A 69,617-nucleotide genomic window follows, 5' to 3' on the forward strand; every position below is an offset into this window, starting at 1 on the left:
AGATCTTTTTTAACAATAACCTGCAGTGCTAATTTCTGCTGGGCTCCCAGATGAAAGCTCAGAATAGCTGATGTCCTCTTCATCCTCCTGCTTAATTTTCTGTCTCTCTCTCTCCCCCTCCCTCCTGTTCCACCCCGCCCTCTCAAGGGTTTCGGAAGAAGGACCCGAAGCTTTGCTTGGGCTCACGTCTCCGCCGCCGCCTCTTGTCCCTGGCGTAGCCATGCAGGCCCCGACACCCTTCCGCAGCCCGGCTGCCCGCTGCTCCCCGGGGGCCGGCAGCACCGGCGGGAGCCGCTGACGGTGCCGGCAGCGGGAGCGCACCGGGAGCCATGCCGCCTGCCCGCGCCAGCCTCGCTCCCTGACTGCCGCCAGGTTTCGGGCCGCGAGCTCTGCCCCAGCACGGCTTCGGCGATGAGCGGGGGTTATTTTTGCATGGAGCGTCTCTCCTTCTGCCTCCTCCTGAGTGCCTGGAGCTGGGGGTGGGCGCCCGGGGGTGCTGCCAAGCCCAAGGGCCAGGGCTACCCGCACATGAACTCCATCCGCATCGACGGGGACATCACGCTCGGGGGGCTCTTCCCCGTGCACGGCCGGGGCGCGGAGGGCAAACCCTGCGGGGAGCTGAAGAAGGAGAAGGGCATCCATCGCCTGGAGGCCATGCTCTTCGCCCTGGACCGTATCAACAATGACCCCGACCTGCTCCCCAACATCACCCTGGGCGCCCGCATCCTGGACACGTGCTCGCGGGACACGCACGCCCTGGAGCAGTCGCTGACCTTCGTGCAAGCCCTCATCGAGAAGGACAGCACTGAGGTGCGCTGCGTCAACGGCGGTCCCCCCATCATCACCAAACCCGAGCGGGTGGTCGGCGTCATCGGCGCCTCGGGCAGCTCCGTCTCCATCATGGTGGCCAACATCCTGCGGCTCTTCAAGGTAGGGCTTGGCGAGGGTAAAAATAACCACTCGGCGAAACCACCGCGGGTGTTTTTGCAGCGTTTCTCCACGCGTGCCTCTTTCCCCACAGCTGGGGGTAGGCAGGAGCTGGTGTCTTTAAAACCCTTCTCCTGCCTCCCCCGAGTCCCCGGGGATGCCTTCCTCCGTCCCCCTCTGCTGACGACACTTTTAGCAGGAGGATTTGTGTCTCTTCTCCCTGGGTTTGCGGTGAGGGGGGATGCTGATGCTCCCGGCGTCAGCGAGGCTGTGGGAGGGAGGTTGCCTTGCAGGGGATGGATGGGGAGGTGGGCTGAGGGTGGGTGTGAGGTGGGATAACTCAGGCTGGAAGGGACCGTGGGGGGCTCAGCCCACCGCCCGTGTCCACCGGGGCTCTCTCTGGCGTCAGAGCAGGTTGCTCAGGGCTCGGTTGTGGTGGATCTTGAAAACCTCCGAGGCTGGAGAGGGTCCGGCCTCCCTGGGAGCTCCCCGAAGGTTTCTGGGGTGCAGGTCCCCCCCCCTCCCCAGCTGGTACTTGAGGGGACTTGGCCCATCTGCGGGAGCGGTGTCACCTGGGGGGGTCAGCTCGGGGGGACCCCGGCCGTCCCGCTCAGCACCCTGGGAGTGAGATACCCTTTGCCATCATATAAGACACGTTGCGGCTGTCACCCGTAGACTAACGCTCTCCACTCGCCTGCCCGCACGCAGCTGAGCATTTCAACATAGACCACCCTGACACCAGTTACAGGGGGTGGCCCGATAAGGGGGTGTGGGGTATACCCCCAAAATGTGCGGTCACACCGTAGCCCAACGGCTGGGAGCCGCAGGGTTGCTGCGTTGGAGGCAGCTATTGCCAACGGGTGCGAGGATGGCCGTGACCGCTCTCTGCTCCAGCCCAGGGGACCTGGGCCAGGCTGGGGACATTTGTCCCGTGCCATCAGCCCCCGGTGTGCGGGGGGGAGCAGGGCGCTCAGGGCTTGCGGTGGGATGAGGGCTGGTTCTCCCTCCTGCTCCCGGTGCCAGCTGTAGGAAAGCCGAGGGGTTTGTAATTACTTTCCCCCTCGCTGTGCATTTATTTATCCGCAGCAACGTCCCTGAGCTGGAGCGAGTGTTTGAACAAGAGCCCCCTCCGCAGCAAATGGCAGGGAGAAATGTAAATACTCCGCACGCCCAGCAGCGGTGGGAGCCCCGTGCTCTTCCCGGAGAGGGGTTCCAGCTCCGCCTCACCTCCCAGCACCCCGAAACCCCTCGCTTCTGCAGGGCTGATGCCGTTGTCCTTTTTCTCTTTCCCTCCTCCTCTTCCTCCGCCGGCCCGGCGTGCTGAGAGCGCCGGGTGCCCCCCTGGGAGGGCTGGAAGCTGTTAGCGAAGACGGAAAAAACAGATCGCTGATGGAGTTTGATTTTTCTGGGTCCCCCCCTTTTTTTTTTTTTTTTTAAAACGTGTTAATGTTCCAGGCGACGAGTGAGAGGGCTATTCAATAATTAAAATAATATAAATTAGAGGGAGCGGGAGGAACTTAAAAGCTATTTGCTGAGACAAAAATGATTGAATGCTTGCCTCGGAGAGGAGGAGGGAGGCAGGCAGCGGGGAAGGAGGCAGGAGAGTGGCAGTCGGAGGAGCGGAGGGTATCTACATCCTTTCCAGGTGGTTGTTTATTTTTTTTTTTCCACTTCTCCAATTTTGATCCTTGGGCAAAGCAGCCATCACCCGTGCAGGAAGGATGTCACTGAGCTCAGGTGCATCCATGCCCCAGTCTTGCACTGGTGCTACCTGAAGCCCCGGGTGTCCCCCGCAACTTTAAAATTCAGAGCTGATCTCAGCCCAACGTGACAGTGAGGGGATGACAGCGCAGGGGATGGAGACCTCCAAACCCCCGGGAGGGGAGGATGCAGGAGCAGCTCAACCCTTCCTAGACAGCAGCGAATCCCTGTGCGTGGGCCAGGGGGTGGGTGTGCGGGTGGGTGCGCTCCCCGAAGGTCCCCGGCACAGGGACATCATTCCCATGGGATGCGGGGTCTCACCCTGCCTCACTGGGCACAGCCGTGTTCCTGCAGCGGTGGGGGGCTCGGGGAGGGGGCTCTTCCCCCCCCCCCCCCCCCCCCCCGACCTGAGAGCTGCTGCCACTCTTTGTTATTCAAATAGTGGGTTTATGGCAGGGACATGCTTAAAATGAAAATAAGGCAACTTCCATTTCACGCCGCCGCTGACCTTTAAGCGCGGGTGACTCCGCTCGGAGGTTCAGCAAAGCGTTTGCCTTCGCGGGCGCCGCTGCACAGGCGGTTGCCTTTGCCCATTCCCTGGGGAATGACACTTGCCGGAGCTCTGGCTCCTGCCACGGCACCACGGCACGAGGCGAGTACTGCTCACATCTCCCCTCGGCGCCCGCGCCAGGAGCCCTCGGCGTTCCCCCAGTGAGGGGATGCTGGTGTAAAGCGCTGGGAGCTGAAACAGGGGGTCCCCTGCTCCCGATGGTGGGGGAGTCACTGGGACGGCTGCCCTGGAGGGGGCTCGGTGCCCCCTCCCTGCAGGCAGCTGATGGCGGTGGTGGGGGAAGCGTGGGGGCATTTGCAGCGCCCTATAAGTCCATTGATTTTTTTTTTTTTTTTAAATCGCTGAAGTGGTTCTCCGGGAGGGCTGCAGCGCATCCAGCGAGCGGCACAGGCACAAAATCAATTAGAAAGTCTGACAAGGCGAGGAGCGAACAGCTTCTCTGCTGCCCGCCCCAGCGCCTGCACCCCTGCGCCCATCGGGCTGCGGGCAGGAGCCCCCCCCCACTTTGCTGAGCTGCATCTTCCCCATGGCTCTCCTCGCCCCACTCCAGTAGCAGTAGATGGGTCGCAGCAGGTCTACATCCCACCCCACGGATGCTGCGGAGCCATCTCTGGGAGGGGGTCACAGCAGCCGCCCCCCCCCCGGTTTATCCCCGGGAGGTTGGAGCATCCCCATCTCTCCAACCATATGCATGGTGGCGGTGCCTGTCTCTGTCCCCCTCTGTGGTCCCTCGCCCCATCCCGCACTCCCCTCCTGTGCATCTTTCCCTGCTCCCCCCTGCAGAGCCCCCCCAGCCCTCCCCCCCCAGCAGCAAACCCTGCCCCTCCCTGCCAGGGGTTTTGTCGCTCCCGCGCTACATAAATAAATAACGCGTCCTTCGTTAGATGCCACTGCCTAATTAAAGCTGTACATCAGTGGAACAACTTGCAGATGCGGCATCCTCTGTCCAACCTGGTTTCATCACTCCTCATAGCTCTGCCTGCAGAAAAACCTTCCCCCAAATCCCTGGTCTCCGCTCCTTGTGATAGCATCTCTCTGGCGTCACTGCGAGAGCTTTCTGGCACGCTCCAGCTCCTTCCCACCCCTTTCCGCTCGCTCTCCAGCCCCAGCTCTACCCACTTTCTCCTGAACCACCACAGCGAGGATGGTGTGAAAGGAACCAGGTCTGTCCCATGCAAATGTGATCCCCGAAAAGCTGCGTCAGGGTCTGGGGTGCATTTTTCAACCCCATCCAGAAAGAACTGGGATGTTATGAAGCCCAGCCGGGGGTGAGGAGCATCCCTGGTGAGAGGATGGACTTGATGCACGCCGGACGCTTTGAGGCACTTGTTTTCTTCGTGGCAGCGAGTGCAGCAGCTCTTTTTAGCGCAGGGGTGTTGTACAGCATGAATAATTCACCTAATGGAGGACGATGCCCGTTGCGTGCGCGGCGGGAGCCGGGGATGCTCAGCACCTGCAGGCACGCGAGGATTTTGCTGCCTGGGGCTGCCTTGCCGCAGCCGGGAGGGTGCAGAGCTGGATCAGGCCCCCGGTGCTGAGCTCCCCCCTGAGCTTGTGTCTGCTCCCCACCCCGGGGGATGCCCCGAGGCTTTGGGGGCGGTGGGACGGGAGGGATGCTGCGTTCGGCGTTACGCTTCCCCACTTCGTGGGTAAATAACCTTCATGAAGCCGGGAAGGTGGAAATCGGCCGGGGGACGCTCTGATTAATGACCCGCTCCTGCCACTTCATTTCCTTGTTCTTCGTTGGGTTTATTAAAACAAATTGCAGCTGCCCGGTTCCCCCGGGCTGCCCCGGCCCCGTGGCAGCTCCCCCCCACCGCGGTTCCCCCAGGCACGGCACAGCTCGGCGAGGAGGAGCGGGAGGCCGAAGGCAGGGGGATGGCAGGTCCGGCAAGGCAAAGGGCGGCATTCGCGGCTCTCTGCATCCCATCCCTTGCTCTCAGCCAGGACGGGAGCTGTTTTTTTTTTTTTGGAAAAAGGGATGCAAACCACCCTCTGGCAGCGCTGGGGTTTTCCGCTGGAGCTTTATCCCCGGCGTGGGAAGTCGGTTCCATGAGCCATAAAGAAAAAGTTTTTTTTTTTTTCTCATCGCTGCTTTTCCATCTGCCTCCAGCACCCCGGGATGAGCATCTCCTTTCGGCGTGAGCCGGTGCCAGGGCTTGGCTGGGAGATCCTCCCGCAGCTGCCGCGCTTCCCGGCGCTTTATTTCTTGACAAGAGCCAGATTTATTGAAGGGACCGAGCAGCCCGTGCCCGGCCGGCGTCAGCCCCAGCGTAGGAGCTGCCTGATTTACACGCTCGGTTTAACGGGTCGCGGCAAAGGCGCGGGCAGGTCGGGCAGTCTGTTGCTCCCTGCCCCAAGCTGTGTCCCCTCGAGCGCGGCTGTCATGTGTCACCCCAGAGCGGCTGCCTTTCGGTGGCACCGGAGCTGGGAAATGGAGGAATTTGTTAATCGGTTCCACGTCGCGTCGGTGCATTGCGATGCCCGAGCGATTTGCCTGCCCTCTGCAGTAGGAGCAGTTCCCCCCCTCCCATTTTCAGCTGGGGAAACTGAGGCACGGAGACCCTGGTGAGCAGCCCAGGCTCTGCGGGGAGCGGGATCTTTATCGCTCTCCGAGGAGATGCCGAGGGCTGGATCCTGTCTTGGCTCACTCTGCTCTGATGACGAGGTCTGACCGTCCCCGCTCAGCCCCCTCACTCCTCCAGCCCCTGCGGTGCTTTACGCTCTCCCTAATTAAAAGCTGCCATCCAAATGGCTCGATGATGGAAATTCTAATTAAATCAATTCCATCTTGTCGGTGAACCAGAGGTTTGCATAAGATATGCATGAAATTAATAATTATGGTTAGGGAATTAGCTGCTCCCGACCCTGTTTCTGGCAGCAGAGGGGGGGTAGGTGCAGGAGCCCCTTCTCGTAAGGATGCTCCCGACCGGCGCGCGCGGCTCTGGCTGTGCAACAGCCCGTGTGTTTTTTGGCTCCTTCCCTCCTGGCTGCTCAGGCTGATGTTTGGATTGATGGTCCAAGTTGGAGCATTGCAGCCCCGCAAACCTCGGCTGCGGCCACGCTGAAATCACCGCTTTTGCCTAATTCTCCCCAATCTGGAGGGGATTCTGTCTGACGGCGGTAGAGAAAGCGCCACGCGAGCTCGTAAGCTGGCATGAATGAAATGGGTATGAAATCAAGGTGTGTTTGTGGTGCATTTGAGGTTGATCACACCAGTCCGTTGACCCAGGGGCTGGGGGGGAGCAGGATGGCCGCCCCAACCCCGGCTCCTGCCGCTCTCTCGCCCCGAGGGATGTTTCTCCAGGTTAAGGGTGCTTCTGGATGATGCTGACTCTGTCTTTTGATTCAAAAAAAGGGAGGAAGGAGGTTTTACCCCCTGCCCTGGGGTTATTCCCCACTCTTGATGGGACAAGGGAGCTTTGGGGTGCAGGAGAGCTGGTCCCGCTGATTTCCCCTCCCCACCACAGTATTTATCCCAGGGTGGAGATGAGGCAGGCAAGGTACCACTGGTGCCCAAATACGCAGCTGAGTTAAGTTTCCAGCTTCCCCTCGCTCACTGCATCCTTCTTCTTTCTAAGAACTTTGAATTCCCTGCCTGCATTTTGCTTTTATGGACCTAAAAGGACTTTTGTCTTTTATCTGAGAAAATAGCTGGTGCCGGGAGTTGGGCTATTGTAGACCAGGAGATCAAAAAGGCAGAGGGAGAGAAAGGCAGAAGAACTCTATGAAACGGTCATTTGGGAACTGGTATTTTATTTTCACTTCCATCCAAGGCAGAGGAGCGAAAGAGAAAAGCTCTTTCCGTTTGTTTATTAAAATGCAGCTTCCAGTTCGTAGCCTGTAGATCAACAGGTATTTTCTAGGCTGCGTTTTCCAGTAGACGTTCGAGCAGGACGGGCAGCCCGGGAGTTAAACCCAGACGTGCCCCAGCCACGTGAGCTCGGATGGGATGTGGGTGGCACAGGGGGGAATAGCCGGGAAGTCTCCATCACGGGGGAATAGCCGGGAAGTCTCCATCACCAGCGCCCTGCTGAGGAGGCAGGGATCTGTTTTAAACTAAACCGCTTTGCAGGGAAAAAAATGGTTCGGAAGGGATTCTCTGGAAAGGCAGAGATGCAAAATCGCCTGTGACGTGGGCACCGCTGCATTCCGTGCCCTCGTCGCATGGGCATGCCGCACGCGTCGCCTCCATCCCAAGCCCCCTCCGTGTCCATCCTTTGGGCAGCGCTGCTGCAGGGGAGGCGAGGAGGAGGCGAGGAGGAGGCGAGGAGAGCAGGCACGGAGCAGCCCCCCCCTTCCCTCCCCAGGATGAATGATTGCCAGACGAGCGCTTTGCCTGCTGAGCAGAATTTTAATTGAGTCTCACGCACCGGCTCCCGGTCACAGATACCCAACGAGCAGATCACAGCCCCTCAGAAAGGAGCACAAAGCAGATTGTCACAGAGAGTAATCCTATTTGTGCCTTGAGAAAGATTCCTTCCTTTCCCACTCCTTCTCCATCTCTCCCTTTTTTCCATCTTATATTTTGCAGGTAGGTAGAAGGGTGGCTGCTCCTTTCCAAGGGCCTTTTAGCATTCAGGTGGAGTTGTGGGTTTCTAACACCGGTATCGCATTTAATAGAGAGCGAGTGGGGAGTGGAAGAAGGGAAAATAATGGAGAAACAAAGAAATTGTGAGATGCAGCCTGGGAGCGGAGGAGGATGGAGAGGGTCGTGAGGGTTGGGAGACCCAAGAGGGTCCGGGGGTGGCTCCAGTACAAGTGTCCCCATCCTTGGGATGCCGCTACCCAGCCGGGCTCCCAGCAAGGTGGCTTGATCTTATAACACGAACTAGGCTTCCCACAGACCCCAAACCTCTCCCCGTGCCCTCTAAGCCCACCCACGTGTCTCTGCTGCTGGGAATTGGCTAATTGCTTAATGGGGAGTGGTGATGGGCGAGGCCAAAGGCGGCCTGAGCTGATTTGGGCACCCGGCGTGACCCAGGTGCCCGCTGAGCCCGGGCCGTTACTGGGATCCATTGCAGTCCCCTGTGGTGTTTGTGCTCCTGCAAGCTGCGATTACTGAATTGATCCTAAACTGGATTAGAGGGAGCAGGAGAGGGGGAAAGTCCTCTAAGAGCTGGGGATTGCTGCTCTGTGCCCGCTTGTCCCCAAGGCGCGGGGTGGTTTGGGATCGGCGATGCTCTGAGCTGTTCCCCCTCCCTTTGCTCTCTCCTGGCAGTAAAGCAGCATCCGCGGGAAGGCGAGAGGGCAGCGGGCGGCCGGACCCTTCCCCGGGCTGTCCCGGCTCCGTGTAGGGTGGTGCTGTCTCTGCAGCGCTGCTGCCCGGTCGCTCCAGCCCCCACGATCATATCGCTGCTGAATTTCAACCCTTGCCCAGGTTTTGGGCAGGGCTCTGCCCACCCTCACGGTGTGCTGGGCTGCAGCTGGGACAGGTACCTGCTCGGCTGTGGGATGAGGGGAGGACGGATGGGGCTGTCTGGGTACTCGGTATGTGTTTGGTGGGGAGCTTCAGGCTGGTGGGGGGAACCTGGGCTCGATAATTTAATAAGCCTTTTCCATCTTTAAGATAAATTAACATCTGTGGTGTGTTTTGGAGATGTAAAGCGCTATGTAAGTGTTAAGCATCGCGTGATCCTGCAGTGCTAAATCATTCTAATGTACTGTGCGGGGTGCGGCAGCTCTGGTTAATTTAAAGGGCTTCTTTATGGCTTGGGTGGACAGGACCTGGCGGGCTGAGGTCGTCTCTGTCCTTCCGGGGGCAGGAAGCCAAAGGGAGGCCTTAGCAGTGCTGTCCAGGGCAGAAGTAGGCGTTTCTCTTTGGCCTCCCCCATGACGGGGATATCCGATGCTCGGGAAACCCTTCTGGGGTCCTGCTGGGTGTCCCTGAGCTTCGGGTGGTCCCCAAGCCCCGATGTCCACAGGGGCTGAGCCAGACTGCGTGGCCAAGGGCTGGTACCTGCTTTCCTTGGGTGGTGCTGGTCCCCTTCACCCAGGCAGCACCCAGAGGCACCCACAGCTCTCGTACGGGCTGGTACCCGGGGAGCAAAGCAGGCAGGTAGGGAGGCACGTTACATGCAGAAATGAAAGCTTGGGATGCTCTGATCCTCTCCCTGCAAAGCCCAGGGCTGCCCGGCTCCTTGGTGGACCTCGAAGGGACTTACTGGTGGTTCTTCTGCCCTAGGACTGGTTTCTGTTCTTCCCGGGGAGAGCCTGGAGTCCTTCCGAGCTGTTGGGCTCTGCCCGGCCAGGCGCTTCCGCGGGCAGAAGTGTAAAGCAGCGCTTCCACGCTTTCTGCTTGCTTTTATTCCCCCCTTCCCAGACACTGGTGTGGGGGTGTTCAGACCGGACTGGAGGGTGCAGAGATGTGTGTCTTGGCATGGGTTGGGGTGGTTTTGTGTCTCCTGTGCGCAATTATGGATGGAAGTCACCAGACCAAAGCCTTTGGGTTTCTGCCAAGACCCAGTAGAGCTGATCACCCTCCACTCTGTGGTCTCCCCACCATGAGTTGCCGGTCCCGGGTGCTGGGCAGCATTCCATGTCTGTCTGGTGGCACGTGCTCCCACCTGACCCATGGTCTCCCTTGATATCCGCCTCCCTCTCCTCCAGAGCAGGGCTTTGGGGGCATGGGCAAGGCGAGGGCATTGCTGTGGGGTGGAGATCACCTCTTTCTCCTGACGCTTTGTCTTTCCCCCCTCCATCCCAGATCCCCCAGATCAGCTATGCCTCCACTGCGCCGGACCTGAGCGATAACAGCCGCTATGACTTCTTCTCCCGCGTTGTCCCGTCTGACACCTACCAGGCCCAAGCCATGGTGGACATCGTCAAAGCCCTCAAGTGGAACTACGTCTCCACCTTGGCCTCTGAGGGCAGCTATGGTGAAAGCGGCGTGGAGGCCTTCATCCAGAAGTCCAGGGAGGATGGTGAGTGGGTTTATCCCAGGGTGGGAGCTCGGCGTGGGCTTTGGAGCAGCTGGGGCTGGCGAAGGAAAGGCAATGGATGGGGATGGAGGGATGCGCCTGGTTGGACTTCTTGGCCTGAGCTGGGATGTGGTTGCAGTGCATGAGCGGGGGTGGATGGCACAGTTTGGGGGATGATGCTGGGGCGGTGCGGGTTTTGGGACTGCCCTGCTGATTGCAAGGGCAATGTGATGTCCAACAAGGATCCAAGCTCTCCAGCAAGGATCGGGACCAACATTCCCAAGCTCCCTCTGCTTTGCAGGACAGGCTGCTTTACTGCTGCCAGCTCCTTTCAGAAAGCATCTCAAGATCCCATTCCCTGCTCACCAGGAGAGCTCGGAGCTGCCGCGCCATCTAACCCCCTCCCTCTGTGGCTGAGCCACGGCGCTGGGCGCATTCCAGAAGAAAAGACTTTTACTAATACTCCCAGGTTTTAACAGAAAATAAAGTTGGCACCAATGCGCGCTTCACCCAATTTTAGTGGAATTATCCCCGAGGGCAGGTGCTTTAACTTGTCTATAGGCTTTGGACAGGCGGAAAGTCTGTGCTCAGCAAAACTCTTTGGGAGGATTTGTCTGGAGCCAGAAAACGTTTTGCTGACGGGAGCGCGGGGACGCTTAGGGGGATTAGCAGCCGCAGGAGCGGCGGAGGAGCTCGTGGGTACCCGCTGGTGGTCGAGCATCAATCCCAGGAGCGGCTGGGATGGTGAGAACCCCCAGGTGTTGCTGTCGTGGGTGCTATTAGCGTGAGCCCAGAGCCGCCCCGACACCCCACAGAGGGACCGGCGCAGCACTGGGGTCCCTCCTCGCTCCGGCACTGCTTCGCCTCCGCAGCATCGTGTGCACGGGGCGAGACGGGAGCTAAAGAGTGTTTTCCGAAGCAGTTAAAACCCTGCAGTGCACAGGCTGCTGCCTATTACTGGCTTAACTGTATCTGAATGGCACATTAAGTTCTGGCAAAATCGGTGGGACACCAGCCGATCTGGAGCTAGTCAAACTGTGTTATGGCCTTATAAATGGATAAAGGGAATAAAAACTTCTAGGTGATGAGCTCCTAATCAAAGCCCTATAAATAGGAACAGCGTTAATTCTGTCTCGCGCGCGCGCCCTGGCACTGGGAACCGGCTGTGCTTTTAATATGCAGAGAAACCCATCTGGGGATTCAACCTGGAATCCGCTCTTCAGGATTTTAACTTGAAAAGCAGAATATTTTCACGGGGCTGTGGTTTTGCAAGGAGGAGCTCGCGGGGATGCTTCGGAGTAGGCGGGTGCGATGCTTTGTCGTACGGCGGGGCGTGGGACGTGCTGCGCGTGTGCCCCGTGACGGGGATGTGGGTGTGAGCGGTGCCGGGGTGCCTGCGCCGAGCTGGGGATGTGTCTGCGCGCAGCCGGGAGGGACGGCGAGGGGCTCCGGGGGGTCACAGACACAGGGGGCTGCGGGTGGGAAGGTGCTGTGGGGGGCTCGGCAGGTCTGGGGGAGCTGGAAGGGGTGTCCCGTGGGATGGGGTGTCCCGTGGGATGGGGTGTCCCGTGGAAGAGCAGCCACGAGCAAAGGGCTGGGTTTATGGCTCCGCAAAGCAGCTTCACGGCTAACCCTGCCGGGGTTTGTAAATGCTAACAGCAGCCCCATCTGGCTAGCGGAGATAACGAGATTCTCATCTGAATACAGGAGGAATAAGGGGAAGCAGCCTTTTGTGAGGGTGGAGGGGCATTTTTTGCATTCTCTCAAGAGTTTTTCCACCCCAAAAAGGGAGTTTCCTTGCCCGCCTTGGGTGGGCAGGTCCTGCCCCGCGGGGTGCCCGGGGCAGGGCTGATGGGACAGCTGGGTGACACAGGGAGGTGACAGTAATTCTGGGATAAGCAGCTTCGTTAGCCCATGCCGGGCCCTGGTGTGCCCTTCCCCTGCAGCAAGCACGGCTGGAGGATGCTCTGCCACCCCATCCATGGCTGCTGCTGCCCTGGGGGTCCCGGTGCCGGGCTGCGCGTGGCCGGGAGGAGCGGGTTGATGCGCAGCCACGATTCGAACCCACGCTCCTCCTCCGTTAAGCACCAGTAAGGAGCGGTTGTCGTGACTGGTGGTCCCACTGCAGCACGAGCACTTCTTCTTCGAGATACCTGTGGTTACCGCAAATTCCTCTAACCAGATGGTTAATGATATGACGGTGTAATTGCAGAGTAAACGAGTGTACATGGAGTCGAAATGCACGTGTATTAATCTGGGGCTGAGGCAGTCCTGTAATTTGTGTATCCACATAACCCAACGATTATGTGCATTAGTGATAATTTAGTTATCAAAAAGCATAATTCCACTGTAATTGCGGTATAACGGCGGCGTAAGTGCAGCCCGTGCGTTATCAGCAGTAACGCTGCTTCTCTGCTCGCGCTGCAGGAATACGTTTATTTATAAGAGCCGTCGTGTATCAGCCCGAGCGCGGGGCCCCGGGGCAGCCGCTCTCCCTTGGGTGCCTGGCTGGGCTCCGAGCTGCTCCCTGAAGCATCTCCCCTGGGGGGGAGTGCTGGGGGTCATCCTCCTTCCTTCGCCCGTGGAAGGAAGCTCCGCAGCCGTGAATAACGGCGTGGTTGGACCAAGAATGTGCTTTTTTCTTTTTTTTTCTTTTTTTCCTTTCCTTTTTTTTTTCATTTGTAAATCCCCCAGCCTTGCCCCCTGTGGTGCCAATTGCAAGGCTGGAGGGAAGAGCAGGGCTGTGCCTGCTTCGCCTTTCAGTCTTCCCCCATAAAAACAGCTCTGCTGACACCAAATGCCTTTACACCAGTGCAGAGCCACAGAGAGAATGGGGGAAGGATCTCTCCCCTTCTTTTCCAACCTGTTTGTATACACCTGGGTCTCGTTTGCACTCCTCCAGCGGTGTAAAGGGTCCTGTGATTTATTGCTGCTTCAAGGTGCCTCCAGCCTGTCCGAGTGATGTAAAAGGGCTGTCGGTTGACTCAGGATCTGGCCTCTGCTTCGGGCTTGCCAGCAGTTTGTCGAGCGGTGTAGTTTACCCGTGCCGGGGTATTTATGCTGGGGGGAAAGAGCCAGCCGACCCCGGGATCGGGGCGAGCATCTCTCCGCTCTCCTCCTGAGCAGCGCTCCGCTTCATTTTTCATGCCGAGCCTGAGTCTTCGGAGTCGGGTTATATTTCCATCAGGCAATGATGCTCATTGCTGTAGTTAGCAGTTAGCATTCAAGCTGTTTGCTTTCTGATGCATTATGAACTTGACCTTCAGCTTCAATTTTTAGCAAAGCCGCCCGTTAAAGCCTTCGCCGGTGCAGTGGGAAGCGTTTCCACTCAAGGCACAAACCGACCCCCTCCGCCGGCGGGGGGAGAAGGCGCTCGCCCTGGGGACAGGTCGTTTTTGCAGCCGGGGCCGACCCTGCGCTACCGCGACAGACTGCCCTGGGTGGGACGTTGTACATTAGATATTGCGATTACTCTGGCAGTTATGCTGTTGGCCCCTGGCGATTGCTGGTGGTGGCACCAATGGCCGGGCAGTCCTTATTCATGAGAGTGAGGGTTTTTTTGGGTGCTAGCATTGAGAAGATGTTGTGTCTGCAAAGGATGAATTTTCTTTGGTTGTGTTTAAATGGTTTAAGTGCTTCCCCCAAAGCATCCTGCAAAGGCAGTGGGCGTCAGCTGTATTTACACCATGGCACCACGGTGCAAGGCAGGGCCAGCAGGGGGGTGTCCCCAGCGTCCCCGTCTCCATCTCCTCTTGTACAGCATCTCCCCGTGACGCTGACTCGTGGCCTTTCTTTCAGTGGAGAGACCCATCCGCAGTCCTTCGGCTCTGTGTGCATTGGCATCTCTGCTGTCGCCGAGCTCTCCGAGATGAAGTATTAGATTTATGTTTATGTAATTTAGCTGGTGAGTGCGGCATGTTATGCCATGCGTCGTAATGTGCAGCGCTCGCTTTTGTGAAGAGGGTAATATTTCCAGCCAAACGCAAGGCTCCTTAGTCATGTGTCTGGATCAATTTTACACTGTCATTTCCCCCCCTCTATTGTTTTATCCTTCGCTGAGTTTTCTATGTTTTTAGTTAAGAGGCTGATATATATTTGTGATGCATTTGTTCATCCCCATGTGACATTCATGGCTGTCTTCTTCTGGTTTTAACTGGGTTCATTACTTTTGGTTGATGCATCGGGATGTCACCCCCAAAAAGCCGCTCCCAAGTCTAAAGGCAGAAGCGAGCATCCAATATGACTTTACAGCACGGTTGTAGATGCAAACCTGCAGCTTGCTAATCCTGGTTAATTGCCGGCCTCGGGGATCGTCCCATCCCGCGCCCTGCGGATGCCGTTCCCATGGGACAGCTGGGATGGACGGGGGGATGATGCTGATGGGTACCTGCCCCTCATACCCCCCCAGTGCTCTTTGCAGGGAGTTTTTCCCCCCCAGCAAAGAATGCAGGAGTTAAAGCGAGTGACCTTCAGCCCCGTGACAGCGAGGTGTGACGAGCGGTAGGGCAGAGCAGGGCTGGCGGTCCAGCTCCCTTTCATCCCCGAGGACGGCCGTTCTTGTGCAGTCAGCACTCAATTACCGCGGCTCACCGGAGGGCTGTTACTGGCTGCCAGCGGCTCGGCTCCCCAGCCAAATCCTCCCATTCAGCAGCCGGCACAGAGCTGGATGGTTTTTTTTGTGGCACGATGCCGAGAGCCTGAAGAGACCCTGCTCTGTGGGAAGGCTGTTTTTTGGGTGAATCTTTTCCTGCTGGTGTTTTCTGGCCGATAACACTGAGGGTGGTGGTGCCTCTTTTCCCCCACGGGGCTCGAACGGAGCATCTCTGAGCAGGTCCTTTCACAACGTGGTTCAGGAAGGGTCCTTGGCACCCAGGGGCCAAAATCAGGGTTATACCCATCCCCTGAGTTTCTGTGCTGGGCTCTGTCATCCCACCCCCTGCCCAAAAATCAGCGCCAGCTCTTGCTGGATGGGGCACCTCTTTGTGCTGGATGGGGCAGGTCTGGTCACTGGGGCTCTGCTGCCGTCGCCTCTTTGGGTCCTGAAACTCTTGCGGGCTCCTCGGAGGCAGAGACCACATTTCCTGGGTTATTTTCCTATTTTTTTCCCCCCACTGCTTCTTTTTTTTTTTTTTTTTTTTTTTTGCTACTGTCAACACTGTGTACGCCAATGCAGCCTGAAGGGAGGTGTGCCTCAGTTTCCCCACCTAAAATCCTTCCCTGCCCTCGAGCTGTTTGCTGGTGGATGCGAAGCGTCCTGCAGGCTGAGACTGGGGGGGAGCCAGAGCTGGACTGGGGCTACTGGGCCGGGAAAAATCTCCCTCCGGCCCCAGGGCTTGCTCGGTTTGCTGGCTGAAATCTGCCTGTAAAGAATGCTGCCCTCTCCTCTTCACTCTGCTCCTTGTTTTCATGACTCACAGCGCTCGCTTTGTGTGGTGGAAGCGGGGCGGGAGGCGCGCGGGGCCGGACAGAGAGGAGCTATTAGTTGTGGTGGAGGCTGGCGGACGGGCTCTGGCTCAGAGCCCCAACCTGGGCTTTGGAGGCAGCCCGAGTCCATATCTTGCTCTTTAAAATATTTTCGGTGTGCGTTTGGGGGGGGGGGGTGTTTGTGAGCTGGCGACCCGGGTTGGGTCGTGCCAGGCGAACGCTGGCGGCTCCGTGTTGCTCCTGGTGAGGTCTGGTCCAAGACGGGCTGAGATGGGGGGACGCAGCCCTGGGGGGATCGGTGGAGCGGAGGGAGCGCGTGTTTTCCACAATGCGGGCTTGGGTTAGGAGGGATGAGCTAAATTATCCTGATAAATGAATGGAAAAGCTGCCTTTGCTTTCAGGACTTATCTGGCACTTCAAGCCCCTGCTCCTGGAGTCATGTGATGGGTGGGGGTCTCTGCTGCAGAGAATAAACTCCAGCCTCTGGCTGCAGAGCGGTGTTCCCTTTGCAGAGCAGTAGATGGGGGAAAGACTGCAAAATCTTGCTATAAACCTCCCCCCAAAATCCCAAAGTCTCCTGCCTCTTCCCAGTTCAGGGCTGGAGCAGGGTGAGGGGGAAGGGGACACAACCCAAGGGGCAGCTCGCCCACGGAGGGGCTGCAGGAGCTGAGGGGCTTGACTTGCCCCAGTCCCTAATTAGGTCTTTAGCAGAAGAGCCTTCCCATGGACACAGTCTTTCTCACCTAAGTGAGAAACTTGAATTTTCTGCTCCCTGGCATCTTACCCTCGCCCGAAGTTTGCGCTGAAGACTTGCTTTTTTTCCCCCCTCCTTTTCCCCATTGCAAATTCACTAATTACTGATTTAGCCTGGCAAATGCAGGCGGTTGAAAAGCAGGCGCAAATTGCTCCGATTCACAACGTCTGATGAGATTTCAAAACACAGAAGAGCAGCATTTGAGCCGGTTCCAGGGACAAGGCAGGCGGCAAGTGCCAGCAGCCTCCGGTGATGGGGGCGCGTGATGCAGAGCCCAGGGCACCCAACTGGTCCCACCGTTCCCGAGGTGGGACCAGGCTGCAAAACCGCGGGGCTCCGGGAGCTGCCATCGCTCCCGGCTTTGCATTCCCGGGAGGGAAGGGGCGAGATGCCCACCTGGCAGTGAAGTGCAGGAGCCTACGAGCTGAGATCTGGCCGCACCGGGGGATGCGCCGGGGCTGGTTTTGGGTGACAAAAGCAGGTCGGTGTCCCCAAGCACGCCTGAGCTGGTAGCGGAGGCGCTTTGGCACCAGCGGGACTGGGACAGGTGGGATATCGCAGCCTTCGCACCGGATAATCCGGGTATTGCTCTCATCAGCGCTCCACCACAACAACGGAGGGGTTAGAACCATGTGTGATGGGACCCGGGGCTGGCGCTGCCGTTCTCCCTCGGCTCGTGCCATGGCACGGGGCCGTTTCCCCATCACACCGCTCTCCCCGGCCTGGCTTGTGCGCGGGTACCCATGGGATGTAGGGAGCCTTCCCCAAATTGCCAAGACACTTGTTGCTGCAGTGTTGAGGATGGATGGACAGACGGGTGGGTGGATGGATGGACGGACAGATGGTGCAAACCCTCACCCCGTGCAGGACATCCCGTGCTCCGTGATTAGATAGACCAAAGCACACCGACGCGATGGCACGGGAGCTTTGCCTCCGCGAGGGAGGCCACGGAGCCGTGTCCCTAATGACTTCTCCTCTAATGAGTCGGTTCCTGGAGGCTTTGAAGTGACATGAATAATGAATCCCGGGGCAGGGGAGCAGCCAGCCGCTCGCCAATTAAGACTCTGGGCTTGGGAATCTCATTTAAACGGTTGGGGTTAGGAAGGGAAGGCCGGGAGCGTGCAGGGGAGGTGCGCGGGTGCTGCTTGCAGAGCCCGGGCTGAGCAGAGCCCGATGCCCTCCTCGGGGTGCCCAGGGCTGCCCGGGGAGCACGTCGTGGCAGGGGGGGGGACACACGTCGCTCTTCCCAGCATGGCTGAGCCGGGGCCCGTGCTCACCCGGTGCTTCACAGCCGCCGGCTCTGCGGGGAGCCCCGGCAGAGCACTCCTTGATTGATGGTGTACGTTAGCGACAGCAAAAGCTTATTATCTACCTGCAATCAAGAGGGCACTTCAGCATCGCGCTTCCCGGAGCAGCTGCGCTCCCGCCGAGCCCGTAATGGTGGAGATTAAACCCTGACCTGTGTTTGACAACACGCGTTAACCCCACCTTAATGAGGAGAGTCCCCGAGGCGCCCGTTGAGCGGCCGGCAGAGCCCCGGGGATGCCGGGGGAGGCTGCGATCCCACCGGGCTGGGGGTGATGCTGGTGGGAGGGACACCAGACCATGTGCTTGAGGACGGTGCAGGCAGCCATTTGCTCCCAGAGGGCTTTTTCCTGCCTGGGGTGGGGGCGATACGCTCACAGTCGAGCTTGGCACGGCTGGGATGGGTACGCGGGGCTGTTGGGCGGCACTGGGTGCAGAGCCTCGTGGGTTTGCCCCTCGGGCCAAGGTGGGACTTGGGTGCAGATGTGTCCCCACTGGCCTGGCTCTCCGGGCAGGAGGGTGGGTGGTTTGCTGGAAGATGAGCACCTATGCCAAGACTCACCTGGGTGGGCCGGGGCGGCCGCCGCTTGTTAACCGGGGTGGGCTCGTTACAGAGAAAGGGCTGCAAGTGGCAGCGCTGGGCGCGCTTGGCCACCTCCCGTAATTACGTCCCCACCGTTTCACTCTCGCCGTCGGTCTCCGCTTCCCCGGATGCGGGCTGATAAGCGTTTCATCCGTGGCTCTTGCAGCAGCCTCCCTGTGAAGCCGCTGGCTCTGCCACCGTGGGACCAGGCTGCCACCGCTGCGGGGGCTTCGGCCAGCAGCCGAAAGCAGCTCCGCGTGCTCCCGGCCCCTGGGGCTGCAGCTCTGGCTGCCTGGTTGCTGCCCCAGCCCGTGGGAGGTTTGGAAGTGGGCTGGAGTTGGGTTTTCAAGGCTGTTTCGTGCCTGCAAGCGCTGCCATCCGTCAGCGATGGCGAGCGCGGGATCTCAGCTGCGCATTCTCAGACCCAGCGCCTGTCTCCAAGCTCGCTCCAGCGGCTGGGTGTGGGATGCTGCCCCGGTCCTGAAGGCTTTCCCCGCTATTCCTGCACCCCTTTGGTCCTTTTCCCAACCTGGAGGAGGAAAGGGGTCCCTGTTCCTCACCTCCTGCCTTCTCCCAGAGTCAGACCTTGGCCCGAGCTGGGGAGCGATGCCGCTCTGTCCCGCAGGAGGAGGGGATGCAGCCGCCTCCTCGCTTTGATTTCTTGCTTTAAAGGAGTGTTTTGACTAAATGGATTTTTGTGCGAAGGCAGTAGGAGCATCGCTCGGCAAATTCCCCTGCCCGCCGTGGCGCCCGGGGGCCATGAATAATGCAGGTGCTGAGAGCCTGCGCTGCTGGAGGTGAGCGGGGCTGCCCCGAAATGCGCAGCTCTGCCCCCGCCCCAGACACCTCCCCCTGACCCCCCGACCTCTTTTTTTTTTTTTTATATTATGAAGAATTCATTAATTAAGAAGATAAAACCATTAAGAAGTGCTGCCAGCATCGGTGCACGGGCTGAAGGAGGGTGCTGCAGGAATGTGGGGCTCCCCGACCCTCCGAGGGCTTTTAGCTGGACTAGTTTGTGTTATTTTTTTAAGCCTGGAGAGCCCCGATGAGCTGTAGTGAACTGTAGAGCCCCGGCGGTGCAGCCAGGGGTTGAAGACATCCATGTACATCCTCATGGCAGTTTTTTTTCCCAGCATCCAGCCACTTTTTTGGGTCTCCATCCCCTCTTTCCCCTCTTGCCAGTGGGGCCGTGTCCCACTCGTGCTCCGCGCTCTCCAGCTGCTGCCTTCATAGGGGCCTCGTTACGTCCTAATTGCCCTTATCCCTTTTCTGTGCCATTCCTCGTTAGTTTGATTTAACGGAGCTGCCGAGTAACTTGGTCATTTCTGAATTGCCATCGATTTAGTCTCTTTTCTTATTTATTTATGGGTCCATCTCCTCTGCCACCCCCCCTTGCCATGCGTACGAGAAGACGGTCCCTGCCATGAGCTCGCCCGAGGCCACTTGCTGCCCCTGCAAGTGCCACGGGATCCTGGGGATGCTCAAAGCCGCTGCGAGGGGTAAAGGGAATAAAGCACTCGTGGAGGACCCCAACGCAAAGCCTTGCTGCCGTCCCAGGAAAGTCTCGAAGCTGGGTTTGCTCTGGCTGTGCTGGGAAGGGACTGGTGCTGCAGCCGCCGTGCGTGTGCCCAGAACCCCCGTGTCCCTGTGCCACGCGCTCGTGGGCACCTATGTGTGCAGGGGCACGCGTCGTGGTGGGACACGTGTCACGGCGTGTGCCTTTCTGTGCTCACGTGAGCCCCCGGCAGAGCACACACAGCACGGGAGCCTCGCGGTGTTGGTGCCCGGTGGCACGTGGGTGCGTGCTTGTGCCAGCCCTGAGCTGTCACTCGCCTGCGTGCGCACCCGCCCGACTACGCCGGGGCTTTTGGAAGGCTCTCGTGTTTGCAAACTGCTGCTTTTGTTGGATTTTTCTCCTTTTATTGCCATGGAAACTGTAATTAAGCTGCAGGTCTCTGGCGGCACAGCCGGTGCCACCCTGGCCTGGCCGGGGGCTCGGCGGTGACCAGGGCTGAGTCCCCCCCTGGCAGGGACGTGCCCGTCCTGCCGGCACTGCCTGCTGCTGCCCGTCTCGCCTGGCTGATCTGTCTGTCCGGGAGTCTGTTTACCCAACTCCCTCCTCTCCATCCATCTGGCTCCCCATATGGGAAACGAACAGCAAATTGGCCCAATTTCTTTCCATAGGAAAAAAAAAAAAAAAACCAACACAAAAAACACCCCAACAAACGAAAAAAAAAAAAAAAAGCCCTCTCCGTGGCTGGGCTGTGGGGCACTGGGGGCAGGCGATGCTCCCCCCACCAGCGGGTGTTTGCAGGGGGATGCTGCTATCCCCGTCCCTGCAACCTCCCTTGCTGCGTGCTCGGCATCCGTCAGATCCCCCCGCTCTGTCGTTAGGCTGAAAGCGGCCAATCACCCCAATTTTCCTCCAGCCCTGCGGGAGGGAGAGAATCCTCCTGTGCCGGAGGCCTCTGCCTCGGTCCCTGTCCCCGTCCTGTCCTCCCCCCCGCTCCTCTCCAGGGCCGTAAGCTGGGAAATCTCTCCCTGCCACCGTGTGCTAATTACTCTGACCTTTGCTTAAGCGGGGATCTTTTAGTGGCAGGCGAGGTATCAGCCGTGTCATTTACTATGCAAATTGAGACCATCAATTACATCCAGAAGGTCCCGCAATGTTTAATTTTCTCTCCCATCTCTCTTTTTATGGGCATTTGCAAAAATGCAGGAGCAGTAGGGCTCTGGCTTTTCGGAGCTGGAGGCTGGGAGCCCGGCAGCCTTGCGTGGGGACTCTCCCAGTCGCCAGCTTCCCCTTGTCGCTTTTAATTTTAATTAGCTGCTTTTGCGATCGCCCTGTGGAAAACTGGGCTGGGAGCTCTGCTGGTGCTTCAGGGATGGGAATAAAACCCTTTGCAGGGCTGTTTCGGGGGCAAAGGGCTCATGCTGAGGCTGCAGCCCATCATCTCCTCTTCCCACGGGCTGTTTTTACCAGTATTTGACTGTTGCGTGTGCAGAGCCCTTTGCAAAACCCAGTCCTGGGCTGGGGAGGGGCTGGTGCTCGGACCTGCCTGGAAAACCCTCTCCGAGCCGCCGGGATGGGACCGTGTGTCCGTCGAGGGGACGGGGTGTGATGTGGTTGTGGCTCAAGACGACGGGTGATAAGAGGAGCGGGTGGAAGGCAGAGATGAGATGCGGGATGGGAGGGAAGGCGGCGCAGAAGGGCTGAGCTGGGGGGGGAGAGGAGGGGTGAAGGCAGTGACCCGGGAGAGGAAATGGCTTCAAGTTGTGCCGAGGGTACATGGATATTAGGAAGAATTTCTTTACTGAAGGGATCATCAGGCGTTGGAACGCATTACCCAGGGCGGTAGTGGAGTCCCCGTCCCTGGAGGTGTTTAAGGGTGGTGTAGATATAGTGCTCAGGGACATGGGTTAGTGGTGGGCTTGGCAGTGTGAGGTTGATGATTGGACTGGATGATCTTATAGGTCTTCACCACTCTAGGAGATTCTGTGTAAGGGGAGGACTCGGGTGCGTGTCCTGGGGGGCTGTGGTGGCCAGGGGGCTCTGGGGTGGGTGGCACGGTGCTGTGGGGGATGGCACGGTGTTGAGCCCCTCACCGGGGTGGGAGTACAGGTGAGCTGGGGACCCCCCCGATCGCCTGTTGTGGGGCTGAGGAGCCCTGGGAGAGGGGCTGTCCCCAGGGGAGGGGGACTGGAGGGGGTGTCTCAGCGCCAGGGCTCTCTGTGCCGCAGGGGGGGTTTGTGTGGCCCAGTCCGTCAAGATCCCGCGGGAGCCCAAGCCGGGAGAGTTCGACAAGATCATCCGCCGCCTCCTGGAGACCTCCCACGCACGGGCCGTCATCATCTTCGCTAACGAAGACGATATCAGGTGCGGAGGGGCCAGCCTGGCTGGGAGGGGAGGCTGGGGACGGGGTCGGGGGGAACGCACTTCAGGGCGCCCGCAGAGAGCCCGACATGCGCTCCACGCATGCTGCTGGCCGGGGCGTGGGATGCGGGATGCTCATGGCAGGAGCCGGTCACCGCGACAGCAGCCGGCCGTGCCTGCAGCGTGCATACGTGTCTGCAACACGGTGTAGATGTGTCGGTAACGTGGAGTAGACGTGTCTGCGTAGCTGCCTTTGCAGCGTGGCACGGACGTGTCTGCAGCAGGAAGAGGATGCAGCCTGCAGCATGGCAAGGATGCACCCTGCAGCGTGGCACAGACGTCTCTGCAGCGTGGCGAGGATGCAGCCTGCAGCGTGGCGAGGATGCAGCCTGCAGCATGGCACGGATGTGTCTGCAGCGTGGCAAGGATGCAGCCTGCAGTGCAGCACAGACATGTCTGCAGCAGGGAGAGGATGCAGCCTGCAGCGTGGCACGGACGTGTCTGCAGCGTGGCGAGGATGCAGCCTGCAGCGTGGCATGGTCACGGCTGCAGCAGGGACGCAGCAGGGCTGGCTACAGAGCGGCCGCCTGGCATGGTGCTGCCATCAAACCACAGCAACACAGAGCTCAAAGGAGGAAAAATCCGCTTTCTCTCGGCTTTGGAAACCCCCGCTGTCACAACCCGGCTGCTTCATGCCGCTCACGGGTGCATCAGAGCTGGCACAGGGCCTCGCTCAGCACCGCTCGCGGCAGGACCCAGGCGCCGGTTCTACTTTGTGCAGCCTCAGCCTCCGGCGTGGAAGAGGAACGGGTCCAGGGGGACCTTTTGGGGACCCCCCCTTGCCACCTTGCCTGCCCGGCGGGGCTGGGGACGCAGCCACGCTTCGAGGTGATGAGCTGCTCTGCAGGCAAAGCGACGGCTTGCAGCTCCCGTTGTTTATGGAGCAGAATGATTCACATGGAACTACCCCTGATTTCCTAAGTATCTAATTTATTAATCAGCAAACATTATGTAAATGTGGGTAAACTGCGATTTTAAATCAGTTTACATCAGATGTGCAAATGCTCCGAGTTTCTTTTTTCCTTCCTTAATAGAAATGTCTGCAAACCTGACATTTACGCGGGCGTCTGGTGAGAAACGGGGGATTTACCTCGCTGTGTAAATGGCAAGCCCCATTAACTGGGGTTTGTAAACATTTACCCATCCAAATAGGATTACATCCCATGAACAGTGGTTTACGCACACCCACCTCGCGCCGGGTGAGCGTGGATTTACCCCGGGCACGGCGGCTGCTGTGATCCCGACCCTCGTGCCGGCGTGGGCTGCGGAGCCTGGAAGATGCTGCGCTGCCTCTCCCGAAACGTGCAGGGCCACGCTGCCGAGCAAGACGGAATTTCTGCCCAGCTCAGAGCGGGTGGAAATCACTCATCTCATAGGAACATCCTCGACTTGCCCTGGGGAGATCCTGCCCCGCACAAGGACCGCGGGCAGCTGGAGATGCTGCTTGTGCTGGGAGCGGGACGTGGGTTTTGCTCACCCCCCCGGCAGCTTGGAGCGACCCGGGATGAGCACGGAGCAGCCGGCACGGCACGGCACGGCTCCCCGCGCACGCCTGCCTCTTCCCGTCTTGTCTCCACTCTCTGCTCGATTTGTATGTTTTGGGGGTTTGTTTTTTTTTTTTTTTCTTTCCTTATTACGCATTTCAAACACCATCTGGACTTGAAATGATCAGCTCCCGATGGCGGGGGGTGAGTCACAAACCTGCCTCCGCGCTCCACGGGCAGACGGGGAGACAAAGCTGCCCTGGGCCCCGCTCCTACGGGGCTGGGGACCCACACAAGCCCCCGAGGGGACAGCGAGCCCTGGGAAAAAAGAGCCCGGAGGGTCGGATCCAGGAAAGTTCCCATCCACTGCTAAGATTTTCTGAACTGGCTGGTGCCGGTGCAGCGTGCGAGCGTGTGCGGCTGAGTGTCTGGCCACGATGAGGGATGCTCGGCAGGATGGATGGCATCCCCGACTCCCCACTGCTGCTCAGCTGCCCCGTTGAGCCCAGCAGAGCCCAGTTTAGCTCTGGCCTGGGCACTGGCAGCGCTGGCTGGTTCTCTCTTTATGGTTTGCAATGCTGATCGGAGCTGCGAGCCCACGCGCGCTCGCCAGCGCTGCTGCTTTTCCTGCCTGCTGTGGCACAGCCTGATTTTTCCCCCCCCCCAATGCTGGGTAATTAAGGGGGAAATTCAATTACCAGTCAGCAAATATGCAAATGAGGTGGGAGAAGCAGCGTGTGTGCCCAGGCTGGGGAGGATGGAGGGTGTGGGAGCTGAGCAGCGCGGTTCGGTCTCATGCATCCGTATGGACTGGGTTGCGCATAGTGCCTCCTGGTGCCCACCGAGCGCCCGGAGTAGGAGATGCGAATGGCGCTGAGCGCTGCCCCGTGCCAGCATCCCCTCTTCCATGGGGCCGGACGCACAGCCGGTGCCCCGGCCCCGCGGTGCCGGCGAGCGCCAGCGCCTGTTGCTTCTCTCCGCAGAAGGGTGTTGGAGGCGGCCAAGAGGGCGAACCAGACGGGACACTTCATCTGGATGGGCTCGGACAGCTGGGGCTCCAAAATCTCCCCGGTCCTGCACCTGGAGGAGGTGGCCGAGGGCTCCGTCACCATCCTGCCCAAGCGGGTCTCTGTCAAAGGTAAGGGGCTGCGCTGGGTGGGTTCCCTCAGCTCCCCCCCGGGTCGGCCGTCCTCCCCAATGGCATCCCCTTAACCGCAAGGGGTTTGGCTGCGAAAGACTCGATGTGTTTTGCAGTGGGTCTTTCCTGAGTGGGTTTTCCAGCCCGCGGCTTTGCCCGAGTGGCAGCTCGGGGACAAACCCACCGCCCTCTTATGTGTCCCCAGATCCCATCGCTCGAGAGACCCTCCTTCCCCTCTGCCTGGGGAGTTTGGGGCCATGTTAAGCATCTCTCTGCCATTCCAGCGATTTATCCCCTCCGTCCCCTCTCCCCCGGGGCAGGTTTCGACCGCTACTTCTCCAGCAGGACGCTGGACAACAACCGCCGCAACATCTGGTTTGCTGAGTTTTGGGAGGAAAATTTCCACTGCAAGCTGAGCCGGCACGCGCTGAAGAAGGGCAGCAGCATCAAGAAGTGCACCAGTAAGAGCTGTGGGGATGCTGCGGGCGAGCGGAGGCTCGTGAGCGTGTGTCGCTCTATCGCAACGGGGTGCACGGGGACGTGAAGACGATGGCAGAGAGCCCAGGGCAGGCGTTAGAAAAGTTTTGCTCGCATTCCCCTCGTGGCCTTTCAGCTCCGCCACGTCCTTATTGCTCTGGAGCTGCCAGCCCAGCTCGAGGCAATTCCGTGGCCATTGATACTCCGTGCGTGGCCGTCTCGGTTGCGAGAGTGGTTTTTTTGGACTAAGCGTCAAAGCCAGGTGGGAATTTGGGGAAGGCTGGAGAGATGCCAGTGCTTCTGCGGGGTGGGGAACGCGGGGGAAGCTCAGCTGCGCGGGCACTCGGGCGCCTGCTGGGCTCGCGGTGGCAGCGGATCGCTTAAGAGCGGGCAGGAGCGCTGCACAAAAATGCTTTTTGCGCATCCTGATGTGCCGTGCGTGATGGAGGGAGCGCGTGGAGCCTGCTCGGTTCGTGTGTGCGCGCGCGAAGGCACAGTCCCCGTGCAAAGCTCCCAGGGCTGCTCCCTCTCCTTGCACATCTCCCTTCCCTCGGCCTCGTCTTCTGCGGGTCCAAACCCATCCAGAACTGGGGGGGTTGGGACTGAATTCTTCATTATTTCACGGCATTTGGACAACCGCTTCTTTCTCATCGTGTGCTTGGCAGAAGCACAGTTGTCCCGTGGAAGGCACGAAGCCACCGGTGCATCCTTGCTCCCCGGCAAGCAGCTCCCGTCCCGGTCCCAGTGAGCAGGCTAAAAGCCGGGGGGGCGGCAGAGGAATGACGCCGACTGAAGGATGCGGCTCGTGCTTTGCCTTTGAGGCTGCGGCCGCAGCGTGCCCATGCCCGCGGGGAGGGTGCCGCCCCACGGGAGGGTGCAGGGCTGCCCGGAGAGGAGGCGATCGCCCCGGGGCACGCGCTGGAGTGGTGTTTGCCCGTGTCTCGTTGCCAACTGCTTTGCCGATGTGCCCCTGTGCCGCTCCAGGCAGGGAACCACATCCCGTCAGATCCCAGGCTCCCTCCTCACCCCCGCACCGTGCATTTTTTAGCCATTTCCAGCTAAAAGAGACTTGTAGGGATTAACGCAGTAAACAGGGCATCCAGGGGATCTGTCTTGCTGACAGCGCTGCTGCCGAGGTGATGGTTGGAGGCTCAAGGAGGTGACATGTTTACTGAGAGATGGGAGAGATTTACTGTCTGCCTGGCACCGGCTGAAGACAGATAACGACGTGGCAGCTCGCAGGCTGCGACGTGGCAGGACTCGGGGACATTTGCGCGTCCCCCCTGTCCCCACGGGAGGGAGGTCTGTGGAAGCCGTGGTGTGCCAGCAGGCGGATGGACCTGCCCGTGCCTGGAAAGTTTGATCATTAAGGGATTTTTTTCCCCCCTCCGTCTTCACCACCGAGGATGGGAGGGATGGTGCTTCTACGTCCTGTCCCTTTCAGGCATTCCCCAAATGTTCAGCTGATGATCTGGGGACACCTCTCTGTCCCCACAAGGGCTTTCCAGTGCTGCAGTTTCCCCAGGTAGTCTTGTGGCTAGTGCCTAGGCATGAGCTTGCCTAGAAGAAAACTTGCCCGTGGCCATGGCCATGGCCAGCTGAGACCTCCTCGCCCTTCCCGGTGGCATGAAGAAATCCTCGGCACCAGGAAATGCATGAGCAGGTCCTGCAGACCGCTGATCTCTTCATCTTCATAGTAATGTAGCATTTAAACAAGCAATATTTCAGGGCCAAGGTATTAGTGGAGGCAGCTGAAACCACGACGTGGCAAATGTCCTAGGAACTGTCTTTAAATTATCTGAATTTGTCAGCAAATAAATTATCTCCTGAACATTTGGTTGGCAGATAAACGGAGAGGGGAAATAACGCACGAGGAAGCAAATAACCTGCCGGTGCAGAGCCATGAGCTCATGTACTTTGTGCGGCTTATGCACATGTCCCGTTTGGGGCTGTTTTATAGAGGGAATTGGGCCGACTTTCCCCATGACCTTCGGGTTTGGGTACAGCCCAAAATGCGCAGAGAAATGCTGGCTTTTGCATCCCAAAAACCAAACCGAAGTGTCCCACCACCGAGCAGGACGGCTCACGGCTCTTGTTCATGTATGGGAGAGCTGGGAGGAAGGTGAGGGGTGAGGGCTGGGGTGGGACACAGGTTTTGGGGTGATTCCCGCTGTCAGCTGCCCGTGTTATCCCCAAGACCAGTCCTAGCACCCATCAGGAGCTGTGCGCACCATCCCCAGTTTGTCCTGCTGGGACCTGGGTCAGGCCAGGACCTGTCTCCCACCTTCTTTTGCAGTAGGATCTCCTCAGCATCCTTCCCCACCTCCAAGCTCCCTCCGCCGGGCTGCGTCCCCGACCCTCTGGGGTTGGGCAGGCTCCCGGGGGGAAGGCAGCCCCGGCTCGTGTCCTGCCAGCCGCCGCGTCGTTAATAATTCACACACGTGCGGCTGCAGACGGGGAGGTGCTGGGGGGCTGCGCGTGGAGGCGGAGGAGCCGATGGCAGCGCCGGCTTTGCCGGGCCGATGGGGTGGCGAGGGCAGGGCACGGCTTGGGGCCGCGTCCCCCACTGTGACCCGCATGGGCACCGCAGGGTGCTCCCAGGCCCTACAGGCTACTCTTTTTTCCAGAACAACTAATTAATGGCCTTCGTTTAGCAGGGCTGGATGGTAACTCTGCTTTGAAGCAGTGCTGGGGATTTCGCCGTGCGCTCACCTCTGCGGATAGATGCAGCGCAGCAACGTGGGCGGAAGGGAGAGGAGCTTTTATTTGATTTTTTTCCCTTTCTTTATTTGTGATTCTTCATATTCTTTTCCCTTTTTGTTTTGCTTCTCTCTGGTCTCTTCGTAGCATGGGGTGGTTTTTTGGGGGTACCGGCTGTTTTCCAGCACAGCGTGCCCCGGCCGGGCCAACAGGGGAGGATTTGCATTGCTCACCTGGTAGTTAAGATGATAAAAGGCTCCTGTTGACCGAGTCCGGGTCTGAGCGGGCAGGAGCGTCCCGGCAATGCCTCCGCTCGGCTTTCCTTCAGACCCACCGGCTCTCCAAACGGGCCCTGCCAGCCTCGCCGCGAGGACAGCTCAAGCCCTCATTGCAGAGAGATGCTCGCAGCGAGCATCCCTCCTTGGGGGGGACAGTCCCGTCTCCCCACATGGGCTCACCCAGCCCGAAAACGCGGCGATGGGTGCTGGGCGCTGCTGCCAGCGCCCAGGAGGTTTGGAGATTCAGAGGCGACACCGTCCCCCAGCTCTCCGGAGCAGCACTGTGAGCGATTTTGATTAACTCCTGCCAAAAGCCGGTGCTGGCGATGTGATGGGAATTGATGCTAATCCCGTCTCATCCACCGCTTGAGAAGATAGCGGCGTCCGTCCTCCGAGGGGTGCCCGCGGAGGCTCATCATGCACTTGAAAATTAATTATCAGCCCTGTAGAGCGATGCACGACCCTGCTTTTATAATCAGCGGGGTCACATCCCTTTTGCGGCCCTAATCTATTGCGAGTTTGGCGGAGATTTATTGTCTCCGTGTCGGGAATGAGCCTCGGCCTCCTGCTCTGCGTTGACCCTCTGTACGCCAGTTTAATTCCTGTCTGGAAAAAGCAGCTGGGGCCTGGGAAAGGGTGCCTGATGGACAGCCCCAGAGATCTCTGCATCTCCACGATGGCTCATCTTCAACACCAGAGCCGGCTTCTCCCACCGCGCTGGGCTGATGCCGCTCACTGCAAGCTGGTGGGATATCTGGGAGGAAAATCCAGCCTCCGCAGCCTGTGTTAGCCCAGCGGGTTGTATTTTACTTGCTGGGACCTGTGTGGGATTTGAGGTGCCTGCTAGGAAGCCGAGGAGCCGGGAAGGGACGAGTCCCGGGTCCCATGTGCCCCTGGGCTCAGCAGGCTCCGCAGGGTGGCAGCGGGGCTGGGACATCCCCGCGGGCTCAGCTCCCTTGGACAGTCTATTACACACTTTTTTCCTTTTTTTTTTTTTTATAATGGGTAATTATCTTGACAAGATAGAGTGGCTTGTCTGCGCCTTGAGAGATGAATGCAGGGAAAGGCCCAAAGTCGAGGGAGAAGATTAATAGCCCTTGTCAATAACGTGGAAGAAAGGATAACTTGACGGGTTTCGCATGAATAATCTCCACGTAGTCCAAAAGCATTTTTATAACTTTGAAGGATGGGCTATAAATTCACCTCCTTGATATCATCTTTTCTTGTTGGTCAGTTCGCTATCAATTTGCTTTAGGTGTCTTGTCAGTGGTATGTTTCGCTCTCCGTCCCGGCCCAGGGACGTCACCGCTTAGCAGAGACCTGCTCCGCATCCAGCACCGGCTTTGTCCCACCTTCCCGCAGCGGGAAGAGAGGGCATCAGTGACCACAGCTTGCCTGTGCCTTCTCTGTCCCCATCAGCGCAGACGCTGTGCCCTGGTCCCTCTGCAGCCACCGTAAAAGCCCACCTTGCATCAGGGAGCATCCGTGCATGGTGGAGCCAGAATGAATTTTGGAAACCCTTGGATGGCTTTTTAGGATGCTTCTGCCTCTCTGGAGGATGGAGGCAGTGCCTTCGGCTCCCTGAGAAACCCTCCTTCCCTTTGGCTGTCGCCGAAGGAGCTGTGGCCTGGAGGGGTGCCCGGCCGTGCCGCAGAGGCGCTGATGGAGGTGCAGAGGCCGTGGCTCTCCGATGTGGTGTCACCCCGTGGGAGATGCTTTCTTAGCTGTAATTAACGGCGTGCTAAATTAATCGGTGTCTTTTGCTAAACGATTAATGTGTTTCTAGTCCCGTTAAGGGCGGTTATGACAGGAGAGGCAGGCAGCTGTCGCGGGTAATTACCAGATCCTTGCAGGATGCTGCACGCCGGGATGGCCGGGGAGGCTGTGGTCAGTGGGGGGGGAGGGCGGCGGGGGGTGACGAGGGGAGCAGGGTGACAGGAGGCTTTGGGAATGTGATGGAGGACACGCAGCCAGTGATGGATACTGCCTGGGTGGTCCCTCAATGTCACTGATAGACACTGAGCCGGTGGGAGCTCCTGGCCAGATGAAGGAGGTCCGCCTGCGGGGGTGAGGATGGGGTGTCGATCACAGCCCAGCCCGCATCCTGCTTGGGGACCTGGGAGTACGGCGATGTCCCATGGCACTGGGCCGTGACATCCTCAGGGCTCTTGGAAGCACAGCTGGGTGCCAGCACCCACCTTTTCAGAACTACATTACAGGTTGGTTGGGTGTTTCCCCAGTGAACGTGTTTCTTGGCTGCATGTCACCCTCCTCCTGCCCGCAGAGGTCAGCTCCTGTACCCCAAACCTTCCTGGCGCGCTGCTCAGAGGGGCTGAGGTGAGAGCCATAGCGTGTCCCCCCGTCTGTCCTTCCTCACCCCTCCGGACAAGGGACACACAGGCACCGGGAGCACTTTTGGCTGGCAGAGAGGCTCGAGCCCTGAGCCCCGGCAGTGCGGACACAGCCGATGCCTTGGGCCGGCACCGCGAAATACATCTGCGATGCGGGGTTTGTTTTGGGAAGAGTTTGGGGTTGTTTGAGATGCGTTTCTGCCCTGCTGCTCCTTCCTGGGACATGCCTCGGGAGCATAAGCTTCCCGCTGGGATAGAGGTGCCCTGGCTGGCTGGTGGGTTTGTAGTTTTGGGAATGGGGTTGGAGTTTCCAGCTGCTTCAGTCCAGGGCAGGCTTCTACGCAAGGGCTCAGCTGCAGCAGAAGTGTCCCTGCGGGGGATGGCTGGGACGGCAGGGAGGTGGCAGCCCTGCTTTATGTGTATCCGCAGACCGAGAGCGGATCGGCCAGGACTCCTCGTACGAGCAGGAGGGCAAGGTTCAGTTTGTCATCGACGCCGTCTACGCCATGGGACATGCTCTGCACAACATGCACAAGAACCTCTGCCCCGGCAAGGTGGGGCTGTGCCCCCGCATGGACCCGGTGGATGGCGTGGAGCTGCTCAAGTACATCCGCAACGTCAACTTCTCAGGTCTGTCCGTCCCCGGGGCGGTGGGGAGGAATGGCCCCATTGGGGCTGAGTGTCCCAGGTTGTCCCCCGTTATGGGTGAGACGGCAGCACCCACAATTTATTCTTGTTATCCTTTGGCACCCGCCTCGCTGCAAACGCTGGGTGCAAAGACAGGGTGGGTTTGCAACAGATGAGGAGGTCTGAGCTTCCACATGTCCCGGGAGCCTTTGGAGAGTAACCGGGCAGCCATCCTGCGCTCCCCCTGCCGTCCTGCCTGCCTGGCCTCCCCCCTCCCCCCTCGCCCGCTCCCCCCTGCCGCCCCCAGCTCACGGCTGGCACAGGTCCCACTGAATCGTGCCGCTGTGTCCTTGTCTGTCTTCAGATCTCCTCTGGAAATGCATCTTTTCCTCTGCTCTATCTCCTTAATAAACATTTTCTGTCTTGTTCTCCTTATTACTTCTATTTATCTCCACTCTGTGGTCTCCTCCGCAGTGTCTCTTTTATTTATTTTTCCCTCTTGCTTGATTTTTCTCTTCCTTCCTTTCATTAGTATTTATCTGCACAGTTCACTTGATTTAGCTTTAAAGCTGCTTTCCCCCCCTTTCTTAAAAGAAGCAGTAAACCGGCTGGTGTAAGAGCGCTCGGTGCCTGGCGTCGCTCGCTCAGTGAGCTCCGGCTCCTGCGGGAGTCGGTGGGTCAATGCCATAAGGTCCCCGCACCAGCTTGGGGTTGGGTTTGGTTTTCTTTTCCCCAGTTCCTTCCTCCACCCTGTGCCTGCACCGGCATCATCCTGGCAGCTTGCGGCACTCCCGGCAGTGAGCAACCCCACGCCAAGGGGGGGAAGCATCAAACCAGAGCCCCCTTCGACACCATCACCCAGGGCACCCCGTGCTGTTGGGTGCTGAGTCCTCCCTCTCTCGCAGGCATTGCGGGGACTCCCGTGACGTTCAACGAGAACGGAGACGCGCCGGGGCGTTACGACATCTACCAGTACCAGATCAGGAACTCCACTGCCGAGTACAAAGTCATCGGGCAATGGACCGACCACCTCCACCTAAAAGTAAGGCTGGGGGCTGGCTGGTGCCCGTGGCGTGGCTGTGCCAAGGGGGAGGTCCTGCAGATTTCTTCTGCACCCATTGAGGCCACGTAGGGTGTAGCAAACCCCGCTGGGAGCCAGGGAGCCTGTGGGCGCACAGTTAGGCAGCCAAACTTGGGGGGAGTCAGAGGGGGAGGGTGTCCCCTGAGTACACGCTTGTGGTTCAGCCGTGGTGACCCACCATCAGCGCGTGTGACCGTGTCCCACAGGCTCTGGGCATCCAACTTTGCAGCTCTGTTAAGGGAAGAAGAAGCCAGAACAGAGCAGAGGGGGTTTTCCCAGGGAAGAAGGGGTTTTGTTTTGGGCTTCTGGTGTTGAATCTTCCCAAAAAGCCGATGGAGAGCTTCACCACCTCCCATGCTGGGTAGGGCTGGGGACGTACTGATGGGGCGAGGGGCCGGATCCGGGCAACACTGCCATGAGACGAGGCAAGCTGCCCCCCCCATGCCCCAGGGATGCTCGGCAGATGCCGAGCTCGAGTGGCAGTGGGGCTGGTGCCATCTCGCCCTGCAGGTGGAGAGCATGCTGTGGCCGGGGGGTGGGAGCCAGCTCCCCAGCTCCATCTGCAGCCTGCCCTGCAAGCCGGGCGAGAGGAAGAAGTTGGTGAAGGGCATTCCCTGCTGCTGGCACTGCGAGCGCTGCGATGGCTACCAGTACCAGCTGGACGAGTTCCACTGCAAGCGGTGCCACTTCAACGAGCGGCCCAACGAGAACCACACCAGCTGCACCCCCATTCCCATCATCAAGCTGGAGTGGAGCTCGCCCTGGGCTGTGGTGCCCGTCTTCATCGCCATCGTGGGCATCATCGCCACCCTCTTTGTGGTGGTCACCTTTGTGCGCTACAACGATACACCCATCGTCAAGGCGTCGGGGCGGGAGCTGAGCTACGTCCTGCTGACGGGCATCTTCCTCTGCTACGCCACCACCTTCCTCATGATCGCCGAGCCCGACTTGAGCACGTGTTCCTTGCGACGCATCTTCCTTGGGCTCGGCATGAGCATCAGCTATGCCGCCCTGCTCACCAAGACCAACCGCATCTACCGCATCTTCGAGCAGGGCAAGAAGTCAGTGAGTGCCCCCCGGTTCATCAGCCCCGCTTCCCAGCTGGTCATCACCTTCAGCCTCATCTCGCTGCAGCTCGTGGGCGTCTGCATCTGGTTCATCGTGGACCCGTCCCACTCTGTCATTGACTACGAGGACCAGCGGACTACAAACCCCCACTTTGCCCGGGGCATCCTCAAATGTGACATTTCGGACCTCTCCCTCATCTGTTTGCTTGGGTACAGCATGCTTCTCATGGTCACCTGCACTGTGTATGCTATTAAGACCCGCGGGGTCCCAGAGACCTTTAACGAAGCCAAACCCATCGGGTTCACCATGTACACTACTTGCATTGTGTGGTTAGCCTTCATCCCTATATTTTTTGGGACGTCGCAGTCGGCGGAAAAGGTAAGGGAGAAGGGGAGAGGTCTGGCTGGTGGCCCTGTGGGCTACAAAGAAGGGGGTTGAGAGACCCTGACATGTCCTAAGCAAGGAAGGGCGCTTCTCTGCGATCCTGCCGGCTTGGGAATTGTGGTGGGAGGTGTTGGTTTGCAAACCTCTTGCTCTACTGGGGAGCAGAAACCACTGCCTCCAACCCCGTTTTCCTTTTCCCACTTTTTGTGGGTTTCCTCACTCCTGCCTTCCCGGCTTTCCTGTTTCATTTCCTCCCTCTCCCTCTGGTTTTCTGTGCCCTCTCGGCCTCGCTGCCCCTCTCCGGACAGAGCAGCCGTGGGCAGCACAGGCTGCTGCCGCGTGGACTGGGGGAGGATGAGTCCCCGGGGCAGATCCAGGTCCCTGGAGCCATTAACACCATTTCCGCATGGAAAAGGGACCAAGTGCTGCCCAGCTGGCTCCTTTTCCTGATGCTGAGTCAGTGATGGAAGCTGGAGGGATGGACCTGCCCTCTGAAACCCCCGAAAGCTGGAAGCGGGAGAGGGCGAGGGCACAGAAGAGGGAATAGAGCAAAGAGCAACCCCTCGGAGCGTCCCCTCCCTCGGCGGGGCAGGCGGCAGCTTGCGGCTTCTCACTTGATTACTGTTTCACTGTGATTTTAATTAACACCTGTGTGTTTGGCAACACGGCACTGACGATAAATTGCTCGGCGGTGGCGGGCAGGGTGGCACAGAGCTGCGGCGGGGAGGAGCTGAGGGCCGTGGGGTGCGAGCATCCCCTGCGACTCCGGATGCGACTTTGCGGACAGCTTAGACGAAGCCAGGGCAGATAATCCCAGACGTGGATTTGTGCTGTAAAACAATCTGTTTGTCTGTCTGCCTCCTCTTCCTCGGCCCCTCAGACTTGGCCTGGAGGGTAGTCCCGGTGCCGGTACCCGTGGGAGCGAGCCCAGCCTGGGTGAAGCTCTGTGCTGAAGTGAGAGGGAGCGAGAACAAAGAAGACAAAAAATATCTCATGAATGAGACCCAAATCCCCTTTGCCTGCCAGCCAAAATGAGAATCCCGTTTATGTTAAATGCAAACAGCTCACGCCTGCCAGCCCGGAGCTGCCTGTGACAAATAAACCTCGGTGTTGCCATTCCCTGGAAATCCCCGGGGTGACCCACCGCCCGGATTCCCTCTCTGGACCCATCACGACTGGGATAATTTCTCCCGAGTGTGTCCCCCGTGATGCTGAGCTGTTGAAGCCAGGACTTTTGGAAACGCCTGTTGCCAAAGGGCCAGGGGTGGTTTGCTGAGAGATCTTTTGCTGCGGACACCGGAGTTTCAGACGTGTCCTGGAGAGCTGTGTCTGCTCAGAGCATCAAACCCCGGAGCTCGAGGAGACCGCGTCTGCACAGGCACCTTTAACTTTGGCTCAGCCAAAAAGTCTCTACCGAAGCAGCCCGCGCTGGCTGGAAGTGTGAAGGAGAATTAAAGGAAATAAATGGAGCCTTTTGCAGCATTTCCATTTTGATGAGATGGCAGGGGAGATACTAACAAGAAAGCAGGTTTTTTAAGAAATTATTGCAAAACAAAAGCTCCCTTAAAGCCTCCTTAATGTGCTCAGCATACTGTGGGTAATAAAGATGGAAATGATAATGATTGTAGATTATGCGCAAGGTTGCTCACCTCTTCACTGCAGCTTGTCATGGGATAATTTAGGGCTGCCGAAAGCTGGCTGTCAAGCAGCAATTCGACAATAGGCTGTGCCTCACTTCGGGGGTTTGTAATGTGCAGGGCTCCTCTGTTATTAGGCTGCTAACAAGCTGATTAGAGGCGGAAAAAGTGATGTTCCCAACTCCCCTTGGACGCAGCTCTCTCTCTCAAAGCCTGCCGCCGCCGTGGTGTCCGCTGAGCGATCCCCGGAGGGGTTGGTGGTGTTTCAGCTCGGCGCTCGGCCGTGCCGCCGTGGGACGTCAGCTCTGAGCCTCTCCGGGCTGTGGCTGAAGGGCGATGGATGCGCTCGAAGGGGCAGCGGGAGGAATCTGGTGCTCAGCGCTGCCTCGATGCTTCAGCTGCTGGTTTGGAGTCTTGGGGAGAAAAAGGTCAAAAAGGTGGTGGTGCGCAGCCTGCGCAGAGGATCTGGCTCTGAGCATGTCGTTAGGATGAAAACTGGGGGTGTTGGCATTGGCATCACCCCGCGGCGGTGCTGGTGCTGCCCGGGATGCTCGGCGGGGCATCCCCAGGGCGCCGCAGGGAGCGATGCTCTCGCCTTTGCCCCGTCGCTGCCAGGACCGAGGCCCCGCTGGGCTCCGTGGAGGGTCAGCACGCCTGGGGGAAGAAAAGCCAGGAGCGCCGGCTGGGCCGTTGTTCTCCCCGTAGAGCACGGCTGGAGTTTCAGTGGAGCCCTGAGGATGCCACGGGGCAGATCCACACCTCCAAACAGCGCTCAGCGCCTCTGCCCGTCCCCATCTGAGCCTGCGGCTGAGGCTGCCTCATGGTCCAGAGGAGATGGATAAAAATCTCCATTTTTATTTTGCTTTACCTCGTGCCTACAACTTTGCATGGAGGTGGCATATTATTATAACAAGTCCCCCAAGCCTTTTCTCAAAAGAACCTCTTATCCCTGCCGATCCCAGCGGATTACAGAAATAGCAATAACAGAAGATCTAAAGAAAGAGACAATTTCCTGCGCTGATAAGGCGGCAGCTGAACAGCGGTGTCATTGTCTGGTTCTCTATCACATTTGCTTTCAGCGAGGGAAAAGAAGGAGAGAAGAAGAAATGAGAAGGAATGTCCAGTGGTTTGAGCAGGTTTTCCCTTCCCTGGCACCTGTGGCGGTGGAACATCTCTCGTAGCTGGGTCAGGCCTGGATTTAGGGGAGGGGGTTGCCAATTAATGGCAGAGACTTTCTTTAGGACAAACACAAAGCTGTGCAGGACTGTGCCTTGAGCCTGGGCTGCTCCCGCCGGGGCAGGATGGGCTCATCCAGCCCTGGGGCAAAGGCTGAGCGTGGCGCTGGGCTTGGGGACTTGTGCTGGGTCATTTAGGGTTGCTGCGATCCCTCGACACAGCGTCATCATCCTGAGTCAGAGACAGGCTGTGTTCTTTGATCCCATCCACGGAGCAGCGGATGCCGCTGAACCGGGAACTGTACTTCTTTTATAACGGCAGCGCTCACCTCAAAGGGCTCTGGGGGAAGCTCAGGAGTCGTTAACGGAGGGGCAAAGCAGGGTCCTGGGTTGGAAACCAATTAAGAGAGTAAGAACCAAAATTGTGAGAAACGGTCATTTTTTTGATGTGGCAAAAGGTTAACTGTGCTGTGCTTCATGGCTGTGTTTAGACTCCAGGCTAAAAATATTTCTCTCTGAGCTGAAAAAGGGTTTGCTGCAGCGTGATGTGAAGGTGTTGAGGTTGGCGCGGGCTGCAGAAAACGGGGCTGTTTCTGGCAAATGGATCATTAGGGTGAAGGCGGCCTCGTGAGACCCAAAAAAGGCTGCAGAGGTTTGAGGAGGGCAAAGAGATGGGGGGAGCGTGGGGAGCCCAGAGCTGGTGCCGCCCGGGCTCTCGGTGGCGGGGAGTCCCCGGCGGTGCTGGGGGCTGCAGCCCCGACCCAGGCGCGGAGGGGGAAGCGTACCCGGAGATGTCTTGTCTAAGCTCAAGCTCAGCTGCTCTCTCCCTCTTCACCGAAACGCCTCCGAGTCCCGAGGCACGGGTGGGAGTCACTGCAGAGGCAGGAAATATGGAAATTGCTGGATTGAGAAGTAGAGGCGCCTCCGAAAGGCATCTGCTGAGGACCAGGAGGAGGAGCAGGAGTGCGGGCAGGCGGGGGAGCCGGGGAGGTGAAGGGCTTCGGAGCCTCAGCCGCGTCCCACGGGGTGTCACGCTGGTGCCAAGCAGAGTTGTGCCAGTCCCCGGGACAGGGGTTGGGGCGCCTGAAGTCGGTGTCCCAGTGCTGCCCTCGTGCCCGGCAAGTCCAGGGCATTTGCTGCACAGTTTGATGTTTCAGTGAAAAAAAGAAAAAAAGGAAGAAAAGAAAAAAAAAAAAGAGCAGATATTCTGGCACAGAGATATGTTTTGACTTTCCTTGATGAAATGACATTTTTATTTCCAAAAACTGCCTAGATTGACTGCGTGCTTATAGAGAGAAGGTGGAACAAACAAACCGGCGCATATGACAGCAATAGGTTTTATTCTGGGGACAAACAAAACTTTTCTGTTGACTCAGAGCAAGCTTTGTTGCTTTTTTTCATTTATTTTATTTTGGGTTGAGTTGAAAGGCATGTGTGTTTGTTTCTGAAGCAGGAGAAGAGAGTAAAATGTTTCTTTGCATGGTCACACCTTGAGACCCGCAGGTCCTGGGGCGGGATGACAGCCCCGTCCGGGAGCTGTTGCCTCCCGCTGGCTCTCGCTCGTGGGTCGGAGCTGCCTCCGTGCACCTTCTCCCCGGGGAGCTGTGTAGAACCTCTGTGCTCAGCGTCTGTCCTTGGTCGTCTTCTTACTCTGTTGACTGCAGGAAAGTGAGCGCCCAAGTTGAGCGTGTGCAACTGGGGAGGTGGGGAGGCGCTGCCCCCGCTCATGCTGCTCCTCCAGGTCCTGCCACCTCGCACGGCACTAAATCCCGTGCGGGAAACAACTGCAGAAGAAACACTGGACACCACGCTGTGCCTAAGCCATGGGGTAAAGTTCAGAAACCGCCTTAAGCCACCTCCTAAAACCTTGTTAGCATCCTGCAAAACAGCCGTGGTGACTGAACACAGCTGGAAAAGAAAAAAAGGTGTGTGCGAAGGCACCCGAAGTCCCAGAGCCCTCCCCCTGCTCAGCCTGGAGAGGCCCAACAAGTGAACTACACGGGAAAAGGAGAAGATGCTGAAGAGGACAGAGCCCTGTGCTGGGAGCAGGGATGCTGCTGGGAGCAGGGATGCTGTCGGAGCAGGGATGCTGTCAGAGCAGGGATGCTCGCGGAGGAGGTTGCCCGCCCGGCCTCCCGTGTTGCTCGGGGATGAGAGGTGGGGATGGGCGGAGGGAGGGGGTCTCTTCGCCTCCCATTGCCACCTGCTTCAGATGCCCCTGGCTTGTGAGGAGCCTGCCAAACGCTTTCCATAGAAAAATGGATTATTCTACAGTCAGATTAATGGGCTTTCATTTTGCAAAACATCTGTCACTGTTAGTCCTGGACAGTGAGCGTGAAATTAGTTTTGACTGCAGAAAGGCAACGTCGGTGTGTAATATGTGACTTACATGACAACGGCTCAGGGAGCCAGCTGGGGAATGGGAATTACCTGTTGAAAGGAGATGGGAAAACGGGGGGTGCCCTGGGCTGGGCCCTGGGTGTGGGTGTCCCCGCTGTGCCCATCACCGTGGCATCAGAGCTCCTGCCCCTGCACCCTGCGGCTGCTGGAGTGTGCTGGGAGCGCTGGGGAGGAGAGAGGGAGGGTGAGGAGGGTGGAGGGCACCATCTCTGGCGATGTTTTTGAGTTGGGGTGCCGGCGGGTTGCTGCCGGAGCATGCGTGCGTGCTGGGAGGGCTCGTGGCACACAGGGAGGCTGCACCAGGGCCCCAAAACGTGGGTCAGGGCACCAGCACCGCCTCCCCGTGTTTGTGGGTGGGGAAGTAGCAAAAGTGAGCTGAAGGCTTCCCCGGGTGCACCTTGGCCCATGCAACAAGTCGAGTCTGATGTTTAAGATCCAATACTGCCAGCATTCCCAACCCTGGCTCCCCACCCCTTCGTTTATTTAACCCCAACGTTTCCACCTTCTCCTGTTTCCTCTCCTCCTTTCCCAGCTGACCCTTTCTGGGTCCTACAGAGCCGTGGTGGGTCTCAGCTCCTGCCTTTATGTCTTGCAGATGTACATCCAGACCACGACGCTCACCATCTCGGTGAGTCTGAGTGCCTCGGTGTCCCTGGGCATGCTCTACATGCCCAAGGTGTACATCATCCTCTTCCACCCGGAGCAGAACGTCCCCAAGCGCAAGCGGAGCCTCAAGGCGGTGGTGACGGCAGCCACCATGTCCAACAAGTTCTCTCAGAAGGGAGGTTTCCGCCCCAATGGAGAGGCCAAATCGGAGCTCTGCGAAAATCTGGAAACACAAGGTAACGTGGCTCCCTGCAGGGTTGAGGAACTGGTCTTGCTGGGGACTGATGTGATGGAGAAGCCCAAAGCCTTGGCTCACCGGTGGGCCATAGCCGCACTGTCTTCCATGGGCAATGCCGCCAGCGGTGCTCCTTGGCAAAGGGACATCTCAGCTCCCTCCTTCCCCAGGGCTTGGCCCACCATCCCCCAGCAGCGAGGGCAGCGTGGGAAGGGCTGTATCCCGCAAGCTGGGGACCACTCTGCTCCCCACTGTGCCCAAAGCCACCCCGAGGAGGGAGGTTTGCTCCAGGTATCTGCGCTGCAGCCGCAGCGTGTGCGGGGATTCCTGGCTCTCGGAGAGGGGACAGCATCATCTCCTGTCTGTGGGCAGGGGAGATTCCCCCTTTCTTCGTTTAACCTGAGAAAAGCTCTTTTCCATCACTGCAGCCACATGGGTGAGACAGGACGTGTCCCGCCTCCCTCTGATCGGGAGTGTTCCTGGCGCTCCCGTCCCTCTGCAGACCCATTTACGTTATCCCATGGGAAACGCTGCCGGGTGGCTGGCATGGGAAATATGCCGGAGACACACTCATGCTGCTGCTGGGTGAGGTGCTGGCTGGGGCACGTGGAAACCTGCTCGAACACTCGGGGAAGGACCCTAACGTCAGCCCACCCAGGGCACACGGGGCCGTTCCCGGGGGGGCTCTGCTGTGGCTGATGGAGAAAGGTGTTGGGTGCCTCCTGGGGGCTGTCCTGGGGGCCAGGCTGGAGCTAAGGCTGACAAAGGGACAGAGCCATCCGTCTCCCCTGGGGGAGAGGCTGGGGGCTTGGGAAACTCTGGGAAAGTGGGTGTGTGCCTCTTCTACGTTTGGGTTTCCAAAACCAGAGCCTTCCAGGAGGAAGAAACAGAGCCAAAGCTGCTGGGGTCCTGTGAGAAGGGAAATCCCATTTGGGCTAAATCTGAAGAAAACCCCACGGAAATACAAATGTTCCTCACGTACCAGCAGAGTTTCTGGGTTCCAGCGTCAATGGGATGGAGACCAAAACAGCATTTCCATGGAAAGCCGTGATTGTCTTTGTAATCCCATGCTTGCTCTCTTTCCAGCCTGAGCTATTTAATATCCTTTGGCATCTCTGTGTAACCTCCGTGTCCTCATCGCTCTGTGTAATGGCTCTCGCTGGCGGTAGCTCTGTACGCAATGTCTCTCCGTGGACAGTCTCACTGCACAATCGACTCTTTCATCTACCTATCCGCATTGTGAAGGGCAGCCACACGGTCAGCCCCCCCTCGGCGCCTGTGCTGGAGGTGGCCTTTGTCAGCCGCTATCGCAGATCTGGGTGGTCTGTGGCCCTATGCCAACGTGGCAGTGGGTAGGGGTCCCTCTGTCACCCCTATTTTGTCTGTGCAAGAGACGCTCCACGCAAGGCTGGGGTATCTGTGGGCTCCCCAAATGGAGGGCGTGCTGGGAGCACGTCCCCTGTCCTGGGGAGCCACCTGGCGCCAGACTCCCCACGGCATCGGTGTCACAGGCTGCGATGCTGCCAGGAGCATTGGTGTGCGGGACCTTTTTCTCCCTCCAGCCACCCGCAGCTCCTGGCTAGGGCTCTGCCAGCACGAAGGGCTCATACGCCCTTTGCAGCAGGGCTGGGAGGCGCAGATGCGGCGAGCACCTCGTCTGGGACCTGAACCCAAACATTCCCATATGCTCTCTGCTGCATTGAGCATCCTTCTCCCCCGCGGGATTCGCAGCAGGAGCCTCTGAGGATCGTACGTGCCGGGAGCAGGGAGAGCTGAGCCTCCCGTCTGCCGCATCTCCGGCTCCGATGTGTCTCGCATGGGGAATACGGGAGCTTGGTGCGAACGGGGCTGGCAGCGGACTCCCGAGGTGTGCCAAGGCGGGGAGCCGGGCACGGCATCAATGCTGGGGGCAGGAGGCACGGTGCGGTTGTCAGCACAGCATCTAGGGGCTGTTTTTCACTCTGTCACTGGCGGGTCACGTATCCTTAAATAAACAACAGAATAAATAATTCACAGGGCTTTGATATGGGCAGATTGGCTAGGAAAACATTGCGGCTAACAAATAGCCCTGTCAGCTCTAATTTCTTATGGCCTATCTAATTGTTATCTGGGAATACCAGTCTGAAATCTGCAGCAAGGTTCATTTGTCAGTGAGGCACCGAGACCGAGGGAGAGCTGCTGGGTGTCCCCTCTGCGCGGTGCCGTAGGGACGGTCTCTGCAGGGGACACATTTGTGCTGCTCATGGTGTCTTGGGCTTTGCTGTCTGTCCCAGCGCTTGTCCGTGTCCTTGGCTGGAGGGTGTCTGTGTGTCTGCTGAGCCCCGCGGTACCCGGGGACCTCATGGTGGGATCTCCGCAGAGCATCGTGCCCGGCCGAAGTGCTGAGACCAGCCAGGGCGCTGCAGGCTGCCGCTTCCACCTCTCCCCGAGCTGTGGCCGCTGCTAAAAGCCAGTGAAGTGCCGCAGCCTGCGAGCCCGAAGGCAGCGGAGCAGCCCTGCGGGGAGCGGGAGGATTTATTGCTATCTGGTATTTTCCTGGCTCTGGGCCTTGCTGCGGCTCCCCTGGTGTCAGCGTGGGACGCGTGGTGGCTTTGCAGCCATCGCTGCCTCCTCTCCTTGCGTGTTCAACCCCATCCCCAGGGCCGGTGTGGCCGGGGAAGGTGGAAGGTGGCAGCAGGTTTGCCTACGTGTTCTCCAGCGCCCGAGCGCGGGCACAGGGATCCTCGGTGAGGGACGCAGCCGGGCTCTGTGCCACCCGCTGCTGGCACTGCCTGTGCCCTGCTGCTCCGCGCCCGGCTGCCACGCAATGGTGTGCGGGGGTGCAGGGCGCCCAGTTTGGACCCCAAATCGTGCTCTTGCAGGGCTGGGGCGAGCTGAGCTTTTGGGAACATGGAGCACCTGCGGGTTTGTCTGTAAGAGGTTGCTGAGGGAAGTGAACAGGAGCCTGAGAGCACATTCTGCAGGGCTCACCTCGCGTCCTGGGGTCTCTCTTTGGGATGAACTGGCTTTAGAGAGTGCCCAAGGGCTGCCGTGGGGCTCAGCCCCTCTGCCATGACTCAGTGCCCTCGCAGGGAACGATCCCGAGTGCCGGTGCTGGCGGGATCCATGAGCACACCCCAAGTCACATCCCCACCAGCACCTCCTGGCACGACACTCAGGACAGGGTGGCGGGATGGGAGCCAGAAGGGGAGGGTGGACATTAATGATACATGTGAGGTTTGTCTCTCTTTCCAGCACTGGCTACCAAACAGACCTACGTCAGCTATAGCAACCACGCGATTTAGCTCCAGCGATCGCAACTGCCTGGCAGAGAGGGAGGCTGCGCATGCCACGACGCGGGAGGGAGCTGAGTCGCATCACTCGTCGCAGGACGCTGGAGGGGGAGCGGGACAGGACGGGGAGGTGGCAGCGGGAGGGGACACGCTCCTGGCGGGGCCGCTGGGCAGAGCTCCCAGGGAAGACGGCGATCAACAGCAGCAAAAAATAAAAATAAAGAACGAATAAAAATAAACCACCGACCAACCGACCACCGTGACAATGCATGCCTCCCCACGGAGGAAGAGGAACAGTTGAGCAGGGGGGACGTAGCGCGGGGAAGAGGTGATGGACTTTGGCAAGTCTTTGGGGTTTTTTTTTCTGTATCTTGGCAAACAAAAAAAAAAAAAAAGAGACCCAACATTTTCCCTTTTCTGGAATTTGTGAGATTGTTTGTGGTTGTGCAGAACCTTCTGTTTTTCTCCCTTTTTTTTTAATCCTCCATTTTCTTTTGTTCCTGTCTTCCTCCGTCCCTCTTCACTCTCTCTCCCATATCCTACCAAATTCTATATGTTGCAAAAAGGAAAAATAAATAAAAATACATAAAATTTAAATTAAAAAAAACAGACAACAAAATAAAATAAAATAAAACCTAGACTGTGTTCAAAGTGCTGATTTCTATAGGTGGTTAATTAATGTATGTGATGACCATATGGATTGAAATATGTCTGCTTTATGTACTGACCAGTCAAAAAACAAAAACCCACAAAAAAAAAAAAACAAAGTTCAGTGCCTGGATGTTTATGAATTATTCAATGACTGTGTAGAGCATGATAATTTTTATACGAGGAGATTTCTAATAAAAGACCATGGTTTTGCACTCAGCGTTTGCCGTCTCTTGGTGACTGTTCGTTCCAGGCTCCAGGAGGTGACTTGGTTTTGGCTGACGGGAAAGGTTTTGGGTGGCCAAGTGCTCTGGGACAGCGTGGGGCTTGGTGTCCTTCCTCCCCAGGCCATCCTGCTGCAAACGGGGTCCTCGCGAGGGGATGGGACAGGGAAAGAGAGCTCAGCATCCCCCGGGGACGTGCTGCCTGCGTGTCCTGCCCCAGGGCTCAGGGCTAGGGGCAGGATGTGGGGCAGAAAGGGCCGATTCCTCCTCGTTTGCTCTTCCCTAAGGTGTGGGCTGAGGCTGGAGGGACGGAGCAGAGAGGAAGGGGTTTTCTAAGGCTTTTTTCTCCCCCTCCTTCAGAGGCAGAGCCAGCTCCACCCTTCCCATCAGGACCAACCTGGGCTAATTAGGGAGTCACCAGATAACAAAAGCAGCTCTGCCCTCCTGCAGGGAAGGTTCCTCATCTTGGCTCCAGCCTGTCTCCTTTGGGATAGCACAGCCTGGTGTGTAAGGTATGGGGCTGTTCCAAGAGTCTTGGGGTTTGCCTGTTTTGGGGAGGTTTGGCGTGTTTGCTGCCGGTGTCCGTGTGCTCTGGGAAAGCCCCTCGGTAAGGGGGTGGCTGCGCTGGTTTACTGTTGGGTGAGGAGGGGATGGTCCAAGCTCGTCTTTGTGATGGAGAGCAGATGGGAGGTGGGGAAAGGAGGCGGGGGAAGGTGCTGCTCCCTGCCCCGGAGAGGTGGGCTGCCTCCAGGTTTTGGGCAGGTTGTTGCTTTAGGTGCCCAGCAAAAGCGCTGGAGCTGGTGGAACACCTCCACCACCTCCACCTGAGACAACGAGGGCGCTGGGATGTCTCCCCATCCCTTTGCACGGGTTCACCCCAACCTGAAGGTGCCCATATATTCCCTTCTCTGAGCATGAGTGGAGTTGCTCCTGTGTTTTGCGCGTTTCCAGACCTATTTGTGTATTAATCGCGGCTCTGCTCTCGCCCCGGGGGGTCGCCCGGGCTAGTGCCCTGGGGAGGGGGGGCCCGGTGCTGCTTTGAGCACCGTGGGGGGCTTCAGCCATTGATCAGGGCCAGAAGGGAAACGCGACTGTTCCCTGCTGGCATGAAGAGGACAGAGTGTGGCTTGAAGGCAGGAGTTAAAAAAAAAAAAAAAAAAAAAAAAAAAAAAAAAAGAAACATAATGAAAAGCTTGAAACTTTGATAAGATCATACTTGTCAAAAGAGCTTCTTAGGAGAAAAAAAACCTGCTCCGTTCCCACCGCATCCATCACTGTCGGATCGGATGTGAAATGCCGCCTGGTTCAGAGGGCTCCCAGAAAACCCGAGCTGATGTCTCTGGTGCTGTTTCTGGCTCTGAGATACTGCTCTGCTGTTTTTACAAGCAGCTTTCTACTCCAAACTCTGCCTGATAGTGACTGGCAAGGCAGATTCTACCTTAATTACAGCATTCCCCTCCCTCCCCTTGCAGTGTCTGTGAGGAGGGATGCCCTGAGTCCTCCAGAGAGGCTGTGGCTGGGGACTGACCGTGCCACCACCGAGCAGATCTTCCAGGCTCATCTGTCCTCTGGTGGACACAGTGCAGACAGGGCACAGTGCGGACACTGGAGGTGGATGGGGCGTGGGAAAGAGGAGACCTGTGGTAGCGAGGTGGTCCACCTGGGTTGATGCCTTCTACCAGGCAGGATGCAGAGAGCTGTGCTGATAACTGCTCTGCTTCAGCAGCCGGATGAACTATTTCTTTCCTGTGCAAATACTTCTTTGAGGTGTTGCTCTATGCCCCTCTTGTCCTCAAACGTTTCTGCCTTCAAACTGCTTCCCTCGAAACGCAGCCAGCCCTGGAGCGCGTCTCGCCAGCCGCTCGGGTGCACAAAAGGTGTGCAGAAGGGAGACTTGCGCTAATGCTGTTGGCAGCCCGAGATGCACAGTGGCTCCAAACACTGCTGCTTGGCCGGAGGAACCGGGGGGTTCTGGGCTTTGGTGGCTGGGACGGGACGGCCCGACCCAAAGGGCTGCTTTTGATGCTTGCTTGGTGCTCGGGGAAGAAGTCACTTGGCTAAACTTCCAACGTGGTTTCAAGTAGATTCACGTTCCCTTCCTGTATCAGACCCAATTTAAACGCAATAGCGACCCCCATTTCTTGATGGGTCTGGTGGAGTGTTAAATCAAAAGAGTCCTCATGTGGGTATTTTGGTGTAAGCGTGCTTTACAGCAGTTCAGTCTTATTCCTTACTGACTTTAGCTTAAATGATATAAAGATGCTCTTGAACAGATATGCAAAATATTTGCACAAATCCAACCTCACTGGTCTCGAAACTGAATTTTAATCGGCCCAATTTTTTTCTCAGCTAAAACCTGCCCTTACTGGCACTGTTCCTGTGCGCTGCTAAATAGACCTGTATCCCTCCCAGTGCTGGATGCGTTTCTGCAGCAGATGTGGTGACCTCTGAACATGGCTGGTTAATTTTATACGGCATTTCACGATACAGTGCTGTTTAATTCTAGACACTTATTTGATTATGAAAGCTAATTAAAAGGGAGCAGTCTATAAGCTATTGAGATGGATGTGGAGTGATGTGGATCCAGGCAGGCTCTGGTGCTGATATCTGCAGGGAGGTGATAGCTGCTGCTGGGGCAGTTTTGGGAGCTAGCTGGTGTCTATGAGCATCAGGGTTCTGCTTTCCTTAATATTTTTGAGGGCAATTCTGCTGCCTGTGGCTGAGCAGAAGAGCAGAGTAGATACTGTGTGATCTGTTGAGGGAATTCCTAGTTGTTTTGTACTTTGTGTATACGTGTATGTATATATATTTTTATTTTAAATAAGGTGCCTGTCCTGAAATCTGTGCCGTTGTTTCTCCTGCTCGCCTCCCTTACAGCTTAAAAGCACTTGTCTTATTTTTCCCCTTATTTCTGTGAAGAGTTGTTGAATTTAAATAGCAATAATTGCCGGAGTTCCCTGAGTGGTTGACCTTCGCGTTTTTCACTTTTTCTGGGAATCTGAGAAGTGGGGGGAGAAACCCAGGCTGGTGCCATCTCCCTCCAGCACCTGCTCGTATCCTCCCCCTCCTCAAATTTTCTGGTGGCCTTGGTTGCCATTCCCAGTCCCCAGCTCCTCTCCTGAGCTCCCTTCTCCAGGGATAAGCAGGAACTTTTTGGGGTCCCACTGTCTTTTCCACGGCACTGCCAGGGGCTGGAGCGGGAGGCTGTGTACGTGCTCATCTCCTCGGCCCTGTGCGGAACAGCAGCAGTGTGGAACCTGTCATTAACTCTCTTCTGTGAGAGGCAAATTACAGACTTTAGTGGCACAATTAGGCCAACTCGATAGGAAATGGAAAAACAAAATAATTTCTCTGCGAATTTCTCGGTCTGCCTGCCGCCTTGCCCCTTGCTCCCCCACCACCCCGATCCGGAGACCTCCTGTCGAAGCCACGCAAAGCTCCTTAGTAAGCAAATCTGGAGGAAGGGGATGGAAAGAGCAGGGCTGGAGTATGGCGTGGCTTGGTCCTTGCTCTGAGGCAGGTCTCCATCCAGCTCCTCTCCCACAGGGAGAGCCACAGAGTGCTGGTTTGGCCCCCGGAGATCCGAGCGCTGCTCAGAGCAAGGTGTGAGTTGCATTTAGAGCAGAAGGCAGCAAAGCCTGTGACAGATGTTGCGGTTCATTACGCAGTGGGGGACCAGCTCTGCAGCGAGCAAGTTGAGCTCATTTCCGCACTAGGAAGCGTTTCTCCCGCTGAGGCCCACTGCCAGCTGAAACCTTTGGCCTGGAGCATCAGGCCCTTGTTGGGCCACTGGGAGCCTTGAAGATGCACATGGAGACCTTGAACTTAATTTTCCTGGGCTGTGGGAAGCCAGCAAGGAGGATGGAGAGCTGTGATGAGCACATGGGTGCTGCTGAGAAGATGGATGATGCCTCTGAGTGGTCTCGGGGGGGCAGTGGGTGCCCCAGAGGGAGGTGGAAGCACCCCAGCCCTGCAGCTGGGGAAGGACCAGTGGCAGAGCGGAGCTGGACATGCCAACTGCCTGGTTTCCCCGTGGTGCCCACAGCCATGGATGGAGGCGTGTGTGTGGCTGTGTATGCGAAGGTCTCTCCCAAGCACCAACGTTCTCTTGTATGGCCGAGCGAGTCAATGGCAGATTGTGTTAAAATCTCACTTCAGTGGTGAAAGCTGCAATTAGCATTTAATGAAGCTTCTTGCTTTTATTTTTAGGTAACCTCCGATTCCCTGACTGTGTAATTTAGTCCTCCATTGCTTGGAGATAATTAAAGTATGTCGCTATAATTTGCTTTTTTTAAAAGCCTGTAATTATGTTTTTATTGAGAATAAAAAAGGGGGGGAGGGGGAAATGAAAACAATGTTAGGGGAGGAGAAAGCTTTGGATGGGCAAGGGGGATTTCTTCCAGCTTGAAGGCTTAGGAGATCTTTCCAGGATGCTGGGTAGACTGGGGACAGAGGAAGGGCTGCTTCTGTATCAGCATGGCTAATAACAAGGTGCGGTGTTTCAAGTGGAGGTGTAAAAGCTTCAGGTGTCCACAAAAATCACGTGCAAACACGTCAGGGCATCTGCAGCGTAACATTGGCGTGTGCGTAGGCTGCATGAAGCACCAACGCTGCTTCTTCTGCTGCCTTGTTTGTGGTCCTCAGCATCGGTCTCCTTCCAGCGCCCTGGGAGAGGAGGGGCAGCCCTGCTCCATCTGCACCCCAACCTTCAGGGTCAGGGGCAGCCCAGGATGGGTTTAGCCCGGAGCAGAACAGCCGAGGTCTCATCCCTGCAGCCTCCCGCTCCCAAGACCGCCCTGCCAAGCCCCGCAAAGCATCTGCGCGCATGCTGGGTCATCGTGTTTCAATTGCAAGCATCTGGTCCCCGTGACAAAACACGCTTTGCTGATGAAGGGCTACGTAGCTCACGCTATATGTCCTCCCTGCACGATAACAAAATTAATGGGGAGAAATTAAATGTGTCTTCCCAGGCCCGGCAGGACCACGCGGCCTTTGGGGGATGTTTCTTGTAGCTTGGGCTCTATTTGCATCTGTAAATGCTGCTGTTGGATGTCAAACAACCTGTGTCCCTCCAAATCCCCCCGGCACTTAATGTGCCAGCTAGAGCGTCCTGCTTTGCTCCAGCCCGTGGAACGTTCCGCGCGGCCCTGGGCCAAGCGTTGCTCCCGGGCAGCCCGGCGATACCGCTTCCCTGCAAACTGGTCTGAAATGAGAGCGTGGCCAGCGCAGGAGGAACCGCTCACCTGCAATTCACAGCCTGGAAACTGGCTGTTGAAAGGAAGTTGAATAACGAATAAATTCAAGATAATTGATTGGCCTGTGGCCAGTTCACAGCCAGAGAGAGCTGAAATGAGTTGAATTGTTGGCTTTTTCTTTAAGTTATTCTCGCTCAAATTTTTGAGCGCTAAGAGGTTGCATTTAGTTTAGAATATATTTAATTCATTAAAGCGTTGATCTTCTCTGCTGCAGAGTTCAGATCTGATCCCAGGCTTTATTCCTTATCTAAATGCAAAGGTTTCTTGCCAGAAATACAACGTGAAAAAAAATATCTTGGTGCTTAGGAGAAGTGACATGATCAAAGGAGTGTAGACTGGACTACGTTCCAGTGCTGGGAACCCGCTGCGACTTGAACTGACATCCTCACTGGTACATGTCCAATTTCCTTCTTGCCCATAACTGAGATGCAGTCTTTAGGGACTCTTGCCCAGTCCCACAGTGTTCAACATGTCCTGGGTGCTGCAAGCAGCACCGGGAGGTCCCTGCGGCCAGCCCCTAACGCAGGGTGCTTGTACACTGGGATGCTGTGAAATTTGGTGCAACCCCCTGCAAAACTCTCTGGAGCTGGCTGCTCCTTACAGAGATGGGGCCCAAGTGACTCATGAAAGTCTCTTTGATAGAGCAGTATCAGGTCAGGGATTTATGTTCAAGTGTGTTCTTGGGCTGTGCATCCACCCCCGAGGTACCTGCTCTCCAGGTGCCTGAATTGAATGGCACCGTGAGTAGGATCAGTCCCCCGCTACGCTTGCAGCACGTTCACGTTCCTCCTCGCTGTGCAGAAATCCCCCTCCCGAGCGGGGTGTCACGCTACCTTCCTTGCAGAGCCTTTGTTATCTGCTGGGGATAACAAAGGGAAGGAAGAGCACTTAAAAACCCAATAAAACCCACACACCATCATCAGCTTTTGTACTAGTTGCTATGGGAACCCCATACATGCACCGGAAACGCTGGAGTATGCAAATGAGCTTCTTAATTAGTTCTCTTCAGTCTTTCATGCTCCTGGTGCAGCGATTTGATCATTAGCTGAACATGCCACTTAATTATCGGCAGCTTAACCAAACACAAGCTGGGGTGACCTTTGGGGAGGGCAGGGTCTCTTGGGAGCTGGCTGGCGGCGGAAGGAAGACGGAGGCCAGCGGCTGCTCGGGGCTGGGAGTCTTCTCTAGCAGCTTTCGTACCGGCAGGAGCTGCCGGTATGGCCTCTGTTGCCTTTGGAGAGGAGCAGCGAGCGAGGGTGGGTTTGTGTCTCCAGAATGCCCCAGTCTTCCTGGAGAGGGCTGCCCAGACGCCGGGCTCGGCGGCGTGACCGCACGTGCAGCGGGCTGAGACGGTGTGGTCTGGAGATTGCTTGTTCTCCTTCCTTGAGCAGAAGGGCTGAGCTCCTTGTCTCGCCGTGGGGCAGCGGTGGAGTGGTGGGCTGGCTGGAAAACCCAAGCCCTGAGCCCCTCTGAGCTGTGGGGCAGGTTGCGGTGTCACCCCAGCTCTGCTGGCCTCGGGGACTGGGGTTGGACTTGTTGCCTCCAGCCCAGTGTGCCAGTTCTGCAGAGCCAGATGCCAGCTGGGTGCATGTGTGAGCTCTTGCTGTAAATGCTATGAGTTTTTCACCAAACAAGCTTCATTAATCGTCTAATAACCGGATTAATTAAGGACACTGAAAGTAAACAGCAAGAATGTAATTTGCTTCTGATTGCCATGTAATTGCAGGAGTATGGTCCTATTTGCATATGCGGAAAGTGTTGTTGACAGAGGCACTGGGACCAAGAATAACAATTTATGGAGGACAAACGTGCCCTTGGGCTGTCCGGACCCCTTCAGCCACACTCTTTGCTGCCTTTGGTGCTGCCTGCGTGTGTTTTTCTCTGTGGTTCTCTGACTTCTTCCCAATTAGCCAACTCTCCTGCTATTTGTGGAGCTTTCTGAGCTATTTGCTTAGGCAAACATTGATGTTTCAAATAGACTGGCAGATCGGCTTGGGAACACTCTCCTATGTCATACAAGACAGCAGAAATAGCTGAGAAGAAACCTCTCTTTCTCTCAGGGCTGTCCTGCTAAGGTTTAGGACAGTGAGTTCTCCCTTTGACCCTGCTTACTTGGGACTCGGGGGTTTTGGTCGTGCTTGGAAGAACTTGCCCTTGCAAGCCCCAGAGAGCTTCCAGTGCCCCAAGAGGAGACAGAGACCAAGAGGTGAACTGGGGGCGTGCAGCGAGGAAAGCAGATGCTGTGCAGCTTGGAGGCAGAGCCAGCGACTCAATACCAGAGTCTGAGTCCCACACCATCTTGTGTCTCCCATGGCCTCCACCCCTCATCAGCTGGTCTTTTTTTTCCAGCACTTTTCTCTTTCCCTGCAAACGCAGACATCTGGATGGTGACTAATCTTCCAATTCTCTGCCTCCCATTAGCCCTGGGTGAGCTTTCTTCTTGCGTTTGACCTTGTCAACACTAGATCTGGGCTGCTTGAGGAGCGGGACTATGTGGTGCTTTGCAAAGATGACTACACAGCCCCTCCATGCACAGATGCACGTGTCCAAAGGGGACAATTCAGAGGACTAATTCCGTCTTGGAGAGCCCCAGGGTCATATTTTTCTCTCTCCCTGACAGACATGACATGGTGGAAACCTACAATGTGGAGTGACGTGACCTTTTAGGAACAGCCCAGACCATCTATGGTGGGCAGGATTTCTAAGTGTATCCATTTTTCTTCTTCTTTTTGGTTTTTTCTTCTCTTATGGCGGTGATGAGGTCTGTATGCTCTGGCTATTTCTGCCTGTTCTTCCTGTGTAGATGGACTTGGATGAAATCAATGTGCGTTGTTTGCTCGAGACAGGCACCTGCTGCTCACTGGTGTGTCTTCACACTCAAGCAGGATAAGAAGCAGCAGACACGATCCTTTGAGCAATTGTTTTAGAAGAGAGCTTGCTGGCAAAACGGATGGGGGCTGGTTTGCCAGCAGAACGCTGGCGACAAATATCTGTGAAGAAAAATGGGGGCTTGGGACCCCCCTGCCTGTCTGCGGGCATCTTTCCCATCAACTGTTTGTTTCCTTGCAGCGTCTGGAAGGTTTTGGGACAATTTCCCACGGCTTTAAGTGCCATACCTGTCCCGAACAGCTGCCAAACTCCATTCATCACAGACAGTGTTTTGTTTTCCTCTTCTGGAAACTTGAAACGTTTAGAAAGACATCAAATTTTCCCGTGAAATTCAGTGGGGAGAGGGGTGGAAGGGAAGGTAGCCTTCTGTTTATTTTGCACTGCCTTTCTGTAAGCTGCTATAAACAACCTGTCATCATATCTCCAGTGAAGCAGTTGAGCGGGCTCCCCAGGTGTCTGCAATTGGTTCCTTGCCACGCGAGGTCTTGTTAGAGGTGGTGGTTGTTTCTGGTTAGCCACGGACTCCCTTTGAGCTTGAAGAGCGAGACAGGGAAATAGCAGCAATTGTGATTAGGGCTTTATTTTGAACTTCTAAAAATCTCTATTTCCCGTGGCGAACAACATCCTAGAGCGGTTGGAGGCTGCACCCTACTAATGTTTCACGGTGAAATTTTCAAAGCGATAAACAAGGGAGGCAATCAGCCCCTCCTGAACATCAAGGGGACGTGGGTGGTGATGCCTGCCGTGCCTTTGAGACCTCTCCCATTGTCAGTGTGCTTTCTTCAGGAATCGAGGACTACATGAGGGCTCTGCCACTGCCGTTGCCAGCTTTAATCTGTATCTGAATACCTTCAGACCTTCCCAACAACAACCTGGCCTTCCTTCTGGAGCTGCCATATCGCTGCCTCTGCCTAGGGTAAGCCGGTGCTGCTCAGTTTTGAAGCAAGCCTTCGCTCCCTCTGCACTTTGGCTACTGAAGATCAAGTATTTGGTTGGTCTTGAAACGGGAATGTGAGTCAGTCTTTAAGGCTTAACGTTCTTGCAGATGTCTGTTTCCCCCACCACATTCCCTCCTTTCCTTGTGCACTGGATTAGGTGCGAGGGATCTGCAAGAACTTCACCTTGAATAAATGTTGGTGAACCCCAAAGGATGGACGTGTAGGCCTATTACCATGTTCTGGCTTGAGTGATCTTTGGCTTTGATGATACTGAGATTGTGATTCGATTCCCATGTGACCGCGGCACGGGCAATCCACCTTTCCCTGATTTCAGTCTTTGAAATCCCCCTCTTTCCAAACGGACTCTGTATTCTGGTGCTGTTTTTCAAGGCCGGTGGGGAAGCTGCCTCCGGTCTGACTGTCAGTGCTGCTGCTTTTCTATTATTTTTCAGATGCCTTGTGTTTTTTGGGGGAACATAAAATTCCAAACACTGCTTTGCGATTTTTCTCTTCTCTGTAATTAGATGTAGCAGTGATCAAAATATGTTGCATTGCACTGCAAGCTTCTCCAGGCAGATGTTTCATCACCGGAGGAGAGATGACTTCATCCTTTACATTTGGGGAAAATTAGGAGAGAGGAAAAAAGAAAAAGGCGAAGGAGAATGTTGGATTTCCTGTTGTGTGAATACATCTCACTAGGCTTCAGGGGAGGGATGTGTGAGAGAAAAAACAGCTCCAGGAGAGAGAGGGAGGGCAGATTTTTTTTTAATACCCTGCTGGCATTCAGATCTTGAGAAATGCACGCCTTGGTACTTATTTTGCTGCAAAAACTGGGGACGGCAGCTGTGACCCACCTTGCTGTTACCCTGCAGTGTCCCTCGGAGAAGGCTTTTTAGCACAAGGCAGGCTATTAGCTCCAAATTTTGACTTTCTGGGGAGCACAGAGCCCCTCAGCTGCTGCCAGCCCTCTACAGCTCTTATATATGAGTTTTCAGAGCAGCTGGGGAGGGTGTGAAGGTGGCATAAAGCCCACTTGTTGTCCTTTAGCATCTGTAACTCTTTGGTGCGTGGTGCTTTGTACTGATGGTAAGAATGGATTAATTCCCCAAATATGACCAGTAGAGGCAGGCGGGGCAGAGGAAAAGAGGTGAGAAAGCCTGTAAATGGCCCTTTGTTCAGGGATGCCAGCACCAAATGCCACCAGCTTTGGAGCAGAGGCTCAGGTTTGGCTGGGGAGAGGGTGAGCGTGCAGGGAAAAAATGTCTCCCGTGCTGGGAACACCAGGCACAATTCCTCAAGCTCAGCTCAATAAGAGAGCCATCAAAAGTAAAAATGACAGCAATTCTGCAGTCAATATAATGTGGCTGCAGGTTAAATAAATAATGTTTGAATGATAATAATTGCAAAATGATACTATTTCATCCGCCACAAACAGGTGGTTAAGCTCTCATTAGCTGAGACTACGAGCTGTGCAGGAAGCACAGACTCTTTGAAAGCACATCTCTTTGGAGTATGGCACTATAGAAATTCCTGGACTGCTTTTCCAAGTGTTTAAGAATGCCTGTGAGTAAGTCTGCTCTTGGGATTGGGAGGACAAACGGAAAGGCCGGCATCCCAAAGTGAAGATGGATTTGTATTTATTTATTTGAGGTCTGCTTTTTGAGGTTCTCAGGCCTTCTGAAAAACTGAGTTTATAATTAACGGACTACAATATAGTCCTTGAGCTCTGCAGGAAGGAAAAAAGAAAGTACATATTTTTAAGTGTGTTTTACATATAGAGCTTTTTACTTATAGATATGCATATACAGGCAAATCCGGCCACTTCTAACATAGTTTTGTCCGCACTTCAAGATTTAGCAAAAAAGCTGCTCTGTCCTGTCTCACCACCTCGTGGTCCCTGTGAAACCATCCTGGAGCGATGCTTCTGTGCTCCCCAGGGACAGTGCTCAACCCCAAACTGGGGAAACCGATGTGCTCAGCACCTCACCAGACAGGGCTGATTTCAGACTTGGCTGCAATATTGATCCTCACTTAACATAGTAATGAGAATCTGCTTCCCTAATCAGCAAGGGAAAAATCTTATTTTCCAGCTGCTAGGAGGAAACGAGCTTTGTTGAATCATGTTGGATCTGGGGCGGTACAGAGGTGGGTGATGCTGGCTTGGCTTCGCTTTGGTCTTCTCGGTGTGGACCAGAGCCTGTTGTGATCACTTGAGTCACGTGTCCTTCTCATCTTGGCTTCTCTGGTACACCCTGATATTTGGGGGGACCCTCCACCTTGCTCATCCTGAAGTTTGAGTTTTTATGATGAACCCCATCATTCATATTGCCGTCTTTGAACCCCCCAGGGCAGGTGATGTCTTTCCAGCCCCGTTGTGTTGCAGAGACATGGGGCAGTGTCCACCGTAGCTCCTCAAATCCCAGCCTTGCACCTCATACATCGCGTTATTGAAGGTGGAAAAAGCCTTATTTCCTCTGTATTCCCGGCTTGGGCTTCCCAAAACGTGGGCGAGCGAACTGCCTCCCTCCGCTGAGCGGCCTCGGCTCTCCCCGGGCCGGGCGCCTCGCCGGACCGTCTGGCTGACGGCAAATTGTTTTTTGATGGCTGACTCGGTATAACTGAACTCAATTTGCCTTTCAAAAGCAGCTAATAGTCGCATTAAAAAATCCATTTTCACTTGTGATTGAATTTGACGGCGGCTCAATCAATAAGCCGAATGGAGTGTTTCACACGCTGTACCGAGCGGGCGTTACCACGGTAACAGTGTAAGCCAGCACGGCCGGGTGAATCCCCCTGCGAACGGGTGTCACCCCTGTCACCCGGCCCTGTCACCCCGAGAGGGGCTGCCCCAGGCGGGCACCATGGTGGGAAGGGAGGACCTCCTGGTCCTCATGGCAGCGACGCCGGCCAAAATCTTCTTCATTTTCCTCCTCTTTGCCACTGTAGAGGGGGATATGTGCTTTGTTGGTAGCTGGAGGTGGCCAGCCTGACGGGGACGGGCTGTGGCGCCATGGCCAGGCCTTGTGAGGGGAGGTGGCCATTTTGTGGTGGTGCTGGCACTGAGGGAATGGCGGCCTGGTGTTGCCCTCAGGGTGGGCACCTACCCATTCCTGCGCCTTTGCTTCCCAAATCTCTCGGATTTGGGGAGGAAGGCAGGAGGAGAGCAACCACAGAGGCTCTGGGGCAGCAGGCGAGGGCGATGGGGCTGGGAACAGAGCCGGCAGTGAGCTGTCCTGAGGGGACGTTTTTTCTGGGGGGGGGGAAGATAATGAAGTAAGGAAATGGATTTTTTTTTTTTTTTTTTTTTCTTCTTTTAATAGGGTTCATCCGTGTTTGATGAAAAATGAACGTGGCACTTTGCTTCATGACAATCAGAGTGTTTCCTTTCAGCTATTGTTTGCATTCCTCCTATTGTAGTATCAAATGAAAATGAAATGGTTCAGTCAGGAATTTTGCAACTGTGATATTTTTTTTTTTTTTTTTTTCCCCCTTTTCCCTTTCCAAAGCAGTTTCCTGGGGAAGTTTAATTAGAAACTCTCCCTCTCTGTGCTCCATAGCAGCCCAGCTTCTTGCTGCCAATGCAGGCAGCCTACCTGGGTGCTGACGCCGCAGCCATTTTGCTAGCCTGGTGCAGGGGAGCCCACTCGCCCGGGGCCACCTGCAGCCGCTGCCTGGCCATCTTCACCGCTTTCCTTCAGTCTGAAGCAGGGGGGGAGGTCCGCATCGTGAAATGCATAAGCTGCTTTACAACACGTTGGTGTTCTCTCTGTGGGGAGTTTGCCTGAGGCTGCAGGATGCCGTTTGTTGCCTTATATTGCATCTCTAAAGCACACGCGAACAACGCAACCCTGTCTTGGAGCTCATTTCCATAGATTGATCTGCACTACAGGAAGGAATAAAAAAAAAAGTCTGTACTGAGTTTGAGCTAAAAAGAGGAAAGCCAGGTATCCTGGGTTTAACTTGAGCAGGCAACTGGAGTTTGACCCCACTGAGGACTGAACGGGGTTGAACTTTTGCTGTCCACCGGAGTTAAATCCGAGTCCTCTGCCTCCCCACCTTGCTTTCCCGGCCATCCCTGATGCTGTACTGGACCTGGTGGTTTCTCAGGGCTGCCCTGGACCAGGGAGGGCCCCTTGGCCCTGCCTGCCACAGCACTGTGTTTCTCACCTTCCTCTCCTTTGGGGCTGGCGCCGTGTCCCGTGGGGACCTGTAGAGCTGGAGGTCAGGACGTGGGGCTGGGGCTGGGTCGGCTCAGCCACTTCTCTGCTCTCCCAACGTGCTAGAGGTTGTGGCACTCTCGCTGAAGAGACTCTCCAAGTTTCCAGCCCTTTTGCCAAAGGCTCCTCTGCTCCTCACAGAGGAAAGAAGCCATTTCCATTAATTTCACAGGCTGTTTCCACTACGTCTGTGTTTGCTGCTGCTGGTGGCTGAGGATGATTCTCTCTTCCCACGTTCGCAAGAAGAAACAAAACCTCTAACAATGGTGCCTGAGCAATCTGCAAGAGCTCTGGAGACAGCCTGGAGGGTCAGGGCTTTGTTTCCTGGCAGGTACGGGGCTCCTCTAAACTGTAATTTCATTGTCACCAGGAGCTGACATCTCTTTGTTTTACATACTGGAAGGAACTGGCAACAGAGCTGGTTTCGGTGCGTGGAGGAGAGCTGCAGTCTCTTCCGCCTGAGAGAGCACAGCTCTGCTGCACGGAGGAGCCGCTCTGGATGCGACAGCCCTGGCTTTGCTCCCCGCATGGTGCCCTGCGGGCGACGGAGGGACCCGGTCCCGCTTCTGACTCCCCTGCTCAGTGGCCTGAGCCAAACTGCCGTGCCCCAGCTTTGCCCCCTGTTCCCTCTCCCACCCCTGGGGCAAAGAGTCCCTCCCCTTGTGCCTGCGCCGCCCCGAAACTGGGTGATGGTACTTTGGGGAAATCGGAAGCGGTTGAGGGGTGAAGTGGGGCTCCTTGTCCGCATCCACTCTGTGCGAGTGGGGGTGCTGGCTCCTCTCCTGCAGAGCATCTGCACGGCTCCCTGGATCGTGCCCGCTCACAGTATTGATGGGCTGCCTGACCTTTTTGCTGGTAATCGGCAATCTTTCAAAGGCACCGTGTTCTCCCTGTGAAAAGCCGAACTGAATGGACCGGTGACTGCACTGCCAAGATGCGTGTCGGGCTCCTGCGCCGCCGCCGCCTGCACAGACCTCTCGGGGAGATAAAGCAGCCGCCTGACCCAGAGGAAACCGTGTCTGTGTCTATCTGAGCTTTTTCCTTTCAAAGCTGTGCCGGGCCCTGCTAGAGAGCTCAGAGTGAAACGGTTTCTTGGTGCTTCTTTTTCCCAGACACAAAGCTGCCGAGGTGTAATAAGCTGAGGGGAAGGCGATAAGCTATTCGGTCAGCTCCGCGTGCTGCAGCAGCACGTGTGCTGTCATTAGCCTTCGGAGGCTGTATCTCATGTAAAAGTCATTTGGGAATGAATCGTCTGCTGGTACAGCTCCTGTGGGGAGATGGCTGTTGCATCTTTGCTTGGGAGTAGGGAGAGCATCTGAAGCGCCATCGCAGCCTGACCCCCTCTGCGTGCCCAGGGACCCTCGGTCCTAGATGCTGTCCCTAGAGCTGGGGGTAGTCTTTATCCCAGAGGAGAAACGATCCCTTAGAGGAAACGAGGTACTGAGATTAAATGATCTGCTTGAGTCGTGCAGAAGATCTAACAACGCTTGGGTGGCGTGCTTGAGGCGGTGAAGGGAACTCTGGGTTGAGGTTTACAATTTGTGATGAGGCTTAACAAGTATTGGCTGGAAGAGCTCAGAGGGAGAAAGCAGCATCGCAGAGGGTGCTAGTGTGGAGCCCTGAACTAAATCGAGTCAGACTGGGTTGTGTCACGTTTTGGGCCAGGCCATCCCAGGCCAGAGGCTGTTAAAGCTGAGAATTGTGCCCAGGTCTGCTGAATCCACTTAAGGAAACTCTGCTCCTGAGTGTTAGTGTTCCCAGCGCTGCTGTCGAGCTCTGCACAGGGTGCAGAGGGATAAATCTTCCCCTGATGCCAGCTGGCATACCTCCATCGAAGCCGGCGAGGGCAAGGGACATGTTTCCCAGTACAGGGGCTCCTGGAACTGTGGCTGTGGATCCTGATGCTGTCTGAAACAGGAGGAGAATTCCTATAGCCCACTTACGGTGTCAATACCGCAGCCAATTGATTTGTGTTCGTTTACGTGAGCAGCCCCAGATCAAAGTGGGCTTTGGGACTTGACGTCTGAAACGATTTCCTGTCTTGCATGGCTGTGCAATTATTTCCAGATCTTTCCCCTTTACAATCGCGTGGCGAAAAGTTAAGTCATGAGACTAGCAATATTACAGAAATAAATTAAAGAAATTAACATGGAAGGAGTGAAAGAAGTCCAGGGCTGAGTTGGCATTATGATTAATTACAGATCAGCTGTTGCTCTGTAAGTGTGACAGAGAAGTTGTCCTCATTGCAGAGGGCTGTGTGTGCGCTGACACAGGGCAGCCTAGAGAAGGCCTGGGACAAGCTGCCAGTGAAACAGGGAGCCATTAACCCTGGAAGGCATTTTCCCTCTGTCTTCCTTACTGCTACCCTTTGCTTTGGGCTTATCTATGTGCAAAAGGGCTCCTTGTCCATTAATAGAGCTTCCGAGAGAAATGAGGCGCTTGTGATTGCATTCTGTCCATCTATCCTACTCTTTCTACCCCAGTAATCTTTTAACACATTAGCCAATTTGAACCACGTTTGAGAAAAGAATCAAGGTCTTGGAGATGTGCTATTTTGTAACTTGGCTCAGTCTTTCTGTTGACTTTTGTTCTTTTTTTTCAGTGCATGCTCCATTTACTCTATCTCTGATAAAGAGCAATAGAAAAAGAGGAGTCAATCACTGAGGTCGCTGGGACGGGGACAGTTTTCCTGTTCTAGAGTTGTTCTACAGCCAGTATGAGGGCGTACTAGTTGCCTGCTGACATCAGTGGCCATATCTCAAAGCAATTGATAACAAAGGGTCTAAGAAATAAGATAATCTAAAAATAAGAGTCTTTTCCCTCCCTTGTCCTTTTTTGTCAGACAGCCCTTACCTTGAGAATCACTACCACAATCTTTCCGACTAAAAACTGGTGACACCTCCTCATCAAGCAGCCCTTGCCTTCTGCCCCCTTGTTTGTAGGATGAATGCCTCACTCCACAGCCTCTTTCCCTGGAGTTGCAGTCTGTCGTTTTGCCAGCAGAGCCCTCGCAAAAAACCCAGAGAAAGGCATATTTTAGCAATTTCTCTAGGTCACCCCTGCTGAGGAAGAATAGGTGTTCCAAAGGGTGTCTTGTTCCTCCCTGGAGTGCATCAACCTTTCAGCAAGCCGGTTGGAGATCATGCCCGGATCCTGAGGAGCAGCGTGCGCACATGGAGACGGCACTGCTTCCCCGTGTCCCCAGCTCGCAGGGACCTGCCAGGCTGTGGCAGGGATGCGAGCCTGGTGATTCAAGACTTTGGCACCTGCTTCTTGCACAGACGAAGACTGACGTTGCGGTGCTGCAGAGCCGTGCCGGGGCTGACAGCTAAGACATGCTTGGAAGGGAGACCTTGAAAGAGGTGGAAGACAGCAGGGTTGGTAGCCTGTCTCTCGTGAGAAAAGGTTTGCCAGCCCTGATGTATCTGCAGACTTTCCTACCACCGAGGTGGCTGCGCCAGGAGAGCTCTTCCAACCCTCTGACCCGCTGCTTGTTTTGTTTGGCCTCTTGCAGATTATGTCCTCGGGGGGTTTTGTGAGAGCAGAGATGTTCTTTTGGGACAGGGCAAATCTTGATGCCGACTGATGTTTCTGGACAGCCAGATAGATCATGCTGCCCATCAACTCTATTACCAAACCACCAGTAAACTCGGAGATTTTTAGCTTTCTACAGTCCTCCCTAGGAGACTTGCACGTACATGTTTACCAGCTGTGTTAAAAAAGCACCACAGCTCATCGGTTTAACTCATGGTCTACTACAGGGCTGCAGAAATGTTTAGTGCTGGTGCCTGCTCTGCTTTTGCCTTCTCTTTCCTGCATAAGTGCTAGGAAAAGAGCTGGGATGCGCTGCCTCTTCAAGAGAAGAGGATGGAGGCAGCGTTTGTGCGGAGAGGACTGGCTGAGGCTCCGTTCAGCTCGGCCTTGCAGCTCTAATTGTGCCGTTAATGGCAAGTTAAAGCAAATATTGCTAGGAACCTTTTCATTAAAACAAACGCGTGAGAATTTATCACTGCTACTAAATGCCTTCAAACATGTCTGGAGGAGGAGCGGGAAGGGCAGCTTCCAAATGGAAGTGTTGGCATGGCACTAACCCAGCTGCTTGCTGCTGGCTGGGAGCGTTGCAGGGGGCTGTGCCACGACTTTAAGATGATGTTCTGTTTTGCAGCCTTGGTTGTTGGATCTGAATAGCTCTGAGCAATTCATGAAACGCTGTGACTGCGCGTCTGTGCTGTGTATAAGCTCTCCCCAGGGGGAGAAGTGTGTGTTTGAATGTCTTGTTTTGATATGGCGTTGCTGCCGGTTTTTAGCATGCACAGAACCACAGGCTGGGATCTGCCTTTGTATGACGATCAAGAGAGATGAACCAACCTCTTATGTGAGCTTCAGAAAAATAGGTCTGCCTTTTCCTAGCCTGTTTCTTTTCTTTTTTTTTTTTTTTTTTTGTGTGCGTGTGGGAAGAGATTGCTGTTATTTTTATTTACTATCCCTAGTTAAGCACCGGTCAAAGATCTGGTTCTTTTTTGCATGCCGAGTCCTAATTACAGCACAGGCACGTTTGTTTTCTCCGAGAGGCTAAGCTCTAAAGCAATTTTCATCTGTGCCTTTGTTTTCATCACCCTGCAATGTGAGAGATCTGAGCAGCTGTCTCGGGTGCTTTGCTCAAAGTGGAGAACAAGCCCTAGTGAGAAGGGCAACTGGAAAGAGAGATTAATTAACCTGGCCTTGGTTGGCCTTGTAAACAGGGGGAGAAATCTCTCTCAAACTGCTTGTTGCTTATTTAGCTTGTAAAAAGCTGCCTGATCTCACACTCAGTCTTAATCCAATCCACCTTCCCGCAAAGCTAATTGCCAGTAATTTGCTTGCACATCTCTAGTGTCCTTCTCTTCTTGGCTGGCTTTCCCAGCTGTGGACCAAGGTGATGGAGAAGTACACTTTTCCTTTCTTTGGCTACAGAACAGACAGTAAAAGTCAGTTGGTTAAGTCCATTTATCTTGATAATCCCAGGAAGATACTTGTCTAAAACTGGGGAGAGGAACATGGAGCAGAGGTGGTTGTGGAGAATGTCTCTCCTGCTCCCGACGTATTTACAGCGTGATCTAATTAAATGAAGGCTGAGTAGCTCCGATCCATTGATTTTCATCAGTGGCAACCTTGCTATGTTATCAGAAGTGAGTAATCCCTTCTCTGTAAAGCAGACATTGATAGATCAATAGGAGAGAACATGCTGTACCTCCTGGCAGCTCCATCAACCTTGGAGGGAGAGCTATCAAGGGCACCAGCATTCCTGTTCCCCTACTTCCAAAGCTCCATTGCTTCCTTCCCTGCGTGTGCTGCACCCTGTCTTCTCCATTGTTGGTACAAGCTGCTCATCGGCCCCCAGACTGGAGTCCTCATCTCCCTGGAAGAAGTTCTGGTATTTCCTTCCTACCCCATGGGACAATCTGCCATTAAAGTAAACTCCCTCTTAGTTTGGCTGTGCTAATTACTGTGTTAGATCCATTATTTCTAAGGGCACAGCACAGGAGAATGCCTTCTAGCTCAAATTTGGGCAGGCTTCAGAAGGCCGGTGCTTGGCTTTTTGGAGAAGACCCATGGATAAAAGGAGGGAGAGATGTTAACTATGATGGGCCAAAGGTTTGGAACTGTGTTGGACCTGCTGCAGCAATGAGCTTCTGTTGTGTGAGACACTGGGTAGACCTGGAGCCTGTCATGGTTTGGGCTGAGCTGGCCACTAGAATGAATGACAGATGCTCTCCCCAAACCAGGACAGACCCAGAGGTCTTACAATGACAAGACTCTGGTAACAGTGGAAGTCGTGGATTTTGTGTATGGTTTGAGCATATTGTGGCTTCCTCTTGGGAAACAGGACCTGAATATGAGACTGAGACTGAAGGCTTGTAGGACAGGGAGTTGAGATGGACAGTTGATTTTGATTTTCAGTAAGCAAACTTAAAGAGCAGGTTTTTCGCCAAAGACGGTAGTCAGCAGAAGTTTTTATGCTATTAAGCGCCAGGTACGCAACTCGGCTGCAGCAATGAGCAGTCAAAGCTTGAAGTAGACGGCACTTGGGACAGAAAGGAAATGCGTTGGGGTGAGAAGAATTAAAAACTATCAAGGCTGTTACACCCCCCCTTGAGCTCTGCTGTTGAGACTTCTGATAACATATTTGTTTTTGAAGATTTCATGCAATGCTGCTCCTGGCTGGGGAGCCAGAAGATGCTATGCTTGCTGCAAATTGTCTTGATAGAAAATAGTGGTACTTTGGCCATTAGCTGCATGAACAACCACTTTGTTCTGCTCTCTAATCGCTTTGCCTATACGTAATTTGGTGCCTAACACACCACTGCAAATACTGTGATTATTCTTAACAGTCATATACAGTACGTATAATTTGAGGGTGAATGTGGGAGCTGTCAGAAGGAAATGTCTAGCCCATGAATAGCTGAAGGTCATGTCACTACAATGGTAAGTCTTCCTCACGTTAGCAGTTAGGTATGTGAAAGCAAGTTCTCTGTGCCAGGAGGTCTTGATCTGTGTGGGACAAACAGGTAGGCAGGAAAAGGGAGAGCATGTGTGGCAGGAGCACACGGGATGCGAGCGTCTGCTTCCCTCAGTGTTTGTTTTGGAGAAGCACAGAGCCCAGTTTCGTCCTAGGAAATTTCAGCTGTGGCTTTCTAGTGGGATGCACTCGATCAGTCCCTGCGAGCGTGACATAAGGACAGCGCTGCGTTCCTGCCGGGGTGGGTGATGGGTGGTGTTTCCCTGGCAGAACACTGTCCCACCTTGCCTCTGCCGTATGAGAGTGTGGCATGAGCACGGGGAGCTGAGGCGTTCCCTCTGCTACGGGAGCAGCGAAGCAGTTGTTTGAGGATCACCTGGAATTAAAACATGACAAATAATCGTCTTTGCCTCACCTTGAGTTTATAGGAGACTGCACGTGTGTCATGTTTTGTGTGGTGACGGGGCTTGCTGTCTCTGTTCCACAACCTAGATTTTGTTTTCTACCTATATTCCTTCCCCCGTTGTTGGGGCACATTAATAAAACGCTGCAATCCAGGGGGTAGAGTCCTAGGAAGCATCAAAACCCCTACAACAAATAGCTCATGAGTGGTTCTTCTCTCGCACATCTTATCTTCCCGAATTAGACACAGAGAGACAATCAAAGTCAATGCCACGCTTATTGTAAAATCTTTACAGCGTGTCTCGGCAGAAGTTACAGGAGGAGTGTTGAGTTGTTCCCTGGCTAAGTGAAATGTTTTTTTCCTTTGCTTTGAAGCTTGCCAGCTGGGACCCTGCAGCCGGTAGGGCTCGCTGGGATCTGTATTACCCGAGCAGGGGGAGTGCTGGCCACGCTCGTGTTACCGTACACAGCGCTTCCCCCTTAGCTTCTGCCTCTGAGAAACTCGAGAGAGAGCAAATGTTTCTAGGATGCCTACGGATGCCTGGAATGAAAAATCCAATCTTTTGCCTTGCCTGAAAAACGAAACTTTGGGAATGTACTTGATACTGGGGCACCTGGAGAGCTGGAGGACTTTTTGGGAGGTGGATGGGAGAGGAGGCTCCCGCTGGGACGGAGTCCTTGGTGTTTCTGTGCAGCGGTCTCTGAGGGTTCAGTTCAAAAAACCGTAAAGTTCCTGTGTGCCCTGTTCCCGGCCCGGGGCTCCAGCCCGGACTCGGCACCTCGCTGGGAGGCATCCTTATGGGGTGGAAGGAGGCAAGGGGAAAACAAAGCACTGCGTGTGCGTGTGCAGAGCTTCAGTGAACCTTCAAAACATTTCCCATGATGTGTATGGAGCTGCGATGAGGAAGGAACACCCCCCCATGCACAGACACCCTCTCCCCGCACTCTGGCTGTCCCACGATCCCACGTGCGCTTTGCAGGCAAAGTCACACGCTGAGGTTGTGAGTGCTGTGTTGGCTCCCCACGGACCCCTCCGGCTCCTCCCGGCCCCTTGCCTGGTGCAGGGCAGGATACCCGGTAAAACAGTGCTCCTTCAGCATCGGGTGTGCCCGGCGAAGGTGAGATAAGGGAAGGGTGGATGTGGAGAGTGAGTAATTGGAGGCCAAAAGGCAAAAGTGTCTGACAGAACAGGATTGATTTGAAGCTTTTCACTGGAACACTTGCAAAAAAAAAAAAAAAATCAATGCTTATTCCCTGGACTCGAGAGTGTGCTTACTGTATTCAGCAGCTAGCATTAAAAGTGAATTCCAGCAATTGCAATTACAGCTTTCTCCTTCATTGCCATCCCCCCTCTCCCTCCCCCAGTCCCCTCTCTTGCTGGCTGGCTTTCGTCATGTTTTGGAGCCTAAGGCGAAGCTAATGCAGTCAAACTGAAAGTGGTTTTATAAATTGTAAAGCCCACCTTCCCCCTTCCTTTCCTTTCCCTCGGGATCGTCTTTTCCTGAGCACTGTCAAACTCGATTCAGCTCAGAGCCACGGAGGTGCCTTGCCGAGGAGGTTGCGAGGCGCTGAGCCCGGCTCAGTAGCGAGGCAGCGGGCCAAGGCATGTTAGTCCTAATGCTCTCTGATAAGACCGTTTGATTTCCTACTGCCTCATGGCAGAAGCCTTAAACGTGGAGTTTTGGGGATGAGGCAGCACGGGAGGTGACGGGCTGGAGATGGGGAGTGGGGAGGAAGGAGCCTGAGCAGTGCCGGGGGAGGACGCGCTGCCTGCCAGTCCACGGAGCGGGTTCCGCACCTATCCTGCACCAGCCTGGGCTTCCCCAGCCCCGCTGCATCCAGCCCTTCTGCCGGGAGCTGCACGGGGTGCTCAGCGCTCCCCCATAAGCCCTTCTGACTGGTCCCAGTAGAGGGCACTGGTGGCTGCACTCTGATCCTCTTTATTAACCTTTAATTAATGTGCAGGTCGCACTGGTCCCAGCTCTGGACAGAGCATGTCCTGCCTGCCGCAGAGAGGCTGCGAATAAAGCATCGGTGCCGGGGTCCCCGGGGCCAGATCCGTAACAAGGGTGACTCAGGGAGTGGTCCCGAGTGAGACAAATGAAGTATTTTTTTTTTCTATTTTTTAATTTTCTTCTTTGCGGTGTGGATGGCAGCTGCAGAGGAGGGAGCCGGAGTCTCCCCTGCCCCGCGCGTTAACGAAGCGGTTGCGAAGGCGGCTGTGATGCGTGGCGCTCGTACTGGGGGTTTGGCGGTGTATGAAGTGGAGAGGGCTCAGCTTGACTCGCAGAGCTGGGGGGGCAAAATGCACTTGCTGTTGCTTGTAAACTGAGTGGTTTTGATCTGGAAGTTGCTGGTGGGGAAAATAAAATATGGGAAATCAAGAATTCATTGTTCCTGCTCTGCTTTCTTGACTGTAATGTTTTTTGGTTTGCTGTTTTTTATTTTTTTTGTTTGGGTTTCTCCTTTTTTTTTTTTTTTTTTTTTTTATGGGGTCCTGTGTAGAATAAGACAAGGGACTACTGACTGTGTTTTGTTTATGCTTTCTATCTATCTATTGATCTAGTCTGCTCTTCAGAGGAAGTGTTTCCAAAAGTGCATAAACCTGCTGCTTTTGGGTGTAACAGAAGCTTCTGGTTTTTTTGTTATGTTTTGTTTTTTTTACACTTCTGCCAGTTCAATCCAAAGGACCGAGCTGCTTCCCACCGAGCACGTGTCTTGCTGCTTGCAGGGATTTCCAGGGTGTGCAGCCAAGACCCTGCTCAGCCCTTCGTGTGAACCTGCCAGGAGAGGTGGTCTGCAGCTCTAATCCTCCTTCTGCGTGAGCTGCTTCTCTCTCCCTGCTGTGAAACCAGGGTTTATCCGTCTCCCAGGGAGCGTGGTGGTGGTGGATGCCAGTAATGCCCATACACAGGCTCCGGGAGCGGTGGCGGTGTCAGGTTTTGCTCTGTTTCTTGCTCTGCATTTGGCAGACCCTCTGAGCTGGATTTTGCCTCGCCGCCTATGAACGCGCGTTGCAAAACTCCCAGCAGCGTCCGGTGCAGAAGAAAGCACTTTACCAGATAAACTCCTCATGTTCGAGTGCCCGGGTTTGTAAATGCCTATGAGAGGACTGTTAAGCAGTGGCGGTATTTATCCAGCTCACTTTGATAAACGCACTTCAGAATCTTCCCTGGTGAGCTCTCGCTTCTCAGCCCTTGGCTGCCCGCAGCCGCCTGGGGCTGGGCTGGGGGACGGGAGCCCTTGGCTCTAACCCTGCCTTTGCTGCGGACCGCTTGCGCCGTCTGTCATCTCAGCTCCGTTTCCCTCCAGTCCCATCTACTACGTGCATTTGGAATAGGAATTTTTACCGGGAGCTGCCTTGGGCTGAAGACCATATACTCAGCTTTGGGTAGGCAGGAACAGATCTCAGCATCTCGCAGCTGATCAGCAGAGATGTCCGAAGTGTGTGAGATGATAATTTGATGTGTATGGGCTCTGTTGACCACTGCTCCCTTCCTCATGTGTATGCAGTAGCTATGGGAGCAGCATCTTGTCTTCATTGGGGCATGTTGGGAGGACAGTGACAATATGCTGGGGGTTTTGGGGGGGTTGTGTTTTTTGGGGTTTTTTCCCGCTTTTTTTTTTTATTCTCCTCCTTTTAAATTGGAAAGGAGGAGCTGCCTGAAGAATAACAGTTGGCCCAACCAGGGGTGGGTTCAGGGCACGTGGTGCCTCACTTGTAGCTTGCAAAGTTACGTGGGAAGAGGTTCTGGGTAAAAAAAGGGAGACTTTATTAAAAGGCTAGAGTGTGCTTCTGTGGCAGCCAGGGGAAGCACAGAGAAAGCACTGGGAGCAGCCGGTCTGCCCGGGGCGGCCTTTGGACAGGCAGCTTTCGGAAGTGTTCAGCCCCTTGAATTTGCTCCGGGTCCTGAGTGCTTTGCAAGATCTGGCACTTAATTCCAAACCGAGAGCTTGAGGGAAATGATTTTCCTCTTGATTTTGAGGGACGCTGAGTCGGGGACTAGGAAATAGACTCTGTGATGGCCTGTCATGAATGAATTCTGTGCTCTTGTTTTCCTTGGAGATGCTTTAGAGGTGGAAAATTCATGCTGAGTTTTCAAATGAAGCCATTGTGCCTATTTGCATGTCTAAAGCATAGAGCAGGACGGGGCTGGGGCTGCTGGCTGTAGACCCTTTTGCTCAGTCTAAATTGCCGACACACCGTGCACAGAAAGAAACATGACGTTGATGTTGCTGACTAAAGTTAATAGCACGCAATTCCCCGGGTTGCTAGTGAAAGCGGCACGTGCTCCAGACCTTTCCCCAGCAAGTCAGGGGAGATGTTGCTAGGTCTCTAAGAAAACCCGCTTTGCCCAGACAGTGCGGTACAGGAGTGTTTGCTTTCTTGAGTACCTAACTAAAGTTGCCACGTACACTAAATGAATATTGACTCAAACGCAGTTGCTAAGACAAGACCCTAGCGAAGGTGAGGAATTCCTCTTCCAGCTGTTTGCAGAAGCGGGCGATGAATATAGAGACGGGGGAGCTGCTGCGTGTGCCTTTTTCCCCCGCTTTCCCTGGGCGTTTGTGACCGGGGACAGAAGTGCCCCTGTGGCCTGGCTGGCTGTCTTAGGCTGTGACAAAACAATGCTGCACGAAAAAATTGAAGCTGTGGTAGTCCGGTGGTGAAATCCCCTTCCAGCTTGGGGAAAAAAACATCTTCATTTGTCTTGAGAGGAAAAAACAGACAGACTTGGGACTAGATCGCTCAGCCAGGGCAAAACTGGCCGTGCGTGGAGAAGGCGGCTGCCTACCTGCCGTGGAATATTCCCCTCCCGGAGATGTTCCTGCTCCCGCCTGGAGAAGTTGTTTGGTGCCAGACAGCGCACAGCAGACGATCCCCGGAGGGCTCTGCCGAGCACACTTAAACATGATGTTTACCGGCTCTGGAACGGATCGAGGAGGGATTTAGAGACTCGGCGCTCGGCTGCGTGGCTCGGACATCCCCTTGCGAGTAACCTATCTTCTTTGCTGACATCGGCTTTCTCTTCAGGTCATGCTACTAAACCTCTGGACCCTGAGATAAATCACTTCCCGCTGTAATTACAGAAACTCATTTGCCCGTGATTAAGCAGGTTGATGGAAGGTGTTGGAAAGGTGGTAGCTGAGCTCTGCCGGGTTGTGCTTTAATTAGGATAAAAGGGCCTCCTTCTCTTCCTCCCGCAACTCTCTCCGGACCCTCCACCAGGTCTGATGGAGGCAAGTTACTGTTGGCTTGACCTATTGCTGACTTAAATGAAATGAGCTCACTCGACACAGTGCAAGCTTTAGAATGTAAATATGCTTTAATTATACAGCCTAGTGCTCGTACTGGCATGATTATCCCCATCCCTGCTGGGCAGCGGGGTGTCCTGCACCAGCTTTCAGCAGGTCACCTCTCCAGGAACAGAAGGAAGGTATAAAACAGCCAATGGAGGCGAAGAAAGGGTGGCCTGGGGCTTTGAAGCACTGGTGAGCAGGGTGTGAGG

At 55.7% G+C, this 69,617-nt stretch overlaps 1 protein-coding gene across 1 annotated transcript; it reads left to right on the plus strand.

Moving 5' to 3' along the window:
• Positions 1 to 411: 411 nt before the first annotated feature.
• GRM4 (glutamate metabotropic receptor 4) lies at positions 412 to 43,047 on the plus strand (the record flags this gene model as incomplete). Its single annotated transcript, XM_082494640.1, has 10 exons — positions 412 to 930; positions 9,906 to 10,122; positions 21,930 to 22,065; positions 24,590 to 24,744; positions 25,065 to 25,205; positions 30,980 to 31,180; positions 32,083 to 32,219; positions 32,769 to 33,704; positions 39,518 to 39,764; positions 42,998 to 43,047. The coding sequence occupies 10 exons, from the start codon at positions 412 to 414 to the stop codon at positions 43,045 to 43,047; spliced, it is 2,739 nt and encodes a 912-aa protein (XP_082350766.1).
• Between the last annotated feature and the right edge of the window lie 26,570 nt (positions 43,048 to 69,617).

Source organism: Vanellus vanellus (genome assembly GCF_965231255.1).
Source record: "Vanellus vanellus genome assembly, chromosome: 23".
NCBI classification, from domain to species: domain Eukaryota; kingdom Metazoa; phylum Chordata; class Aves; order Charadriiformes; family Charadriidae; genus Vanellus; species Vanellus vanellus.